General features: G+C 40.1%; 5 protein-coding genes across 11 annotated transcripts in view; 2 read left to right on the forward strand and 3 right to left on the reverse strand.

Annotated features, from left to right (window-relative positions):
- Window positions 1-985: 985 nt before the first annotated feature.
- LOC103355075 (NEDD8-activating enzyme E1 catalytic subunit-like) lies at window positions 986-9,151 on the reverse strand. 2 transcript variants are annotated; one of them, XM_008278735.1, is made up of 18 exons: window positions 9,085-9,151; window positions 8,944-8,982; window positions 7,596-7,719; window positions 7,406-7,486; window positions 7,209-7,291; window positions 5,574-5,654; window positions 5,426-5,469; window positions 5,255-5,319; window positions 4,967-5,122; window positions 4,281-4,383; window positions 4,064-4,174; window positions 3,828-3,881; window positions 2,177-2,213; window positions 2,003-2,084; window positions 1,793-1,893; window positions 1,642-1,705; window positions 1,492-1,546; window positions 986-1,403 (listed from the first exon to the last, which is right to left on the reverse strand). In XM_008278735.1, exons 1-18 carry the CDS (start codon window positions 9,102-9,104, stop codon window positions 1,315-1,317), a joined length of 1,389 nt encoding a protein of 462 aa, XP_008276957.1. In that variant the 5' UTR covers window positions 9,105-9,151; the 3' UTR covers window positions 986-1,314. The 2 variants fall into 2 exon arrangements, with proteins under 2 accessions (XP_008276957.1, XP_008276966.1); XM_008278744.1 differs by lacking the exons at window positions 8,944-8,982; window positions 9,085-9,151 and adding an exon at window positions 8,920-8,937.
- Window positions 9,152-10,264: 1,113 nt separating this feature from the next.
- Window positions 10,265-14,172, forward strand: LOC103355092 (PRA1 family protein 3). The gene is made up of 3 exons (XM_008278755.1): window positions 10,265-10,509; window positions 11,129-11,346; window positions 12,661-14,172. The coding sequence occupies exons 1-3, from the start codon at window positions 10,328-10,330 to the stop codon at window positions 12,834-12,836; spliced, it is 576 nt and encodes a 191-aa protein (XP_008276977.1). The 5' UTR covers window positions 10,265-10,327; the 3' UTR covers window positions 12,837-14,172.
- Window positions 14,173-14,582: 410 nt separating this feature from the next.
- lmod3 (leiomodin 3 (fetal)) lies at window positions 14,583-17,576 on the reverse strand. Its single transcript, XM_008278766.1, has 3 exons — window positions 17,086-17,576; window positions 15,334-16,941; window positions 14,583-15,072 (listed from the first exon to the last, which is right to left on the reverse strand). Exons 1-3 carry the CDS (start codon window positions 17,371-17,373, stop codon window positions 15,016-15,018), a joined length of 1,953 nt encoding a protein of 650 aa, XP_008276988.1. The 5' UTR covers window positions 17,374-17,576; the 3' UTR covers window positions 14,583-15,015.
- Window positions 17,577-18,706: 1,130 nt separating this feature from the next.
- frmd4bb (FERM domain containing 4Bb) lies at window positions 18,707-40,661 on the reverse strand. The gene is made up of 23 exons (XM_008278777.1): window positions 40,574-40,661; window positions 32,239-32,304; window positions 31,543-31,637; window positions 31,322-31,414; window positions 30,879-30,963; window positions 30,484-30,540; window positions 30,375-30,397; window positions 29,408-29,491; window positions 29,015-29,080; window positions 28,643-28,700; window positions 28,469-28,555; window positions 26,856-26,932; window positions 26,559-26,697; window positions 26,318-26,459; window positions 25,938-26,071; window positions 25,613-25,729; window positions 24,451-24,679; window positions 24,306-24,359; window positions 24,028-24,175; window positions 23,633-23,800; window positions 22,637-23,421; window positions 21,280-21,418; window positions 18,707-19,633 (listed from the first exon to the last, which is right to left on the reverse strand). The coding sequence occupies exons 2-23, from the start codon at window positions 32,302-32,304 to the stop codon at window positions 19,597-19,599; spliced, it is 2,883 nt and encodes a 960-aa protein (XP_008276999.1). The 5' UTR covers window positions 40,574-40,661; the 3' UTR covers window positions 18,707-19,596.
- A 5,215-nt stretch (window positions 40,662-45,876) lies between these two features.
- Window positions 45,877-70,479, forward strand: part of mitfb (melanocyte inducing transcription factor b) — a 30,771-nt gene continuing 6,168 nt past the window's right edge. For 2 of the 6 annotated variants that reach the window (XM_008278789.1, XM_008278804.1), the window contains exons 1-4: window positions 46,841-47,028; window positions 59,652-59,880; window positions 69,329-69,544; window positions 69,622-69,717. In XM_008278789.1, coding sequence (XP_008277011.1) covers window positions 46,925-47,028; window positions 59,652-59,880; window positions 69,329-69,544; window positions 69,622-69,717 — 645 coding nt within the window. In that variant the 5' untranslated portion in view covers window positions 46,841-46,924. Of the gene's footprint in view, window positions 45,933-46,840; window positions 47,029-54,455; window positions 54,489-59,651; window positions 59,881-68,346; window positions 68,427-69,328; window positions 69,545-69,621; window positions 69,718-70,479 lie in introns of those variants that run through there. The other 4 variants (XM_008278813.1, XM_008278795.1, XM_008278821.1 and 1 more) reach the window with 4 other exon arrangements.

Here is a 70,479-nt window from a genome sequence, read left to right on the forward strand (position 1 = left end):
TAAAAGTTCTGCGATGTTAAGCTGAGCCAGGCCATGTAGAGATTAAAAAATAATCAAAAGAATCTCGAATTGTACACTAAGGAATGGAAAGCCAGTGTAATCTGGTTGGTCGGGGCTGGAGTAATGTGCTCCATCCATTTTAATAATTTGTAACGAGTCTTACTGCTTAGTTTTTGCTGCATTGCTAGTGAATAGTGAGTTTCAGTAGTCCAGGTAGGAGAAATACTGACACTGTTAAAAATATTGTTGGACCAACATCCTGGACTTTAGTCTTATGTGCATTAAGCTGAAAGAAACCAGAAGCCATCAAGTCCTTAACTGCTACAAGGCAGCACTGAAGGGCTAAACGAGACATACATGGACAAGGGGCAACAGATATGAACTGAACAAAATGAGGCCAAACACTGAGCCCTGTGGGACACCACATGGCATATGGAGTAGAATACATTGTGGAGCATAAAATGTCATTTTAATGAGGAAACAAAGCGTACCATGACACTCACGTAACTCTTTATCCCGTCAAACTAACAGGTTCAGATGATGCTAGACATGTAGCGTGCAAAGACAAAAGTGTTGGTGTGAAAAGGTCTTTGTAAACTAATTAGCTAACTGGCATAATTAGGACAAAACAGACTTTTCTTATGAACGGTATAAATCAAGGACAATGCGGTTTACCTTTATACTGAGCTCCATACAGAGTGCATAAAGTGACTAGATTTTGGCACGCCTTGCTGCATACATTTGTATATTATTAAGGTAAAACAGGCTTTAAAAAAAACAAAAAAAACCAAACTTGTTCTAATTTTTGATGACAAATTATTCTGAACACACATTTGCCATCGAGTTCACAGCACAACGTGAGACAATCGCAGTGGCTTTTTGTTTTGAGAAACTTTTACATGTATTTAAGTTTTCTTTACACCCAAATATCCATAAAACTGTCCTATTGCTTCTAAATGAAGGAAAATGACAACAACAAAACAAATCTAGTAAAAGAGGTTACCTCATGGTAATAAAATTTTATTAGAGTATTGTGCACATTATTATTCTCATTTGATTGACAGGTAAATGGCTACAATATTGGAGAACACAGGACAAATACATGAGGAAGTAAACGTTGTCACTAATAGAAAAAACAATGCTGTTAAATGATTCCATGCTCATACAACAACCAATCCTATCCAATGCGTTAGACCTTACTCATCTTATTTACATTGTCACATCTAATGTGCTACTGCGACATCACGGTAACCTTGTGATGAAGCATCCAGTTTGCATTCATATGCATCAGTGCGGCTCCTTGTAATGGGAGATTCAAGCAGTAAAATTGAGCTTGAAGAGAACTGTCTGGGGTGTGGTGACATCGGCTACTGCTAGTTCCTGCCCGTCTGACAAGCCCAGCTCTGCCAAGAAAACAATAAAAACATACTGCATTAGGAACACAAGTTACTTTGACCAGACTGATAACATGAGAATAATAGTTCCTAATACCTTTTAAGGTTTTGCAGAGGTTTGGCCTGGTTCGCTCTTCGATGGATTTAACAGACTGGAATAAGATTTTTATCATAGTTTAATTGTGCTTCATGATAAAATATAGATATTGAAACACTGAGCATCATTCAGAAAGACTAAATATATTACCTGCAAATAAAGCGTCTTATTCTTGCCTTCCAGAGTCGTGGTGATAGCTGGGGATTTCATTTGCCTGGGAAGAAATCGTACAAATTCTTAATGTGATCCTTGTTTTTCTTAAAATGTTATTGCAAAATCATTTTTTTTCCTGAGAACTCACAGAGAGGCGTTTTCTGTCAGGTACTCTAAAACCTCCTGTAATTTGGCAGACGGAGGGAACTGGAGATCCTGAGGCACCTGGCTGCACGCTGAACAATTTTCCTGTCAGTCAAAGTTAATTAAGATTATGCTGTTTATTCTCTGTAATAAGAAATGTTACATTACACTGCTGATAAGATGGTTACTGGGTCCAGTTAGGGGCGAAACAAACCTTTCTCTCAGCTTCAAAAGTGTAGGTGTACAGTCCATCCACATCGTTAAAGACCAGGTAGTTATTTAAAGGAATATATGCGCTGGAAAATAAAATACTAGGTGATGTACGTACTATTAGACAATTCAGCAGGTAACTGGAATGAGAGGTTCACAGTGTGTTTCTGATACCAACCTTGTGGCAATTTTAAAAACTTCTGTCGCACAGGCAGCTGAGGAGAGGAAAAGTAAAATTAAGAAAAGTGAATTGCATAATTATTGTAAATACAGTCCACAAAAACAACAAAAAAATAATTTATTAAAAAATCTAACATAAGCTAAAAGTTGCTAATACCAGCTAACTAGATTACTGACCTCAGTAGCAACCGAACATTACCTCCTAATTATGTGGATTTAGCTTCACATTTTTAGCATTATTTTGTATACGCAGCTAGAATGCATACATTTAAGATTATTTTGCATCATTTGTTTTTTCAAGAGTCAACTACAAACAATGAAAACTCAACTGGACACAGACTTTCCAGCCACCTAAGAAAATCAGCTTGGGCGGTAAACGTAACCATACAATTATAAGTAACACAACAATATGCCTAGAGAGCGCTTGTGTGAAGCACGGGATCAAAAAGATTCCTTTTTTTCTAAGTTACAGTGGTTTAGCCCTCTGCCTACAATCCCCAAAACCCCACACACATTAGCCCTGTCTGTGGGCAATCTCTGGAAGTGCATGGTTGATAGCTGACCTCCAGTAAGTTAATCCTTTCAGTAAGCACAAAAGCCTCAACATATGTGTCTTTAGTCTGCAGAGGTGCGCACAGTGTTAAGCTCTCCAACATCACAAAACAACCTTTATGTATTTTGCTTCTCTTGTTTCCTTTACTTTTCTCCTATTCTGTCTATGAGGGCCACATTAAAATGTCAAAACACATGACACTGACGCCTGCTTGCTGCCCACAGCTGGCTGTTTGCAAGATGTTTTCTTCTGACTTTAATAAATACCTGCAGTATTATAAAGCAGCAGAGATGATAGGTGCTTCTTTAAATTGGAATTCACGTGAACATTTACACGCATGGCACGGCAGGATTAATTTATTAATCGCTAAATCAATCAGAAACTAAAGGTAAACGATTTTCTGCGTTATCCTGCGTGGCAAACATGTTAAAGATTCTCATTTGAAACGTTGAAACTGTTAGCAATAAAGCTTCTCAGGATGAATCCGAAGCTCCATCAGAGCTGTCAGGACATTTTTATGAGGATGCGTCGGTTATAATGCAGAAAATGTAGGTCACATAAACCTGAGCCTACAGATCCATTTAAAGGGTCAGTTCACCACTTTTTCCATCAATAAAGCAAAAGTTTATTTGTTCAGATGAAGAACCATCTCTGAAATCATTGCATCCTTCTTATTGGGATGGATTTTCTATCCAAAATATGAAAACCACAAACCCCACCCCCACTTTATGTCTCATTGAAGATTTCAACCTTAAAAATGAGTCACTTTAGCTACTAAATCCAGGGCTGTTGGCCATAAAAAAGGCATGCATGTATTTACACATACATGGAATTAAACCATGCTGTGGAAAAAAAAATAAAAAATTCTCAAGCGCTAACTCTGCCCCTGTTATTATTATATCTGCACATGTGCCATGCTAGCTTGACAGACAGAGCAAAAGTAACTGTAGGGGGCCATGGATAAGTTCCTCTTTATATTTCCCCACTGACGAATCAAAAAATGTCACACGTACTGTTTTCGAGCTTCAACAGCTCTGAATAGCAACAGCCTTGAATATCCTAAAAAAAAACAAAAAAATACTTCAGCACCACATACCAGCAATAACAGCATTAGTCGACGCCACAGCAGGGATGATCCTCTTCACGACTCCTGTGACACAAGAAACACTCATGAGTCGGATTCCAAGACAGCATCATGGGTGCTTGTGAATGAGACAGCCGACGATCGCAGTGACAGTTCATCAGTTCTACCGAAATATTCAATAAAAAAAACCTAACTGATGTACTACATTTGAGCAGAATAAATGATTGTCTTGTAATTCGCAGGTTCACCTTGAGTGAGTCGGTATGTCACTCCTGTGATGTTAAACTCTGCAGCTCTTTCTTGGGATCTTTCAAACACCCACTGGATGTGCTGGGGATTGTCTCCGTCTAAGCTCGTCTCTGGTTGAGAAGAAAACCCAGGCTGTTACATTTTATTCTCAGGCAGTCGTGTTATAAAATGTGACCGCATGTGTTTACCTTATAACAAATGAATGTGTTATCATACCTCCGAACGGCTTTTCTTTGGGCCACTGCAAGATTCTGGCATATTCGATGCAGTGTTCTGGTAGCCTCGGCATTGACGAAATGGTGCACATGGGAAAATTTATCTGTGGATCAGAAAATGTGACTTAAAAACAAGCAAAAAAGTATTTCAAGGAACACTAAAAGCCCTCCTTTTCTGTTATGCATGATTAAAAAAACAGCCAAAGGTGCACTGTGGCTAAAATATCACACCTATAAAATACCACTTCAACTGTTAATGAACAAGTTAAACCATCACATCGTTGCTTAATTTTCTTTTTACTCTTTCTTCCCTTTGTTTTGGCAAGCTCTTCGGCGCAATATAGGTCCTGCTGGGCTGGTGTTGCGCATCCCGTTGATGCCTCTTTCAGTCTGGTAGCTATCACTACTTATCTTTATGACCCTAATCTTTAATTATAATGCATTTTGTTTCAAACAGCTGTTGCTCCAGATGGAAAAGGGAAACATCGCCGCCTGTGCACCACAGATGCTTTCTCACACCCCAAAGACAGGCTGAACAGCAGGCGTGATTTATAAAATGTTAACAGGGTGGCTGACTATTCTGTGACAGAAATCATTCACTAAGAATAGAAAAATTGCAGTTTTTTCATGTACGAATCTTAAAGGTGAAACCAGAAAATACATTTCCACTGAAAAAGGGAGCACTACCTGTGGCGGGTACAGCTCCAGTGTGCAGTCGATACATGCAGTCATGCCCGGCAGAATGACACGAGCGTTTCCTTTAAAGCCCTCTGTCCCTCCATCAATGAGGGGGATGATGGAGCTGGGATCCAGGACTCCGTCTTCATAGCTCAGAAGGGATATCTGGAGAAGGCAAAATCAATCATGACCCACATTAGACTGTGCTGAGTTAAATCTATTTATACACTCCTGAAATGCAAGGACGATAACATGGGTAAGATCAAAATAAACAAATAAATAAATAACTTTTCTGACCAGCATCCCGTTCATCCAGCGTCTGGCGATGATGGAGTCTAGTCCGCACACGATGATGTGGAACTCTGCAAAGAGACGACGAGTGTTTGAAAAATCAATAAAACTCTCTTCTCAGATGTTCACTTGGTGAGTCTGGCCAAAGCTTAAACCCTGCAAGAAGATCCCACTTACGTCTGTAGAAAGACTCATCGAAGTCCTGGATCTTTTTAAAGTGACTGCATGTTATTTATAAGGAATATAAGACCTTGCAGATATATTTTATACAATGTAAACTAAATCTGAGTCGCTTTTTTAAAGAGAAGTGGGAAGAAAAGGATACGGGACGACTTTACATCCTGGGATACGACTGTTGACAAAGTCAGCAGCCACGTCTGCCTTTGGTCGTCCAACGTCTTTGAGTCTGAACAGTTGTGTAAATCAGTTAATTATACAACATATACAAGGTTGTCTGTGATCTGAGTTTATCATACAGGCTTGCTAAAACTCATGTGAGTGGCTTTCAGACTAAAAATTACAAAGGTTGATCAGAAAGTTACGACACTGTGCCTATAAAAATCAAAAACAGCACCTGGTTTAAACACGCCGTCCCCGTTAAATGTAAAGCTCCGACTGAGATCAGTGCTGAATCTCCAAAACTGTGTCAAAATACCAACTCTTTAACTTGATTTTCATTTTGTAAAAGGAAGAAATCACAGGGAGCCCAATCTGGTGAGGGAAGGCAGGTGGCGGGCATCGATTGTGTTGTTGTGACCGAAAAATCTGTGTGTAATCGCTGCAGTTTGACGTGACGCACAGCGCGTTCTAGCACTCACATGCTGTCACCTCAGGATATTACAGCAGAACTCTGGGACTCCTGGTGCACAACCGAGCGACTGTTGGAGAAAAACAACAACCATGCTTCCTGGTACGCTCCTGACATAACAGGCTTGGATGGTTTTGGAAACTGCAAGCTCCCCCACTGTCAAAACTACCCTTTCTTAACTCGGTCATAACTGCAAACCCACCCCTCGGTACCAGCGATGATATTTGATATGAAGGTTGGCTGTTGCCTGATGCAGAATGTGATGTTTTCTTCTCTCCTCAGTTTGTGCACCGTGGAGAAATTGCAAATTCATTCAAAAAACACAGGGTCCACGGTTGACAGCACGGTGTCACATGACATCCTGGCTAACTGCTCACACGTTACAGAGAGTGAATGTGATGCAATCCGCGCACACTTAGAACAGTCTTGGAACTTTTGGATCAACCCTTGTATTTAAATTTTTAACTTAATTATGCTATGTATATTTTTGATAACTTATCTACAAGGTGTGTCAGAAAAGTTCCAGGACTGGTGTCACAAAAGATATATTTCAAACCCAAACTACAAACTACAATGAGTTTTCCCCTTCAGACGATCAACCAGCACGTCTACAAAGAGATCCTGAGGCGTTTACTTTGTTCAGTGCGTGAGAAGAGGCGAGAGTTGTGGCAGGACAATTCGTGGCTGCTTCACCATGACAACGCACCTGCTCGCAATGCCCTGAGCATCCAACAGTTCCTGGCTGAGAAGAACATCACTGTGCTGTAGCAACCTCCCTACTCACCCCACCTGGCTCTGTGGGATTTTTTTCCTCTTCCCCAAGCTCGAAGGGGTCATCAAGGGGACCCGTTTTGAAGACGTGGATGACATCAAGATGGCTGTGACGACAGAGCTGTAGAGGATCCCTGAAGAATCCTTCCAGGATTGCAGGGCGGCGTGGCAGAGAAGGCTGGGAAAGTGCGTAAGACTCCACGGGAAAACTTGCAGTTTGGATTTGAAATATATCTTTTGTGACACCAGTCCTGGAACTTTTCTGACAAATCTTGTAAATAATTTAAAAAAAATATGGAATCTAAATTTCTCCACACATGCTGTATGTGTCTAAGCTATAGTGTAAACTATAAAGGGGTTGAAAATGGAGGTGAAACCTACCTGAAAAGAAACTGTCTGTTGAGGTTGGACAAATCAATCGTATCCATGTCAACCACATGAATAAGGCGAAACCCAGACAGGGCCTTCAACAAAACAAGACTGTGTAAGAACTTATTGAAACCAGCAGAGAAAGTCTGTTCCATTTACACTTAATTAAGCACACTGAGATCACAACATGGATTAAAGCTATTTCCTACCAGATTCTTAAGGAGTTCACATCCAAGTCCTCCTGCACCAATGACCAGTATCTTACATGTCTCCAACAAAAACTGTAAAGACTGACACAAAAAAAAGGGCGTCAAAATGTTTAAAGAATTGGACTCAAGACAAGAAACATCACCGTAACTTAACAACGACAGCTTGAAGTTACAGCCTTATCACGCTCACCTCAGTACTCGGCTCAAAGTCAGGATGTGTGAACGGGCCCGGTCTCTCTAGAAACTTCCTCACGTGATTCCACCGGCCGTCCCAGTCGCAACTACCGTCCCTGTGTCCTCCATCTACAGCCATTCTGGGCACACAACACACAGAGAGATGCTGAACGGGTACCATAACTCAGATTGATACAAGTCCATTCTACTTCTGCCATTTATCATTTATTATGTGTATTATTTAGTTCTCCACACTGTTTTAAAGTTCTGAAAAGAAGACATTAAAATTAACTGTATTAAGAGGAGTCATGGGTATAAAGACACAAATAAAAATAGGTGAAAAGAGCTTGATGAGAAAAATAAATTGCAGCAATCCACAGTAGAGGCTCACATAATGGCATATTTTCCACAATTAGTGACGATCCAATGAAACTACTGTTGATGACTGATGAATGAAATGTCTTACAGCACGATTCTGAGCTGGTCACATCACTAACAGCAAACCCTAACAATAATGATGACATGAGTAAGAAATAAAAAAATATATTCAGCTAAACAAAAAAGTCTGTTTAAATGCCTGACTTTGAAATACTGAATAGCTTTACCTCCCAAAGTCTCTAAAAACATTTCAAATGCAACACGATGTCTCCTAAAATTCAAAAAGTGCAAGAATCTGACAGCAATGCAGCAAGTTTATCAGAAAAACAGACTTTAAAAATTATCAAGACACCGGATTAGCTTCACAAACCTTTCTCAATAGCATATATATGTATATCATATATTGTAAATACGCTTTAAAGTGTGGTGCTCTTTGCAGGAAAAACACCTCAATATATTCTGTTTATCTTTTAAGAATTTGTCTTACATATTGAGTGGTAATTTCTTTCAAGAGCTGTTTTACTACAGTTGTTTTTCCACCAGTAAGAACTGCCTCAGTTTCTTTCATGCATTGCATTATGGGACATTAATGTGCAGCACGCTGATATATCTAATGATTATAAGAATGCATGCTCATGTTTTGAGTTTGAGTCACTTTCTTTAGTCTGGCTACATTCAAATCCCATTTAGGACTATTATCCAGTATGAAAGTGCCCCACAGCTGCAGTGTTACTGTCTTGATCCTTCCAGATTTGTTTTGCCAGGAACATGACTGGTGGATGCAGCTGCTCTACCTGTAATGTGTTTCGCAATGTACATGGCGATGTGTTACTGCATGATTTGGGTTTTGCAAACAGCTAAAGGGGTAATTAAGATAACTGGCTAAAATGTAGATTTTCGTGTCTCCTGGCCCAGCAGTCGCTGCTCTTCTGTGCAACGCAAACCTGCTGCCAGTCAGAGACCTTTATTTAGCATTCGTCACTAACTTCTCAGTCAGGTCCTCTATTCGCCTTCTTTTCTTCTCCCTGGAAGAAGAGGGTAAAACAGCGTTTAAGCGAGTCGGGTTCACGACAAAAGGCCAAAGGTAAGCTAGCAAATCATGATGTTTTCCGTCCATTGAGACTTACGGCTCCTCGGCATCCGCCATACTCTCACGGTCCCATGTCCTCGATTCTGACTGCTGCGTTCACGAGCATCAAAACTGCGCTGCGACCTGCGGCTCCGAGTCCTCAAAGAGAGAGCTGGTGGTGTTGTGCTGCTTCACAAATAACGAGGATCGCCCTTCATCAAACCTAAATGCCTCAGAGAATCTTGTGGGAGAAAATGTTTCGCCTTATGATTAAAGCAAAAATCATTATAGTTAGAACAATAACATTTTCAAATTTTGTTGATTTTTTTTTTACAATTTTCAAATTTTTATTTTTAAAGAGATACGACTACATAAAACTTTATTAATGCCCAAGGAAATTCTTTTGCCAGATATCACTCAGAAAAATGTACAAGAGAGGAAAAAAAAGTGTCTGATAGAAAGGCAATGAAAAAAATAAAATAAAAGTAACAACAGGTAAGCTAAACTATAACAATAATGGAAAAAGTAATAAACAGTACTTGTAATGGGTGTAATCAAGTAACATCGGACGTGATATTTTGTGAAATTTTGTACTTGAAATTGAAATATTAACCGTAATAATTACATTAAAAAAATACACCATGATAATGAATAATTGCACATGTGAATGAAATGTAACGCATGAAATTCAAATATAAATACCAATGTAATTATATTTATGTAGGTAAAGCAGCATATGAGAGAAAGCTGAGTTAGATACTGCAGGCTGCTATTGCTGCTACATTTGTTGTCCTTGTATTTACTGCTCATAACATTTGCAGTAGTTTGTTTCTTTATGACCTTGATGTGCTGTTTGCATTTCATATTTGAACACATTTTGAGATAGATAATTGCTAAAATCAAAATTATTAAAAAAAAAAAAAATCAAATGCAAAGTTTTTGAATTCAGAACTTCTCTGTTTTTTTTCTGTAGCATTTATTCAGAAATTATTTCTTTTACTGCTTTTATTACTTTAGTAACTGATAGAAATGTGAATAATTGTTAAATATATACATATATATTACAGAATAGAAGACTGAAACAAGTAAACTGAAGCAGTACAACCCTGCGGCGCATTGGACAACGCAAGTCGACAACTCCAGTTGCTTCCTCCTTCTACTCTCGTTCACAATCCCGCGAGAGTATATAATCTCGTTGGACGCCCTCCCTCCTTCTCCTCGCTCGCTGATCAGCTGACCTGTCAAAATATCACGCAGCGCGTGCGGGTATGTTTGTGTGTCGCTTCGCTTCACGCTGAAACATGGCAGCCAAGATGGAGCTCGCACCTCTCAGACCGTGGGATGACTTCTTCCCCGGGACCGACCGATTCGCTAAACCAGAGTTTGGAGATTTAACGAAGTGGAACAACAGAGTGATCAGCAATCTGCTGTACTACCAGACGAATTATTTCGCCGTGGTCGTGGTGGTTTTCCTCATCGTGGGGTAAGTCCCAGCATCAGGCTAACGCAGACAGGCTAGCATCCGTGGCTCTGTGTTTAATTAGCCTGCATACCTTTTAACCCACACCCATCATGACCACAGAGGCTATTTCTGGTGCAGCTGCCATTGTTGTGCCTATGTTTTAGACAACGTAACTTTTCCGACGTCTGCCATAAATATTCAAACCTTAGTAGGCCTACAAACATTTCTTTAAATATTTAGTTTAGTAACGTTCGATATTAGAAAGAATTCCGATGTAGCTAGCTTAAATTGCATGCCAGTGCTTTATATTGTAAACCACAGAGTCCCTTCATAATAATCATTAATATGACTTAAGATGTTTATGAAAATTAGTGATGCTACACTTTGCCTTGAACCATCTATATAATTGCTGCGCATAAGTGTGCATACAAGCTGACTAGCAGTCTGCTGAGCAGAGCATGATGTAGAGGAAATCATGCATAGGCCCTGCTGCAGGTTTTCTACCCTTTTATGGTTGACACCAAACTAGCCAGGATGTCAGCTATTGTTGTCACCACCAGCAGGTTGTGCTATTTAAAAACAATAACAAAACATGAACAAAAGCATGCACAACATGTCATTTTCATGTTCCAACATTCAGGTTCCTGAATCCATTTGGCATGTTTCTGGGAGGCACTGTGGTGACTCTGGTCTTCGTGGGTTCAGTGTGGGCCGGAGAAAACAAGGCCACCATCAAGAACTTCAAAAGGAAGAACCCCACTCTGTTTGTCATCGGCGTCATGGTCACCAGTTACTTTCTGCTGTCGCTGTGTGGCGGTGTCTGTGTCTTCATCTTTGGAATCACTTTCCCACTGCTGTGTGAGTCTCAGGATATTGCACAAGACTTCCCTGCTTACTTTCTGATAGGGAATAGGTCATTAAATCATCTTTTACTGTCTTGGATAGTGCTTCATCACAGTTCAGCAGGTCTTGTCCTATTGTGGGATGCTGCAACCGCCTGACGTGTTTAATTCAGTTAAGAGTTTTCCAGGGTAGTCTCAACACTCAAAAATATTAAACTCCTAATCATATTATAGAAATGTTTTCTAACATGTAGCATTCTATCATAACCTCTTCTATACAACAGGCCCTCGACTTTGTGGGTAAAACACTGTATAGTACATCAGATGATACAACTTGTCACTCATTGCAGTTGGAATCATAATGTGTTTTTAATATGTTCTGTATTCATAGAGTAGTTTCCAAAATTCAAGTTACAAAGTTGTTTAAGGAAAGCAGCATATTGCAATCAGTTAAATACAAACTCATTAGGTCATACAGCAATTTTAGTTTTTGTGATTTAGTCATAAGGAATCATACTTCTTTTCTTTCATTCTACATCTTTTCTGACGCTGATGTTGGAGTTTAAAACATTTTCAACTCAAACAGGTTTTTGAGCCACGTAACACTTACATAACTTAGTAGATGTGCAAAATTGTACAGCCTATACACTAAGACAAACTTGTGCTTCCAGTATTGCACACACTCGAGTGTTGGCTAATGTTATACAATGAAAACTGTTAAGGGGACTAGTGAGTCACATGTGGATGCATAACTGAGGTTTTCCTGTGGATGAGCAAGGTTTTCCGAGTGCTCTCTCATTCTGACTCACTGTGGGGATTGAACAGTACGTACACTATTACTGACGCGCTTTTACTCATGACACACGTGTAATATAAAGGCAGCTTTACAGGGTGAGCTATAGTGTAGACTTTAGGCTCTGCTACAGCTCTTTGGATACATTTAGAGTCAGACCGTCAGCAGAGTGGTTTAGATAATTGGTGGGTTGGATCGTTAGAGCAAATGTGGCAGCTCTAACGTTGTGGCAGATAGGCGAGGCAGTTCGTTCTTTTCCCAGGGGCCCTGCCCACTGCTGCCTGTGTTGACGGGTTGCTATGGGTTGTTGATTTGGACAGAACCGCATTTGCTGGCTGATGTCATGCATTCAGTATCTGCCTGACAGGGAAATTAAAGAGATGCCTTCCTTACACATGCTTTTAAGTCGGAGTTGCAGCAGTATCACATTTTTTTATTTTTATTTTTTTAACATATTTGTCAGAGAAAATCACATCGCACTATATTATGTTATTTTCATAGTGAAACAATATGAATAAATTCTTGTTTCTCCTTTAGTAATCCTGATCCACGCCTCTCTGAGACTGCGCAACATGAAGAATAGACTGGAGAACAAGATTGAAGGTGTTGGGCTGAAGAAGACCCCCATGGGCATCATCATGGATCTCCTGGATCAACAGGAGGAGAAGATGAACAAGATTCAGGATTTCATCGAGAGTAAACTCAAGGAGTAAGGCTCTAGCTAAGAGTGTGCCAAGGGAAGCCAATATCATACAGTATGGATTCAAATATCCGTAGCATCATCCCATGTGTCACAATTCTATCTTCCCCTTACATGTAAAGTTACTGATATTTGCATTCCCACTTTTTATTTGTTTTGGTTTACTTCATAATCTTATATGTTTGTGTTAGCTCACACTATGTAAAGTCTACAGAAGGATAGAAATATTATAACAAGGATCGCACGATCACAGTGTGGCTTGGATGTTGAGAGGCAACGTGCGCTGAAGGTAACCAAAGGTCTGAGCATTCCAATGTCGAAAAATGTCCAAAAAACAGATCAGTTCCTGTGCTGATGGTACACTTTGCTGTACATGATGACTGAGTATTTATTTCAGCAACATAAACTAGAATGTCTGAACAGAATAACCAATGCAGTTAATAGACTCCAGTTGTATTTGATCTCAATATATATATGTATAATTTCCTTTCAGTTTGCTACCTCAAAACCAGCATGTTTATTTTTCTTCTCACCAATTCAACCAAGATAAATAGCCAACACCCAGTGAACTGCTTGATAAACAGCAATAAATCCAATCATGTCACGACAGGAGCTGTATGAATACTAATCTGAGACCGATTTGCTTCCAGTATAGACGTATGGCCTGACTAATAATACTGAAGTGTGAATATTCCTATTGTCAGAAGTGCATACAGTTCCTGACCATACAGGCTGGCCTGAGTATATCCCCTCTGATCACAGCTATGCAATATTGAAAAATGAATGGCAAGTGCAGCTTTATTGTTTGAATATGATATCATGGTGTGTACATGTTTGTTGTTATTTCTAATGTGTCATTATTTTCATATTACAGCATGAAGAAATGTATAAAGCGGCTGCAGGATGCAAAGTGCAAAATTTTAGTAGTGGGACAGAAGCTACTGGTGAAATTGAAATTTTAACTTTAGACTACCACAGTTCCCTATTCAATAATAAATACTGAACTAGAGACATGCCATGCTATATTCCCGTCAAAACCCATGTCCTTGTAAAAAAAAAAAAAAAGCGAGACTAAATCTGTATTGTTCAGTGTTCATTTTATACTCCTGATATTTATTAGCAGTTGTCTCTTGTTGCTTCTCACATGTGCACATTACCTGCAGTTTGTGCATGCGACCTTCACAAATGACAGTTCGAGAGATTGTTCATGTTTTATGGATGCTATATTCTATATTATCCATGTTTTTATGTGACTTTTTCATTCTTGAAAAGTGCTGAACTGGAAGTAAAACATGGCTGTCCTCCTCGATAAAAAATACAATTAAATTGATTTCTGTTGCAGTTTTTTTCCAATTAAGTCTCAGAGTGAGTGTGTGTATATATATATATATATAGTAGATGTATTTAGCACAGAATTTAGTTGTTCTGGCATATAGATGAGTTGTTTCTGCTTTTAAAAAATGCACATCTAGGCTTTTATGAAAACAAATGAAAACTTTTTTATTTTATTTTATTTTTTTAAGTGAATGCTAATGAATAATAGACCTTACAAAATGTTACACAGTGTCATTCGATTCATGTGGACACATTTTGAGGCATCAGTTTATTAGTATTAAGACTCTGAGGATGGAAAAATAATTGTGAAAATCGAAAAAAAAAATGACTGGGATTAATTAAATGGTTCCCTGGAGATACATCTGTTGTTAGATTTTAATTAAAAAGAAAAAAAAAGAAAACATAATAATCCCAAGACAAAGAGTAGAAGGTCTTTTTTTTTTTTAATGTATTAAAATACAAATGCATTGATCATATTTGTGCCAAAGTTAATAATCTAAAATGTAATCAAACAAGCCTTTTTATTAATACATTTTTAGCACAAAGAAATTGTTACTAGACATTACATAATAATAGGACTTGTGAATAAACAACATTTTTTCTATGCTCTGTATTTAAGCAATAGCAAACGAAAGTAATAGCATGTGTGAATGTACAATTAATGTGGTATATAATGTGTAACATTAATATTGTCTTTCTCAAGACCGTAGTATTTATTGAGATAATACAGGAGTGGAACAAAAACCAACCAGAACTCTATGTAACAACGATATAGTTCACTCATCATTTGTGCTGTTCATGTGGAGTGACTAATTCTAAGTGTGTGTAAAACAAACATACAGTGTGGTGAAGAAGTCTTATAAGTCTGAAAAGAGACTTGTTTCACTTGATTCCAGGGCTTTGGGGAGCGGCACCTGCAAGAAGCAACATAAAAAGTTAACATTAAGTCCACGTGAGTAGTACATGTAATGTAGAATTGAACACGTTTTAGGCAGTAATGCTGGTAAAATGTGATGTATTCACATGTGCTAAATGCTTTTCTGTTTTAAGAACTTAAACACTCATCCATAACATTTTAGGTAAAAAAAATAATAAAAAATCAGGTATGACCAATCTGATGAACATGAAAACAGAAATGTTGATTGATCCCACAGTAACAATCCTCAGATACTCACAGCTTTGAGATAGGCCACGTTGCTCTTCTTGATCTCATCTAGGAGCTGATCTCGAGGAGTGAGGTCAACCTTTGGAGGCACTCGTCTGCGAGGGACAGGCTTCAAAGTCTTTATCACGTCAGTCAGGTTGGGTTTTCCATCTGTCATCCCTTCGCTGCCTGCATCCTTCACTTTGGGAGTCTTTCTCAGTTGGAAACTTGCCCTCTCTGGTCTCCCACAATCCCTCGGGTCCAGGTCCAGAAATGGATCGCGTTTCTTGGGGGTCCTCTTCAGCTGGACGTCTCTTAATGTGTTCTTTGGTTCGGCACTGGGTTGTTTGGGAATGCTTTTGTGTTTTGGCTGCTTCTGTGGCTCTGGCTGCTCTGGCTGCTCTGGTTGTTGGTGCGGTTGAGGTACGGTGTTCAGCTCCGATGAGGGTGGGACGAGCCCGTGCTCCTGTAGGAGTTCCAGAGGTGGTATGTATCCCAACATCTCAAGTAAACCGGGAGGCAGGTTGAGGCTGTTCTCATACATGTGCATCAGCTCCCTCTGCTCCTTTAGCTGCTGCTGCTTCTGCTCCTCCTTCCTCAGCTGCCTCTGGCGATCAAGATTCCTGGTCAAAAGGTTGGTCACCACCATCCTTGGACCTGGTTGCTCAAAGTGGTAGCCCATCTTCAGAAGGGTGTTGTTGGCCTTGAGCAGGCGGGAGATCTCCATCTCTGCGTGGTGACCCAGCATGTGCCTCTGGTTGTGAAACCGCAGCTCAGTGAGAGTCTCGTTGAACTGGAGGCAGCGGATGATGGCGACGATGCCCTTTCCGGTTATGAAGTTGGACTCGATGTTCAAAGTCGTAATGCTGCGATTCTCTCGTAGCATGTTGGCCAGGCTGAAAGCAATGTTTTCATCCACACCAGTGTTTGCTATACTGAACGTTTTCACATGTTTATTTTTCTTTAAGGCATTGACGTAGTCCAGGAGCATCTCTTTGGGAATGTTTTCTATGTTGTTGAGGTTCACCTCAGTGACCGAGGGGTTGTTGTTGCGGAGCTTGTCAAGCGTCGACTCCAAGTTTGTCTCATTTCCTGAAGGTCTTGATGTCATTTTTATGTTGTTGAGGGCCAGCTTTGGAATTTTTAATTTGTTAATTTTTCTCTCTTCTTTGGGTGGGAGCTTATCAGTGGTTTCATTTGGCTCTGGGGCCTCTGGAGCTTCTTGAGGAGGTAAATTATTAGTATTTGTATTTTCTGCTTTCTCTTCAACATTGTGTTCTGTGGCTAAACTCTCAGTCTTCTCTTCTGTGTCAGGCAAAGACTGATTGTCAACTGGACTGTCTTCTGCTACTTTTACTGTGTTATCTAGACACTCCTCATGTTTGACTGTATTTTCAGGTTTGTCTTCCACAGACAGCTTCGCCTTATCCTCTTTATCCACATCGATTCCTTTGTCCGTTTCATCTTTCTCTTCAACTTCTTCCACTATTTCCTCAATTATCTCCTCTATAATTTCCTCTCCATCTGCACAATCTGCAGTTTCCTCTTCAATGATTTCCTCTATCACTTCATAAACCTCATATTTCACATCTTCTGAGCTTTCCTCTTTATCTTCCTTTTCTGCTTCCTCCCTTCTTTTCTGATGAAAATGACAAATCAGAGCATTGAGATTCCAACCAGCATGTTTTTATTCTGCTTCTACATTCCACATTGTGTTTTAAATATTTATTTTTGATATTCTACATTAATCTGCACATGAACCTTCAGGAGTTGGAACTCTTACCTCACTGGGCAGCAGAGTAGCTGGCACTCTTTCTTCCTCGAGCATACGCTTAGACTCTTTCTCCCAGTAGAGGTAATCAACCAGGGATCTGTGGTCGAACGTCCCTGTCGGAGGTTTCTCTGTCTGGTCCTTCTGTCTCTGTCCTACTGGTACACTCTCATCTGGGGCAATAATAACATCCATCTCACTCTGGAGCTCCTTAAGCTCCTCGGGTGAAAGCATGGCGAGGATTTCATCCTCATCAATGTCCTCCTCATTGAGATCATCAAGGTCTCTACTGTCAGACATACTGTCGCACTGTAGTTTCTTTCTTCTGCTGATATCAAAAGGAATTGAAATCTCTGTCCAACTTGTGACTCAGGACAGAACAAACTGGGAAGCCTCTGACTTTGACTTCAGCGAGAGACGGTTTGCTCCTACCCCATGCGGAGCCTAAAATTAAACCCTGTGAACTGCATGGAAGATATTTAAGGTACATGCAGGGGGGAAAGACATGCTAACATTCTTTTTTCAGCTCCCTTCTCCCAGCTGGCCCGGCCATCAGGATCTTTTGGGATGACAGTTGCTTCAGGCAAAAGGAAAGAGGGTGATTGACAGCAGCAGGTGGACTGTTTTAATGTAAGGGAGGCGTGAAGCCTCCACTGCGAACAGAGCTCCTCCCAGAGCTCTACTGAAGTGTTAGAAGGCTCAAACACAACAAATCAGGAGCCAGATGAGGGAGTTTATCTTTAGGGGAATGGGTACAACCAGATGGAGAGACGACATCTGACCTTTTTCGCAACAAAATTCAGAGCACAGTCTGTAGCTAAAGCAGCACCATGAAAAATCACATTTTTTAAATGTAAGAGTTAAAAATAAATAAAGAAATAATACTCTGACATTTGGAAAATACATGTACTCACTTCCTTGCCAAGAGTAAGATGAGCTATGATATGATATGATCCCTGTGTTCTTGAGTTCTTCATTTCTAACATGATATTGGGGATGGAGAGCATTGTTTGTATTGTTTTTAATAATTTATCTGCAAAGCACTTTGTGTTACTTTTCAGTTGTGAAAAAAAATGCTATATAAAAAGTCTGACTGAATTATTGACTACTACCAGGATATGTTAGCTTAGCATAAAGACTGGCAACCAAGGGAAACAGCTAGCCTGGCACTGTTCAAAGGTGAAAAGGTCGACCTACAGGTATCTCTACAGGTCACGAATTTACACTTCATATCTTTCAAAGTGTAAAAAATGGGGTTAAACAGTATTCATTTTATTTCCTGGTACTGCAAACTGAATAAAACACTTTGTTAGAGTAATCAAATGGGATATAACGAATTGATTAGAGAACTTTAGAGGTACTGATGGGTAGAATGTGTTACTTTTGGACAGTTTGGTCTGTTCCAGTCTTTGCACTACGCAACGCTAACCACCTCACTGTAGCATATATTCAACAGACTCATATGAGAGTGTTATTAATCTTCTCATCATGCCTTCAGCTAAAAAAAAAAATGTTGAATTTCCCCAAATGTGGAACTATTCCTTTAAGGCTTACTTACCAACTCAATAACGGAACCTGAACCGGTTGTTTACCAACTACAGAAGCCTCCCAAAAGAAAGTGACAACAGCCGTCTATGTGTCACACTTATATTTATTCACCTCCTCGTTCCCAGTGGAAAATATTTTATGACAACATCTAACAACATATAACTACACACTGACTGTACAAATATGTGAGAAAACAAACAACAGGATGTGGATATGGTTTTTTTATGGCAGTGGTCTTCTGTTAATATTTAAAAAAAAAGACTGAAATTGTTATCAAAAGAATTTTTCTCACCATGCATTTTTAAAACACATTACGGCACCAACAAAGACAAATGGCTCTATAAACAATATGGACATAATACATTCTGATTCAAAGTTGAAAGGAATGAAGAAATGGGAATTCATCAAATACACAGCCTGCTCTAATGATGATCAAATCAGCTCTTGTCATGTCACATTTGTGAACATTCAGATGTTATATTTAAGACTTTTTTTTTTTTTTTTTTTACCATACTGTACTGAGATGAGAGTGGTGATGTTTTTTTTTTTTTTAATTCTATAACCTACTGTTTTGTATAAGGCAGTAACTAGTTCCTGTTGAAATACATGGAGTTGGATTCAGTAAAAACACATGTTGCCTCTTCTTTTTTTTGTTTGTTTGTTATATTTAATACACAATCGGGTTTGAATCCACTGTGGTTGTGCAACATCTTAAAGTTTCTTGACACATTCTCATCTGCCTGTACAATTCATCCAATCCAAGGCACATGGGAAAGTCATTCAAGAGTGTCATCACTGTGTTACTTTAACATGAGGACAGTGTACACCTTTCTGCCAAAACCTGCAGGACAGAATATCTCCAAAGACGGTGTTATGGCAGTCAAATAGTCTGTGTACAGCCTGTGTTTCAACTTCATTCCCTTCATGTGCTGCTGGCCATGGCTTTATTTGTGCCAAAGTTTGGTTTGGTCCTCTTCAGTGGATGCTCATGTAGCCTCCGTCCAGGTGAAATCTGTGCAGGCAACAACACAAGAATACGTCAAGTTAACTGTAGCTTGATTGCTTGAGGACAAGAAACATGTGAGATAAAATTAAGGGATGGAAATGGAAATGCAAATCACCAAAAAACCCACAATGTCTTGTGAAAATGTAGAACAGGAACAGGGCTTTATGGGGTAAAGCAACATAACTTTAAAGATGGCAGCTACTGAATGGACTGCCATGTTATTTGAATGAGACCTTTCTAATCCCATGAGGATGAGACCTACCAACCTTGGTAAGCCTTGAATCTTTATTTTTTCAACTGAGAACTGAATCTGAGGTTAGAATCTATTTTTTTAAAAGAAGTGTCATCGGACTACAAGATGCATCAAAATGAAATTTGGTACAAGCATTCATGTTCCTGTCTTTAGTGATCATCTGTTGACAACAGTGTTAAAGGTGCAGTGTGTAGGATTAAATAGCATCCAGCGGTGAGCAGATTACAACCAACTGAATACCCCTCACCTCACACTCCCCTTTCAAACATGCCGCAGAACCCACAATGGCTGCTAAAACCACAAACAACACAAAAGGGCCTGTGCATACTAGACTCAAACTCCATGGAAGAGAATCTGCTCTCCCTGTGGATATAAAGCCTTCATTGTAAGGCAAAAACAAACAAACAAAAAAAACATTAAGTGATTCTTATTTTCAGATGATGACACACTAGTTTATTTATTATATTCCATTTCTGCCAATAGAAAACCCCAAATCCAACAAACTGAACCTTTTAATTTGTCCAAACCTTTGTTGCATGACCACATAATTGCAGAACTAATGACATTTCTATCAGTCTTAGCTGTACTTTGTATTTGGTAAAAACCTAAATGAACTTAGATGGTGAACATGCTAAGCATCAGCTTGTTGACAGTCAACGTAAACATGTCAGCATGCCGATGTTGTCATTTCAAAGCTCAAAGCATCAGAGTGTTCACTTCAGCTTCACGGAGCCGCTAACTCTTTTTGCCAGTCATGTGATAAATTCTCCAAGACGAATGTTTGTGCAAATACAAAGATGCTTTGCCTGAAGAAAAAAACATCAGCAAACCACGACACGAGAAGATGGATGACTTAATTAAATAAGCTGTACAGGAGTCACACACACGAATGAAGATAGGATGTCAGAATGGAGATGACTGGCAACACGACACAAAGCGGCCTGCATTCGGTCTCACCCTTAAGTGCTAGAATGGTTGTCTGACGGTTCATCTGTATTAGTGGCCTCAGCGCCAACCACATCTACAGACTCAGATTTTTTAGGCATTGTGTCAGACTCTTTGTTGTCTGGAGAAATTCTGCACACGTGCGCATTAATCATAAGAAATGTAGGAGGGAAGAAAGAAAGAGAGAAGAACCTTGTGAGTACATTTTGACGAGCTGAATAGTTTCAGATCAGTCTGGCAGCATACAATCCAAAGATAAAAGAAACTCTTTCTTAACAAAATGGCAGAAAAAACACATTGCTTCATCCAGAGGTACAGCAGTAGACGGGTATCCAATCTGCATTTAGTTAAATTCTACTAATTATTCAACTGCACAACCATGATGATTGCATTGACTGACTTCCACGTGCAGCCACAGCTTCAGTGTGGAGACCGAGGGGCCGGCAGCACTCACCTGCTGTGTGTGGGACTGCGATTGAACAGAGATGCTGGAGCTCCAGGATGAGGGTACTGAGGTGTGTCGGCTGTATCAAACTCAGTCAGGCCGACTGCCAGCTGGTTGCGCCAGTTCCCTGTGCTCTCTGCAGAGGACACTGGAAACAAGAGAGAAACGAGATCTCTCAGCTTATGTTGGAGTGTAATTCAGTGGTAATTGCTGTTATTAGAAACATTGCTGAGTTCAGCTTAACGTCACCACTGTGAAATAAACAGTGGCCCCTCACATGATATACGTATTGTGTTATTACAGTAAACACTTGGATTGTTATGGACAATAATTACACTTTTTAAATAGTTATCATTTTAAATCAGTATCTTAAAATGACACTATTAATAATATTGTCACTAACGTTAATTTTTAAATGACTCAAATATGGCACTAAATATCACTACTTCACTCAATAAAATGATGTTTAATTCCTCTCCCAAGTGTGGCTTAGTTTCTAATCCAAACAGTAACGACAGCCAAAAATAGGTCCCTGCTACATTTTCAAAATGTGACTGAAAATTAAAATTGTATCAGTTACATTTTTCTATACTGGTGGTATTTACATGGTGTATGAATACATTTATATTTAGGTAGGTAAGAAATGGGGGAAAACAAATTTGTGTACAGCAGACACAAGTCTTAGAAGATTAAAAAAATATCTTTACAACAGTGGTAAGTCTCGATAAATCTCTCTCTTTTTAAAAAAAAAAAAAAAATTAACCCTCCTATTACCTTCAAATTTACTGACATCTTTAATCCTTGGGTTCAATTTGACCCCAGCAATTTAAATCCCCAGAAAATATCATAATTAAAATTATTTCCCAAGTTTATGTGTAACTAGCCCTTTAAATAAAACTGAAAAAAATATGTCAATGAATTATTTAGAGCTGTTAAACACTGAATGGGATCAAACTGACCCCAAAGATAATAGGAGGGTTAAAAAATATATATATCTTTAAGCATTTATTTTAGAGAAAACAAAGTTGCTTTACTCTGTAATTACCCTGTGATTATGGGAATATAAGAGTAATAAATTAGACCCATAAACTGGGACTGCTAACAAACGTAAATAAAATTGTTGTGGGTTGGACAGCAGATCTTCAGTACAATAAAGAAAATTTCATAGAAATAAAATAGCTTTCCAGACACTCCTACATATGAGACAGCAAACATTATAAACAGTTAACTTACATATATGATATTAATGATGTAATTACCAGCACAGTGTATATAAGCCTGTAGTAGAAAAGACAAAAACTGATTTCATAAATGACCTTTTCCTTCCTATACCAATTATTTGACTGCTTAAAGAAAATCATCACACCTGAGGAGAAAGAGGTGGTTCGACTAGAGTGGCTGAAGGCCGCTGGCATGGTTTGGTAGCCCAGGCTGAGCTGAGAGCCGCTGTCGAAATCATACCCGGCCAGCATCCCCCTTCCTCCGTCCCTGTGGCCTCGGCTCCGATGGTACCAGCCTCTCAGGTGTTCCGCCACCAGGGCCTTCTGCATGTTCTTGGCCAACAGCTCGTTTCTGGGCCCCTCTCTGGTCCTCGGCGGCCTCACCGTAGCGTAGGGGTTCTGAGAAAGACTATCTGCCCCGTCACTGCTGTAATGCCTGAACCTGTCATGAGCATGATACCCATTCATTTGGTAGGACGGGTTGACGTTGTAGTGGCCCTCGACGTCGTTCTCGTACACGTAGGCACCGTTAGCGTAAGGCTCCATGTCCGGACAGGGGTAGCCGGCGACGTAGTAGGCACTGGGTGCATAGTGTGTTGGGGTCTCACATGAGTAACTACAACCAGAATGGTGCTGGACCAGGTTGGGCATGCTGCCTGTATTACCATACACTTCCACTTTCCTGTGAAGGCGATGCATGGTTGAGGTACGGGAGTCCAATGTACTGTAGTGGGAGTTGGCTGCCCCGCAGTAGTCCAGGCTGGACTGGCTGGTGTAGGAGGAGCAATCCTCTAACACCTCTGTGCTGTTGCTGCGATGGGCTGGTGACAAGATAAAGACAGGCTTCTCTGAGTCTGTGTCTTTTCTTAGTCGGGGCTGAGACTCCAGACTTCCACTGCGATGCCTGAAGCAATGAGAAGAGCCCTCCGACCTGGGGAAAGGACAAAACTTTGAAACTTTCTCTCAAAAGAATTAAATCTGAGATAGTGGATTTAGCAGGTCAAATAAATATTTGGGTTTTATATGAGAGCTTTGGTTAAACGGTAGAGGTTTGGAGAGAAGCAGGGATTTGGTTAGAAGAAATCATTGTTGGTGAGAAGGATAGATACTGCGTCGGTAATGCAGGGAAGCAAAGATCACACCTGAGCTGGCTGCTGCTGTAGGCATTGCGGGTCATAACCGGGGTGGGAGGCATGCTGCGTGGATCTCTAGGAGGTCTGGGAAGGGTTTTATAGGGACTACTGTGGGTGGAGGACACCTCTCTTGGATTCTGGTAGTAATGGGAAGCCTCCTGGCCATCAAAAGCTAATCTAAAAAGGTGCGGTGTTGGGAGAGGATCAAAAAAAAAAAAAGGGATGAGATGTGCAGAAAGGAATGAGGCTGCAAACATGACACAACAAATATCGCGGGCTCTGCCAATGCATGATATCATTTCAAGTCAGCTTTTAATCAAATAAAAAAGTTGTGAAACCAGTTACACTTCACACTAGACTGTACCAATAAAAAATAGTTTGGGGCTGAATATCTGTTTCCCCACCTGCTGTGGTTCTTGTTGTGGTGGTTTTCCCGCGGAGATCCTTGTCGCGCCACATCGTATTCTGCATCCAGCGATCGCATCGGACTGAGCTGAGGGGAGCCCTGGACCGACCGTGACCGTGGCCTTTGACCTGCACTGTCTGAATCATCTGAACAGAAACACAGTGAAAATACTGACTCTGTTCCTTTTATTTAAAATCGCCAGAATGAGGAAGCATCACCCATGACATAGCGGGTCTAATGATTTTAGCGCACCAGACTGTGTGTTGTCTGACTCACCGTCATCCAGTGGGAGACTAGACAGAGAGCTACAGTCTGAGCGAATGAGTTCGTCTGCAGAAAGAGAAAAACATCTCCATGTTTTACTGCACATATAGCGAAATGATTAATGCAGGAACATACTGTAGGTCAATTTGCACCGTACCAGCAATGATCACTGAGGCCCGCTGTGTGGGCTTTTTCCCCTTCTTGATTCTGTACTGGTTCATCTCGTCCTCTATCTGCTGGAGTTTGTGCATGGCATCCAAACAGTTTCTCCTCCTCTTCTTTTTCACTGTTTTGCACAGTTCTGGCTCATTTGCGAGCTTCTTAGCCGCCTCCACAATCTTTTGCTGAAGGGCAAATCTGCTCTCCAGGTTTCGCAGGAAGGGATCCTGCACGAATCACAAAAAACAGCATGTTCACAGAGATAGCAGTGAGTAACAAGTATTCGGGTATTCAGTGGATACATGTAAGTAGATCAGTTTATCCATTATTGTCACCTGTTGATGACTAAAAATAATATACTGAGACGCTCCAATAGTGTCTGATATGAGGTGGAGCTTATTTAAATTGTTATTAAATTGGCTGCAGATCTAATACTCCCACATCCTGCAAATGTTTAAATTATTGCACTTGCTGTAAATTGCAAGGTTGGAAATATTCTATATTTTTTCTTTTTGATAAACAAATCGCATTAAAGGCCCGAAACCAACAATATCACAGTGTCATTCTTGTGGCTCTCTCTCTATTCTCATGCCTATCAATGATGTCTATGTTTAAAAAGACTACATACTGTCATTCTAAATTTAGTTACTATCTAAAACAGCTGCATGATGTATTTTTTTCTTTTCTTTTCTTTTCTTTTTTTTTTTTACTACAACAAATTAAAATAGTGCATTTGTATCTTCATATCCAAACAACTTGCAACAGCAGAGCATGGGAGATCAAGTCAATATAAATAATAGTGCCCATATTCATTGTAATAAAGAAACTTGCAACCCGCTGCAATATGTTGCTCACTGATGCATTTGTAATAGTGTTTGAACAATAATGGAGCTCTATGGAAAAGACGATTATGATCAGGCTTTGACTACACAAGCAATATTTGTTACAAGGATTATTTAATTGCTGGGTTTGATCTTTTTTGGGGGGGGATTTGTTGACAATAAAAAACAATAAAATAGACACATTTGCTCAATAAGAGAAATATATGAACTACATATGAACATACTGTATATGCTGCAGTCAAACAGAGTTACACAAAAAGAGATTGTATAAGTTGAATTGAATTGCATTAGATTAAACTGCACCGGTTAAATACAGACCTCATTGTAGGGAAAAAGGTCGTCTAACTTGAAAGCAGTGCCAACTCTCCGTCTGACCTGTGGTGGTCGTTCACCTGAAGAGAGGGGATACTCTTTTGGCAGCTTGCCAGTAAGCTCCTAAAAGCACAAACAACAAATCCTCTTAACACTCAGATGAACTCAGCGTAGCAGCAGCAACAATCAATCCATCTGCTGCACAGCAGCACAGTTTAATAAAGAGAGTCCAGCCAAGTGATTGTGGCTGATGAGAAAAAAGACTTATATGTACACCAGTGCAAAACATTGCACCAGTGTAGCAGAAGTGCAATACAATAAGATTTCTCACCGCCTCTCTCAGACAGATCTTCTTCAGCTCTTTTGTTTTCTTGGCCAAAATATCTTGGATCTCCTGTTCCTTTTTTCTCAGCTCTGACAGTTTTTCTTTCTTCTGTTCCTCGCTCATTTCAGAGTCTGCAGAACCTGCAAACACAGAATTCTGATTGTTTTTGCCAACACAGCGTACCATGTCCTGCTATCTACAAATTCAAGTCATGATACTGGTTGTGTTGTCATCATGAGCTGACTCTTCAACATGTCATTTTTACTCTTGAATTATCGAACGGCTCAGTATTTATAGGTACTTGTCAGCACCGAATAATGTTTTTTTTTTGCTATAAAAACACACAATGGACATTTAATTTGTGAACTGAAATAATTGACACTCACCTGTAGACACCAGGCTCCCGTTGCTCGCTGTTATGAAGTTATTCTTGAGGCCTACATCTCCCAGTCTGTTTATTTTCGCCCCTCCGTGCTCTGTGAGATCCATGGCAATTTCCTCTAAACTTCTTGCTGTTCCTAGTTTAACCTGCAAGAAGATAATGTAAAACAAAGATTGGGGATTTCAGAACTTAGTATGAGGTTAAATACCCCCTCCCCAGAAATATGACTCCTAAGGGACACTTACTTTGCTTTGCTTTCTGTCCAAGTAGAACTGGTGCTGGCTGATAGCCATGACCCAAATGGTCTTGATCAAAGAATGACTGGCATACCACGTGTGGATGAGAAGGCCTGTCTGTCCAAATGTGCGTTTGGTTACCGCTCTCCTGGACAAACCACAAAAAAATGTGAGTTTGACTTACAGTTTTTATCACAGTTACAACCATAAATGCTGGTAAGATGGATTGGTTCGAGGCCAAAATGAAAACAATAACATTTGTAACTTTTACACCATGTCGATGTAAAGCTCTCCTTTGCTGCTCACCTGTGTGGATCATTAACTTCTACTGCAAACTTTTTCTCCCGGAAGTACAAGTTTTCCAGTTGCTTCCACTGGTAAAGCTGGAGGCAAAAACAAAAGCACACATTTCTGATATGAAAAACAAATATTGTGATGTGTAATTCACAATTTAAAATGTTGCAAGATAAATGGTTGTGTAATTGCTGATATAATGGCTTTAAAATTTGACCATTTGCGATTAACTCCTGGAGAATATCCATCATTTCTAAAATCATCTGGAGCACTATAACCATGACCGTCGTGACTGACATCAAATAAACTACTAGAAAAATAAATGGTGGCGCAGGTGCTTTGGCGAGTCTGTTTCAACCGCATTCATTAACACGCCAGTCTGTAACATGAACTGTCATTACAGTCTGGGCCGCATGGCATGCCAAGTCTGCAATAATGCAGGTGTTGGAGAGACAAGAATGCCAAAAGAGGACATTACACAAAGACTCATCGCAGTCTACAACACTTTCCATTGCTCATCACATCCATCCCCCCCTTACCCAGGTGCTCACTGACAACAGCTGGCTATGAACAATCTGTGTGGGTCACTGACTCACTGTTTGTCTGGACAGCATCCAGATGAGACACAAACTCGAACAGACAGCGCACTGAAAATAATATTACATGTGGATGCTTCGGGGAGTCGTTTGTATCACGTTCAGTAACAAGAACGGCGAGGCAAACATCCACTCACTTCAAAAACACCATTTCAAAGACTGATTTATCTTTAGCGCTACATACAAAAATAGCAACGTCCTGAGAACACAAAGATTCAAAGCTACCTGCAGTATTCTTCCCAAAAGTTGACCAGACAAAGAAGCATAGTATCACGTCTTACCAGCACAATGGATGTTCACGCGTCCGTTTTGTTAAAGCTTCCCTGGCTTTGCTGTCAACACAAACACATACTTTGTTCTGTCTCCTGTCAGCTCCTGACTTGTCTCCTCAGGTATTCTCAGAACATAACGCCCAGATCCAGCCCCTTTTTCCCTTTGACATCACCAGCTCACTCCCCTCTTCTCCTTTACAAAACACATCATCCAGCTGACTGCTTGCACAATTCTGGAACACATCCGCCGGAGATGGATTGCACCACGCTGAGCGATTACCAGACTTTAAGAGAAAGACAGTGCAAGTAAATGAATGTGAACCATTCTGAACCTTCGTCTTATTTAATATGAGCACCGCATGTCTGCGCTGAACTCACAGAGAGGACAACATTGCTGCCAGATCACTCATATGGGTGTTTCTCCTGTCAACTCTAAAGCTAAAACAACACGGATGAAACAAGAAAAGCGAGTTCATACTGTACGTCTGATACTCCAGGACTTGCTGGGCTGATTAAAGTGCACTGACAGATTTCTCTAAACTGAGGTTTTGCTCCAGTCCTTCAAGTCTGGCCTCGCAGCTGAAGCCCAACCTTTACTGGAGTGAAATAGATGATGCATGAAGCAAAGCCGGTGAATCACTGTACTATGTGCAACGGCAGTAATCCTTACCCATGCCGTGTGCTATCATGTTCACAGTCAGATTAGTGAAGCAGAGAAACAGCAGCAGCCATTTACAGAGCTGCAGAGAACATTTACCTTTCGAGGTTTTAATTTATCCTGCAGATCGTACTGGCCAATGCCCTTGTAGCTGATTCCAAGCCACCACGGGATCCCTTGTTTATCCTGCGAGGCAACAACACAGCTTTTACGGTTGACTCAATTCCAGGTGCAATAGATGTCATTTCCTATTATTCACAGAAGAAGACCTACCTTAACTTCATAATAATGCACGCCATACGTTGGCAGTGTTTCCACTAATGTCAAATACCTGGAACGAAAATGTTTTATTAAAACCACCAGCTGTGTTTTAACATCTGCATGTGGTTCACCCTGGAAATGTGAGAAGACAAAACTGGGCATTTGATCTTTGTCCAGTGAATCAGTGTGATCTCACTGCAACTGAGGAGGAGCTATTGATTTCTATCAGATGATGAGAAAAGGCGTGCCAGAGAGTGGAAAGGGATAGTGGAGAGCTAATGGAGGTGAGAGGAAGATTAATGAACTTTAAGTTAATAACATTCATTGTCTACCTCCTGGCACTGAACAAATTGCAGCAAGCGCGCATTTTTGTTCGATACTTACTGAACAATGGCCTGTCCTCGGGAAACACCTTTCAGCTGCTTATAATATTCAATTACTCGATCCTCACTGCAATGTTACATAAAGAAGACGTGAGAAAGTACATTCAGCTTGAGAAAGAGAAATAAAGGGGTAAAATAAACAGTGTTGTGGGAAAGAAATCTACAAATCTGTCTGTTTCATTATACAGTCCATTTTAATTAATTACATGTAAAACTTTTGACTTGACTGACAACCTTTCACAGCATTCTGTCAGCGTGCAGTCTCTATACATGCTGATGCACGTAAAAACGTAATGAAAACAGAGAATCCTTTTAAGTCAGATCTACATGCCTGCAATACCTGAGAGAAATTAGTGTAAGCAAGATTTCAAGTGATCATTTCCTGTAAGCATACCAGTATGCAAGAGATGGGTGTTCCTTGAGCACTTTGGTGGGGAGAGTTGGTAGTTTCTTCAACTCAGCTCGAGTGTTTTCATCACTGAAACAGAAAAAAAAATGAGCTGTGACAGTTCTTGAGATTGAATTGACACTCATAACATGAAATATGCAGTGATTTATAGGTGTTGGTGTAATTAATTCAAATCTTTCTAACATCTCTTACAAACCTGTAATACACCAAGAAAAAATAAAGCCAGTGAAGTAGTCCCAGTGCATATTCATCCCACCACTATCATGGTATATGTTACTGCCCAGTATACGTATGTACCAACTGTTTCAAAGCTCTCTTGCTGTGCTGCCAACAATACAAGTCTAGTAGGGGAATTAATCTGTTTTTTCTTTACCTACAAGAAGTCAAATTTCAGAATGTTAAGTCAACAAAATACTGAAACCAGGCTATAAAATATTTACTGTGTGTGTGTTTTAAATGAATCAGAAATTTCTCCAAGCAAAATCCCCTCCTGAACATCCTGAGGATACAACCTCAGTGTCCTCAGCGGTAGCTCTGGCTTAAACAGCAACTGTGATAGAGAATTTATTGAAGAGAACAATGGTGTCTATATTCTCCGAAACCATCTTAACTCATCAGGTGGCCAAGCCAGGTGGAAACATGCACAGAGACTTGTAGTATTAGCTGTGAATACACCCAGTGTTATACCAAAAGACAGCGTCTGCATCTGCCTGCGCTGTAAAGGTGTCTCTTCCCTGCAATACTTGGCTTCTATCAGCACAGTGAGATTCATTAGTTGCCTGGTGCAAGCTTCTCAACGCACTGTGGTGAGCCTCACATAACACCGCTATTGATTTCTGTTGTCTGCACTCGAAAAAACAAGTGACCTATTGAATGTCTTCTCTAAAAGCTTACTATTAACTCATCCTGCTGCTGTTAAATACTTCTTACCCAGCTGATAATGTGCTCTTACCTTGTGTAATCTCCTTTAGCCTCCTGGTAATAAAGAAAACCTCTTATTAGATAACTGGTTTTAGATGCAGCAAATAATGTATGAATGTGAGATTATTAAAAGCACCGACCTGCAAAGCGTTTGCAGCTAATTTGAAGACGTTCTCACTTTCCACTTCGATAATCCCCTGAGAGACATAATAGATAAACAGGACGAAAAAAAATAAATAGGATGCAGAAAATGTGGTCCGCAGAGAGAACGCTTTAAGATCCAAACATAGAATCTTCTCAGTGTTGCCCTGCTGTAACCTCTGCTTATTCTCACATTGAACCCTTGTGTTTTTCTACTTTCTTGCACTGTCTGCTTTGCATTCCTGCCAGCAGAGTAAGAAAACTGTGCCCTGCAGCCACTGTCTGCTGAGCTGAGGAACTGCAAGGGTCCAGAGACAGTGAATCATCAGGGAGCCGCTGAGAAAACAAAACATTTCTCATTGTTTAAAAGCTCAGGAATACTAAAGACACTTACATTGTAGACGGCAGATTTTGCATTCAGGTAGAATAACTCCACTGTTATGATGTCCTTAAGCTGCGTTATGTTTTCGACATAAAACCTGTGAAGGATAAAAAGCAAATGCATACACATAAAATTAGGGATTAGACTTGTTTGTTATTGCTGCAGATAGAAATCCTCACTTTGCACTTTTTCTCAGCTGAGTTTGTGCTTTTATAAGCAGATTTAAGGAAGAAATAGAGAGCAAAAGTCACCAAAAAATGCCACAGAGGCAGTCAGTGCTTTTCAATCCACCAGCTGGGGACATTAATATATTTTCAAAATCATCAGAACTGGGTCATTTTATCAAAGAAATCCCCCGGACAGTTTGTTGGCAGCTTAAGCGTCACATTTGATGCCAACAAAGTAGCGCTCCCTGCTGGACAGTCGGTGTTTTGCATTCAAGGTGGGTTTATTACCTGACCAGGAAGTTGAGGGCAATGGACCCAGCCTTCTTCGAAAAGTCGTGCTCAAGAACTCTGCGGTCCATCTGCAACCACTTACACTGACCACTGCGAAGGCAAACAAACTGAAGCATCAGAGAGCTGCTTTTTTGTGCACATCTGCAAACATGCAAAAACCCATCTGAAAATATTCATACCACAGAAGAAAAAAAAAAAAAACACAACAATTTACATACTTGTCATCGAAAAACGAGAGTCCAAAGAATTCCTTCTCTTTGAGGTTGAAGTGGGAGGACACCAAGTCGAGGAGTTCGTACGACAGCAGCTTCGGCTGTGGGGGAAGATTCAGATTTAAATGCCGGCTGTAATCCAAATTTTTATGTAATAAGCATCCTCAGTGAAATAATTTACACAATTTCCTGATGGAATGTGTCAAAGACTAAGTTAAATGGATTTTTCTGTTGCTTCCTTCCCTTCCAGAAGTCCGACTGAGAGGTGAGAATCACTGGAGTGAGAATGTTGTGCTGAAGGACATTTTGACAGCACAGCAGGTCATTCTGTTCATGGGTGGTCTTTCCCCTCATTAAACATCTAATAACTGATATTGTTCCCACTTGGTGGCAGCGGAAGCAACTCATGAACACACCTCTAATGTATTACCACCTTTTAACATGAATGTGTTCACAACAACTCTCTTTTCCTCTGGTTTCCAAAGCTCAGGAGAGAAATATATCTGGTTGTTCAGCTGCTAAAACGCTCCACCAGCTAATTAAACGGAAAGATGCTCAAAGAGGAACTGCAGAAAGCGTTCATGACCACCGGTAACCCCTTGTTTTATTACTCATGCAAAGCGCCGATTGCAGAGTCCTTGGATCTGTCGTCATTGTGAAAATAATGAACTATTTGCAGCTTTAAGTCAGAAGCTTTCGTACCTGAACCAGCAGCTCGAGCTTCCTGTTATCCAGCAACTGCACTTGGCACAGTCGGCCCTCAGTCATCTGCAGGAAGAGAGAAGAGTTCAAGGGTCATGACACATGAGGGACACGAGGGACAACGACATCAGGATGTTTTGTGTGACCAGTGCGGCACATACATAAAGCAGCAGGTTTTATAACACTTCAAATCAATGGCAAAATATAGAGTTGAGAGGACAGAAAATTGCAGTATTTGTCATAAGTCACTGAGGGGCCCTGGTGGTTAATGCAGTGATCCTATTCAAAAAAAAAAAAATACTGACGTTGTTAATGACAATAAAACCATTGTCTCAAGGATTTGTTGCCATAGCAACCCAAGGAAGGATTTGAAGTTCTTCCATTTTGAACCTTTTTCCTTTAACTTTGAGCCCTGGAGCTTTTCCAGCGATACATTTTTCAGTCACCAGAGTGTTTCCAATCCATGTTACTTTACACCACTTCATTTCAGATAATTATCTTTAGGATCAGTCATATGTGTGTGAGCTCATTGTTTTGCAGATTCAACGTTTATGCACAAAAAGTGCAATGTATGATGCATTACTACAGAATTAATTGCTATAAAGTCATTAGAATTTCCATCACCTCCAGCTGATATGGCATAAAAACGCTGCACAAACATTACCGGAATCATAACTGTTGTTAAGTAACATCACATCTATCAAAACAACACTCATCGTGGTGATTTTTTTTCTTCAGAATGCATGCTTTCAGTTTGTGGAACATCTTTCAGATAATTCATATTTGCTTAGTGAAGGCTTGAGAACAGAACTTGTACCTTAAATGAAGTATTGTTGCACTGTTGGATTGCTACATTTACCTACAATAAATAATAGTACTTCCTCTGTTGCTGGTTTTCTCAACTCAACATTTAGGTATCACGTTCCAATCACAGAAGTAAACCACACTTCATCTATTCAGTTGTCTCTGGTACTCGCACAATATCGGTGCATGATCATTTTTACCACTTTGCCCTTCAAACAAAGCTTTTTTGTAAGGATAAAGTCAGACTGACCTCCTGGGAAACAATAAAACTACTGTACACTCGATAAATCAACTAGCCGGTAAAAATGACAGATTGAGGTCAACCAGTTTTACAACAAACCGTACTCACAAACTGAAAAAAAATAAAAAAAAGTTCACTTATCAGATCCAACAGAGTCCCTCGTTTGACAGAATGAGGCTGATCACAACTTCTAACACTTGGCGTGGACCGAGCAGCTGCTGTACCTGGTAAACCTCTCCGGGGAGAGTGCAGGTGTGGATGCATCCCTGACCAGAGCTCATCCTTTTAATAAGCGTCTCGATCCAGACCGTGAAATTGTCAGCTCTGACCGAGCGGCAGCAAGTGATTGAGATTAGGCAGCAACTTTTTCCATGCCGGTTACTTGACTTGAGCGGTGAGGCCTTCGGTGGGAGCGGTGGCGGCTTAAACGGTGTGAAATCACCAGCTGACTTAATGAGAGCAGACTGAGCCAGACTCCTGAGCATAGCTGAGGGTTTACTGCTGGTTAGTATGAACAATATGGGTCAGACAAGCAACAGAAACGGTTAAGCGCGTCTACGCTGTCTGCTTACACAGTTAAATTTACTTTCACCCTACGTCACTTCGCCAAAGTGTTGCTCTGGGGCTTCTGGGGATTTGAATATCAGGTTTCTCCTACATCCTGCGCATTTTACCTGAGTGATGTTAATTTGATAACATAGGCAGGAGAAATTCCCACTAAAGCGACAGAAACAACTCAGATAGGGCTCTACCTTACACACTAAACTCCTCATTAATTCTCTTCCCACACTGCACTAATAAATGATTAAACAAATTGCCCCCTTCCTGAATGAGGGGGACACACCCAGTCACTCCTTTAAATTACACCATCTGTACTTTGGCAATTGCAGCCCCAGAATAGCATGTCTTTATTATCGCCACAACCATAAATTATCATTCATAATCTAAATTAAAAGTGCTCATTCAATAAATCTAATGAATCAGGAGTGTTCCCCCAATCACAGGAGTATTATTACATTGATCTGAGTCATTCACTTATGACTATTTGTGTCTGTAATAAGCGTGACATTACTCCAGCTGACATGTACAGTGGGCACTGACCACTAGATGGTGCAGGGATTGTTATTTTTCAAGTTCATTTAAAGAAAATGGATTCTTAAACAAGCAAGGAAATGTTCAGAAGTGGTTATTAGCTCAGCAGATGAGAGTCAAGTTCAGTTGCGATGACTTACGCAACAGAGACGACGAAGTGAGTGGAAGAAAGAGCTGTGATTTTTAGGAATCTACACCATTAATCATCTGAGAGCTATAATCATTACAAGAACTGCTATTTATAGCTGCCTGTGTGGCCCAGCAACCCTGACAAACCCTGCAGCTTCTCAGCCTGAGACTCTTTTAAACACAGCTCAGACAAAAGTGACTCCAGATCAGGATACAAAATAATTCATGCATCCGTTGGTGTGTTGGCGTGGCTCATTATGACCCAGCAGACAGCGCGAACCAAACACAATCTATTCATCCTCGAAAAAAGGCGAGTCGCGGACCCTGTGGGGTTAAGACAAGAGCTGAACCTTTATGTTAAAAAAAGGCATGAAGGAAAGAGATGAAAGAACTGTCAGTCTTTTTGTTTGTCTCTCCGGAGACTGGACAGGCTGAGTGTTGCGCCGCAGGGTGCAGGTTTGGCTCCAGTCTGAGAGCCTGAGGTTGGCATATAGACAGCTTGTTATACGTATGTGTGCTACAGTGAAATATCCCCAGTGGGGGCTTGGAGAACGTGCAGATGTGGCCTCCCTCGTATGCACGGCTACAGCTGTTAACAACCACATTCACTGCAATGAAACGCAACCTGGTTAGATGAGAAGAGGTGAATCTGTCTAATGATGAGCGGACTCGGACTCACTGTCGCCACAATGAGCAGCGTTTCTTTTCAATGTGAAAAAATGTCAGGCTTGAAAGTTGTACAATAGGCTAACAGGAGAATTTCTCAGTCTCCTGAGTAAACCGGCTGTCAGTATGTAATACGCCACGCTGGTTAAATGTCATGTCCAGACTGCAGCCCGTCTTATCTTAGTTTCCCGTTTTCATGCATTATTGATGAAGGCCGGTATCACACACAAGTCGGCGTCTGCTCCCTGCGCTTAAATGTTCTTTTGAAGACACCTGCTTCAATTATCCATCGTGTTTTATACAATTGTCCTAACGATTTCACTTCATTTTGAAACACACTGTAGAAAAGAGAGAAAATGATGACATCAGCAGTCTTATTCACACACAGACAAAGACGTGAAGCCCAGACAAATGAAAACAAAAAATCTGTTTGTGAATTCAAGTGGCCAAAAACAGAATAACAGGATGTTGCATCCAATACAATGTGGTGCTGAAGGGAAACACATCTAGTTCTGTGTTTTGAGCACATGAGCTCTTACAGTTCCTCTGTGATGTTTTGACAGTGTTCAATCAGCAGATCTTTTTTCTCTGTAGCTGCAGCTGATCTTTGTCACCCAACCGCAGCTGGTAACGCCACAGAGACCTGAAAAGGCTAAAGGGGAACTCTGCTGATTTCACACAAGAAGTCCCTTTACAGGTACTGACGAGCACGACTAAAAAAAGAAAGTTGTGTGAAGCCTTTCAGGGCTCTAGAGAAAGAGAGAGGTTTGGGAAGTCGGATATACTTCCTCTGCTTTTTCCTCCAAATGAAATATATCTGGGGTTGTGGAGTTACCAGAGCGCTGGAGTTTACTTCTCATCTCTGCTTGAGGCCAAACCTTTAGCTGCTTTTGCACCTGAAACTCAGACTGATCCGTCAGCGGTTGCATTATGTATGTGCTACAGGGAAGAATAATGCAATAAGGAGTCTGGTTCTGCTGCGTTGGTTTTATTTTTCTCTTTTTTTCTCTGACAAAGTTAAAGGAGCGCGGTATGCTTCTAAATCTGTGATCTACTCAGAGTGTTTAAACACATAAAGACAAATACATTTGAAATAAGTGATCTGACTACTTGTTTGGATCCTATTGTGGCAAAAAGATCTGTAGAAGAAATCCGACTCCCAGAATGTTTAACTAGTATCTGTCCACTCCACACCACTAAGAGGAGTCCTGGTTACAGAGGTTGAGGGATACAGCTCGGGATTATCTCTTCATCTCATATCTCATCGTGACTCATGTTGTCAAAAGGTACCCGTCTCGCAATGAGATCCCGTCTGGCTGTTTGTGATATCCGGGAACTTCATGAGCACAATGAGGCCCAGGATGCTATGGAGAAATTAAAACCTGAGAGAAATAGTAATGTTGTGCCTCTTTGATACAACAAGGACAGGCCGACTCACAAGGGAGAGACTCATGTGAATGATGTCATCATGCAGCACCAATTCTTATTTCAACCCTGAAAAGGACACAGAGGTAGCAGGACATTTTGACAAATTTCTTGTGGCTGTCCTACGACTGCGAGCAGCAGCATGGACCACATTATTATTAGCATCCACTGGTTAAATCTACTCCCATCATTCTCTGTGGTGTGGTAGCAGAAGAACAAAACAAGCACGCATATTAGACATACGTGAGGAGCTTTCATGTAAGTCAAGGTTTCTGTCCCTTCATATTTTCTGCAGCGCTCACAGCACTTGAATCTCACAGATTCAGCTGCTGTTGTGAGAACTGACCTTGAGTGATTGTGGGTGTGCATTAAAAGAAGAAGGAAAGCTACGTAATCAAAGAAAGGGCCAGTGTTTGCATTTTAATATTGCTGTTTGGATAAAATATGGCTTATGCATTGCTCAGTGTGCTTGAAATCCAAAAAAGCTGTTGCAGTATTGGCTTAGAGGAACTGAAAACGTTTGAAAGGTCTCCTAAAAATTTCTGAAACAAAGTTTTTAAAGAGGTTTTACACAAAGCTTGAGAATCTACAGTCAAGGTAGAAGCTCTGTGAGGCTTAACTGAATCTACACAGTTGTTCTTTGAGCTAAATACTGACACAAGCACACTAAAATGTTGATTACAATCTCAGATTAGCATGACAACATTTCATAATTAGTAGTAATCAAAAGCAGAGGCAGATAGAAAAGTTACATAGAACATGTCATAACATTTGCAAATGGTATTTGACCTGATGATGAGAAAAGGTTGATCTCCAGATCTCCAGAGTGACAGAGGGCAACATGAATGTGTTGCAAACAACCAGCTGAAAGACGGAACAATATTGCTATTGCTAGAGTTGCACCCTCAGTATTTAGTTACATTTCAGTTTTATATGAAACCATTAAATAAAGCTGTGTCATAGCCACATTCAAAGAAACTGTTGATGTGAATCTGTTCTGTCTCTCCCTCTGTCTTGTCTATTATTGAAGGGAGTGAAGTATTCAATCCACACTAAGGCCCCGAGCAGCTCAGTGAACTGTTGCACCCAATTGTACACTGTAAAGAAAAAAGAAGTGAAGTCTGGCAGCAAAGGTGTCAGAAAAAATGTGTTTTAAAAAAACAGTCAATATGCTGAAAATAATGGCAAATAAAACTGTACTATTTTATGGTTGAAGAACTAATTACTATTTGTAAAAATAGACCTTTGATGTGGAAAATAATTACAGCTTTGGCCTGATTTGTTTACAGTCAACGTGTAAATTAATACCTTATGTGACGAGATAATATCAGTAATTTACCAAAACAAGGAAAATCTGTCAAATAACAGTTAAAATTTATTTGCCATTTTTTAAACCTCAGTACATTTTTTTATTTTTTAGATTTTTAATGTGGTTATTATTTACAGTTTTGTCCTGTTTTTTTTTTTTTTTTTTTTTTTTTTTTTTTTTTACTGTTAGCTTGTAAATTAATACTTTCTTTCCTGTGATTACACTAAATATTATCTGTTATTTAATAAAATGAGGACTGTCTGTAAAATTACTGTAAATTATTTAAAATTTTTATTTAATTTACTTTTTTCATTTTTTACAGTGTACAAGTTGTGCATTGAAAGCCACATCTTATCAGAAGAGCCATTGGGGGTTATTAGAAGCAAAAGGACTCAGAAAAAGTTTGGACCAAATTCATGCTTTTGTTTCCAAACTAAAAACAGCTATCTGGATGTGCTCACTCAGTATATTTCTTGGCCATGCATCTGTTATATTTACATTTCTGGTGTAAAAGTGAAGGTTTTGACCTGATGACAATGCTAAAGGACACATCCCCAGTACCTAGGATGCCTGCATTTAATGACAATCAGACCAGTGTCTGTGGAGATTGAGATGCTTTATAAGTACTGAATACACAGATTGAACCAATACTGCCATCCTGATATGTTTTTTTTTTTTTTTTTGATTTTACTTTTATATTTACTCTAATTCACTGGAGTGCACAATACATGATCTTTGGCCCTTAGTCAAATTGACCAAGAGGTTAATGTAAAAAACTCTCCACTGATCACAGCTGAAGACTCTCAGGTAACAGATACCTTTAAAAGCGCCCCGACCCACTAAATGCAGCAATTCAGTGCAGCGTTTAAATGCAGTAAAAGCACACAACAGGACACGAGACTGTTTGACAACACAAAGACAGCTCTATAAGCCGTGAACGCTTGCAGTTTTGAAAGCTTTGCCACATTTGCCCTTGTTTGCAGGGTTTTTAAAGCTGCCCTCGCCGACACTCGCAAACTGCAGAGTTTCAGTGCAAAGTGCTGCAGTGACTTTCTGCAGAGCTGGAGCGTGGCACTGAGGCACGGATGTGAATGGGTGGAGAAAATGGGACATGACCAAATTACATGATCTGGACGAAGAGTGACTGCACAACCCCGTGAAGATGATCACATTATAGCAGCAATAACTGGGATGTAATCAAGCTGCGTTTACAGTCTTTACCTCAACTGCAAGCGTGTCAAGAATTAGATGACATTTTAAAAGTTGATTTGTTAACCTATCTGTAGTGATTTCCAGGACAACTGTGTATGAATGAGACAAAGTTCGAAACCCAAATCCTCACCTGCTGACCTGTTTCATCTCAGTGATGCTGCTCTGCTATAGTCTTTCACCCCTATTATATGTAATGTATCAGATTCAGTCCATCTGTGTTAATATAAGAGCTCCAGAAATAGACCTCCCCTCCTCTCTGTCTTTCACACATTTCTCAGAAAGTCTCAGGAGCCTTTGATTCTTAAATGGCAGGTTTCCAACTGAGCAGCATCAAACACACAGAGGAGCATCTCTTCCTGGTTGGACTCTCACACTGACCAACAAGAGCTGAAGGAGCTGCTTCAAACCACAAACACGACTCCAGCGACCCTTTGCCCTTTCAAACAGTTTGTCAGAAAATGCGTAAAAAAAGTCTACCGAGGTGATAAATGGCACGGGACATCCTCTCCAGCAAATAGGAAGAGCAAGTGAAGTTTCACGCCGGCCATGTGTGTCACGCAGACACGAACCACCACAACAACAATTCCTGTTTACGCGGTGACCGATGCTTTAAATACACCCACACATGCCCCTCTTCCTTCAACTCCGAGATAACATCAGCAGGTCAACCCCTCTCATCCTTTTTTTTTCTTCTTCTCATAGAGTAAAAATAGAGATCAGCTCCAGAACCAAACAGAGCAATAAATCCAGAAGAAGAAGGTAGCTGGGAGGTGTCAAGGAGGATATCTCGGCCTACCTGCACTACAGCTGAAGCAACTGGTACAGAGTAAATGGTGACTGAAAATGCTTGGAATGCTAGTTAAAAATTACAAAACAGAAAATGTTAAATATGCATGGACACCACAAAAATGTGCACCAATAAAAGCATTTTTTAAAAAAGCTTTGGATAGACATGATTCACAGTGCAGCAAAGGGTAAAATGATGATTCATCCAGCATTTTTAATATTCACCAAGTCACACTTCCTAAATCAGTGTATTCTACTGCATGATTCATTCAATCCAGTGTAGCCTATATATATGCCTTTTCTTTTTTTTTCTTTACTTAAACAAGCATTACACACATGCTTTATCCCCCTACAATCACCCACAGTGAGTCTACAGCCCACCAGGGCCAGTTTGCACAGAGCAGGGAGAACAATGAATGTGCTACTGTAGGCTACTGTAAACTGGGTGGTTTCCACCTGAGCCCACTCTCACTACACAGATGTGTCAAACCAAAAACCACCACAGCTCCTCGTTGTAATGTGGAAACACAGCACGGTCGGTGCCTGAGAGCCAAACCCATGCTGGTGTCATTTTCATTGATGCTCTCTCGGATCACATGCATGCATGACTCGGGTCTACTTTGTCTGCTCGCAAGGCTCAATCTGCTCCATCGCTCCGTGGATCGCCTTACCTTTGCAACTCCTTATATCCCGCTGTAGGTATTGATAAGGTACAGCTTCCCCGGCATCATATTGATCAGCATCCCCCCCTCCTCCTCCTCCGTTCAGCTTTTCACCGTTCAGCCGAGGGGAGCCGCCGTGCAGCCGCTGTCCATGTTCATCCTCCGGTACTACTGTAGCGCACACACTCGCCTCGTATTGAGCCACACTCACCACGCCTTCACCCGCCGGCTATTATGTGAACAAGCCCTGCATCCCCTCCCTCTCTCTCCCTCTCTCTACTGCCTCCCTCCCTCCCCCTCATCAGGCAGCTGCCGGCCGGCCTGCTTCACACTGGATCCTCATGATAATGAAGTGTGGTCGCCTGAAGGCTGCGTTGCTGCTGCTGCTGCTGCTGCATCCTTCACCATCATTTAAACTGTTTCAGCCCATCCTGAATTAAACATTCATTTGTCTTCACAAGCAAGGAAAAGAAAGTCCAACTCCATCTGTATTCTGATAAATAGGGACTTCAGCACTAGCATTTTATTTATAATATTCATGAAAAGGAAATGTCTGCTCAATAGTCCATCATATTAAATCCTCTCACTTATTCTCATTAGTTGTTACCTTGGCAACAACTGCTCTTCCAGGTCCACATTAAAAACTGTATAATCAGCAAAGGTTTACACTGACAGGAGGACAGATGAAATATTCCCAAAAGCCAGTATAAGTACATCAGAACCAAATAGATAACATAGGAGACTGTAAATTCTGAAAATAATGATCAATCAAGTTTAATTCAGAGCTCCACATAGCAAAAGATTACAAAGCACACATCTTTTTTTATGCATGTTGAAAGCCAATATTCAAAACTGCTAATTTAGTTTTCTATCGTGTTTTTCTTTCTTTCTTTCTTTCTTTTTTTTTTACTTGATTGGTTTTAAAATGGAAGTTTCACATACAAGATTGTAAAAAAAACAAAACAAATTGTGGCATGCAGTGACATTCAAAAACTGTAAAAATGTGCAAAAGCAGTGTCAAATATCTGTTTAAAAAAGTATGTTTTTGTAGAAAACATAATATAAATACAGTAAAATTGTGCATTTTACATTCATACATTGTAAAAGAACAAATTACCATTTTTCAAAATACTCATTTTTGAATGTGGACATTGTACCTAATTTTGGCCTGTTTATAATATATATATATTTTAAAACCTTTTCTCTTTAACAGTCAACATGTATATTAATACTATTTTCTGTGGTTTTACTAGGTAGTATAGTAATCACTCTAGTAATTTTACCAAACAGAATAAAACTGTAAACAAAACAGTTAAAAACATGATTTACCATTTTTCAATTCTTAATATACAGAATTTTTCTTTTCAAATAACTGCAGTTGTTGGTAACTTCCTGAGAGTTTGTGGAAATAAATACAGAAAATTTGGATTTTACTGCCAAACATTGTGAAAGATGAATTACCATTTGTAAAAATATCGATTTTTAATGTAGACATTTTTAGGCTAAACATGTAAATTAATACTTTATTTCTGTGATTTAAAAAACTGTAAAAATATATAAAATAAAAGTAAATTATGAAAATTGTACTTTAGAAACTGTTAATTTTTTACTTTTTTTTTTTTTTTTTAACTATTTTGTTTTACAGTGTTTTGCTATATGTGTGGATACATAACCTTGTTTTCCGCTCACTTACCTTGTTCAATAATTAAAGCTAATAATTAAAGCCAATACACCGCAGGTATCTCCATACTGTAGTAGTTAAAATATTTATGATCACATCACTGTATTTCCACAAAGGAGTTTTTCCTTGTGTGTACATGAGCTGCTGATGTATTTAGTGTGTGTGTGGGGGAAAACACAAAATAGTAAAAACTGAGCCCTCAAACATGTTTGATTTCATCCCAGTGACTCACCATCAATGACAGCTGTAAACAATATCTATTCACTGATGGACGCTGACACTACAGACTCGACTCTGGGGTTCGTTTTTGGCTTTAAACCAACTACATATGGGTACAAAGCACTTTCCAGCCCAACCTGTAGAACAAGCTGACCTTTAATAAATGTGGGTCAAATCAATATTCATCAATATTCACCAAAGAAAGTTAAAATTTAGTTCAATATAAAAACCGACTCAACATATTTGTCTGTTTTCAATGTCATCTGCAGTTATGCAAGTTATGAGCTGAACAAGTATAAAAAGCAGTTTGTTGCCTGGGTTTTATGCCAGCTATCAAACTGACTGTTACTGTACTTTTGTGTAACTTTACACATCAGTTAACATCTCTGACAGGCGCAACACAAAAGATGCAGCACTGCTGAACCAGATTATTGGTGTGTGTTTCACATGTGAAATTCATTCCTGCTCAGTAGCGACGGTGCTCCTGAAATATTCATTACGGTCTTTACTTCTTGCTCAGCTGGTAATTTTCCAAAAGAAACTGGCACCACAGTCTTATCTAAGTCCCAAAATAGCATTTAACTTATGAATAAATACTGGGTTACCTTTACACTGACATAAACTGACACAGTGTATTTTGCGGTTAAGGCCACTGATAAACTGGAGAAGCCCTGTGTCATTGCAGTGTGCAGTAAATGCTGTAGCCTGCCAGCAGAGCGAGGTTTCCCCTACCCCCCCACCACCACAACTACCTCCTCCTCCTCCGCCTCCACCCCTTGCTCTTGGATTTCTGACATCAGACATGAATAAGTATCTCATTAAGATCCCCCAAAACCATCTGTCCAGTGAGTCTCCTCCTTACAGGAAAAATGCATTCGTAAACAAAAGAGCAGGATTCCCCCATTGCCCTCGTTAGCCTCATTAGGAATTAAATTCTATTATCAGTGGCAAACTTGATTCATTCCAGGAACTGGGACACTCGCTAAGACAGCTTGTTTTCTAATAAAAGGCTGCAATGTAAACATTTGCTGCACATTTTATAATGGAGATTTGTGTTGCAGCGTAAAGATCAGCATATATTAGAAAGGAAAATCGACACAGAGAAAATATTCTCAAAGTCACCATCCATTTTGCAAATTTGAAAATGTACTAACTACATAAAAATATAACTGCTACATGGACAATAACTATGCAATTTGAGATATGTGCATGCTTTTTTATGCACAATTGATTGTGTGTGCAAATATAATTCAGTCTCCTTTCAAGCTCAGTCAAATGTTGGCTGGCAGATGCTTCATGCAAATGACTGTCTATAACAATGGAAACTGAATGAGCTGAACAACATCAACGAGAAATAACAACCTTACATTTAAAATAACAACAAAGAGGGGTCTCTTCAACGAAAAACAGTACGCTTGTCTTGTTATTCATGCTCAGTTTCACATAATAAACCGACATCATATATTATGTCGATCACAAATTCGGATTAGGTTCTCCTCATCAGACTGAAAAATAACTGTGCAATTGTTTAAGGTGACCTAAGTTTCTATTATAAACCAATTAAATTTAAAGTCACCTTTCCATGCACAGAGGAACCAAGAGCAGTATTCACTTCAAGTATCTGAACCTATCACTTGTCTGTTATGGCAGTTAATTTGTTAAAACGGTGCCTGCTTTCTTAACTGTCTGATCATGACAGTAAACATCTTCACTAAAGTCCTGGAGCAACCGGACACCTTTGGCTCAGGTTCCAGGATCCCGTAACCGGTGACTCTCAGAGCACAAGAAGTGTTCTGTGGCAAACGACTGCCAGTCACCGATGACTGACAGACTGACTGTCGTCGTCCGTGTAAAAGCTGTGACTGAAAACAAAAGCAAAGCAGGCTGTACACACCTGAACAGAAACTATTGTTGACCTACATTTCAGTTGATGCTCTGTTATTAGCCAGCAGTGTTTGCACTGTGCTGTCAGTGCCTGTTAAACCTGCACATCACTGAGCAAACAGCGATGTGTTAGCCTTTGTAATTACGTCCCTGTGTTCGGTTATCTCATGGCACGTGACAAGTATGACGCTGAATGTTTGCTAATGCATCCTCGTAATGGGTTGTTTTGACCCAGTGTGATTTTTATATTATTTCTTGGTTATTGACCCAAACTACAATGTGGTTGTTTCAACCCCTTTGTTACGTTTGACCTCAAACCTGTGACAAATTTGTTGCTGATTATACAAAATGATGCGAATATGACAGTAAAAAAAAGTATTAGCAGCTAAATGTGCCTGAATTATAGAAAGTAAAGTAGCTCTTTGGCAGCAAAATGGCACTTTAAGGGTGATATTTTATACTACTGGATTATTATTACAATGCATGTTTATATAGCCAAATGTAAAAGCAGCATTTTAACATTATAGCTAGCTGGGGGTGGAGCTAATTATAATAATTTATAAACTGTTGGCTACCTCTGGCTGTGGCTGTGTTATATTTAAAAAGTTGATCAGATGTTTGGCGTCCAAAATCTTGATCTTCATTATGCCAAAAGTCATCATCTTGGTTTGGAGTAGTGGCAGTTGCAGTTGTCGGCTATGGACACTATGCATTTGCGCCTGTTTCATTTTGCTTCATTCTATCATTCTTTCCTGTGTTATAGTTTGTCAAATCAGAATGTTGTTCTTGTAGGTTTCTACCAAAATTGCACATCAAAGACAGAAAAATCTGAGCTGAAGTATTAAATATTTATATACCATACCCACTTCAGGAATTACAAAGGGCATTGTAGTCTGCAAACTCCGGGGGCCTCCCACCGCTGGGGGGCCCTGGGTAATCAGTGCCTCCATTCACCCAAGTACAACACCCAGAATAGTGTGTGTGTGTGTAGCCTATTGTGAGTCAGGCTCTGTCTTCTTTCACTGAATGCGAAACCCTGCAGCTCCTGCATCATATTTTACTGTTTTGACTGTAAGTGGGTTTTCTTCTCTGATGTCTGTGAGCATGAGTACTGCACAAATACAAATTAGATCCTGTTTCTCATTCTAGTTATGAAAAAATGAAAAATACTTTATTCATCATTATGTCTGTGCTCAGTTATCGTCATGCCATTTTAAAGCTTTATTTTTAGTTTTTAGGTTTGTGCTTTCCAGCTGAAGCGCATTTGCATTCTATTTGCATTGGTAAAATACAGACTTTAAACCAGTTCAGCAGGATGAGGCGAATGCAAATATTGAACTTCCACTGAATTTCCATTTTGTAATGGAAGGTGCCCCCCTCCCCTTGGGCTCACAACACTAGCTTTCTTAGCTCTATACTGCACCCAAGTGGTGCAGAGTAGACCAGCCGAGGAGACCAAACTTGGTGTGCAGAGCGCAGGCAGCGTGTGGGGCTGAGGAGGGGACACGAGCAGCAAAGTCAGGTCAGTCTGTCTGCACAGGAAACGCAGAGAAACAGAGGAATGAGGGTCGACAGAGTCTCCAGGTTGGTGTGAATTTGGGTGTAATGCCTGCATGGTTTGATGAATTACAGATTCAACTGCACGACTGAGGCTGTGAAATGATCAACAATGTGATGAGTGCTGCTCTGGTAGATTTTCTGAATGATTCTGTGTGGTTTAGTGCAAAAAAAGTGGGCATTTGGTTTGTGATTCACCGAGAAGATGCAAAGCTCAAGAGATACAGATGCAGTTTTATCCTCGGGGACATGTTCAATCCTTTTAATGAAAGAATGACATCATGAGTGGCTGATTCATACTTTGTCAAGGTCACTCTGCATATACATGCTGTGGGAGTTTGATCCCCTTGGCATAATAATTACAACAAGTGACCCTTTATTGATTTTGTTTTCCCATGCAGTCATTCTAATCATGCTTTCCCAAACTGAAAAAGCTTACAGGAGTCACACTGGCTGTCATGTTAAATGCTAAAATGGATAAATAGACGACAAATAACACAATTTTTAACGAAATGTGTGGCCTCATGTTGTTGTCAGGTGTAATGTGAAGTAATTTCTCCTAAAGTGATCAAGCAAAGTCACAGTTTATAATTTAGAAACAGTGTTTTTCACTGAATTAATGAGTCATTCACGCTGATTAATAAACATTATTGAGGTAAATAACATCTGAATTGAAACTTTGACACTTCAGTTTCACTCTGTGAGCAAATAAGGCTGTTTTTAAAAAAAAAAAATCCCTCGGATGTGGCAGCCAATCAAAACAACGCTGACATTGACAGCCCAGGTGCATCTTGGGTCTTGTAGTCCGTCCGGCTCCTGCAGCCCGTCGGCAGCGCTGCTCTACGCGCCGCTGAGGACTACAGAGCTCCGGGTCCTGAGCAGAGGCGGCTCGCGTTGACAGTTGGTTGGTACTGAGAGAAGTACGGCGGCAGAAATATCCTCCGTCTGTTGTGTTTGTTTTTTTTTTTTTTTTCCTTTTTTTCCCCCCTGAACGTTTCCAAAAGTTGACATCTGCAAGTATGCAGTCGGAATCGGGAATAGTTCCCGACTTCGAGGTTGAAGAGGATTTTCAAGAGGAGCCTAAAACGTATTACGAATTGAAGAGTCAGCCGCTGAAAAACAGGTCAGTTCTTTGGCTGTGGACAGTTATTTCCCACGCTGGAGCGGTTTTGGTGTTTGGGTGATAATTGCGCCGCAGACTTTTTTTCTGAGTGTTGTTACCTGCATGGTGAGGCTTTTCCTCCGGTGATGTTACCGGAGCTGGTCCCGGCGCTGGGATCCAACTTGCCTCCCATTCCTTATGGTTATCCTGCTGGCATGAAGTTATGCAACACTTGGGTGTTGTCAACTTCAAATATTAGCTCGTAGAGGAGCAGACAGGTCAGAGTTTACTGAGATGCTGCTCAACCTCACTTGTGCTGATGGTTTTTAGACACTTAAGCAAAAATACTGGTTTGGTTTTTCATCTGATTCTCCTTTAAACCACTTCAAATTCATCTTAAATGTGTTGCATCTAGCATGGACAGAAATGCACCATACCACTGGAAAACAGAAGATAATAATAAGAGCTTTGATTTGTCAAATAGTTCTGTGTTAGTTATCTAAGCTGAGGTCAAACAGTGGAGCGTCTTATTCTGAAATCCACTGCAGAACAGTGCTAATGTTCACTGATTGGAACTTGTTTACGGCAATCAAATAAAAACCAGCAACCAAAGAGAGCTTTTTGTAATTTAAACAGACAACATCCAGTTTTCAATAACGCGTTGGCCTTTTCAGTTGATGACAAACCAAATTGCATGAAATCAGTGGAGAAAATGCTCCAAAACCCAAACAAAGCAAACCTTTCTTATAATGCAACAACAACAAAAAAAAAAATATTATATTTCCTGTGGCATATTAGGACACAGACAGAAAACACAAACTCTCCACAGTACTGGCTTATGAGAAGGCTATTTCCAGCTTCGGCACATTGAGGCCTTTTCTAAATAATCAACATTGAGCTGAGTCAGGTCTCGTTTGACCTTTCACCTTTTGTGGGGAAGTCCTGCACAGTCGGTGAGATGTCTTACATGTCTGTTTGTGTGCAACGCTATAATCAGATGCTACTAATGCAATGAAACTGCTGCTTATCCATCAGGGACGCTTAGGAATTCATCGAAGGAGTAGCTCAATACTTTGGAAAATGTTTGCTGCCTTGCTGAGAGTTAGGTGGAACAAAAATTGAAAGCACTCCTAAATCTGTCTGTGAAATATGTAGCGACAGTCAGGAAATAGTTATCCTAACTTAGCATAAAGACTGGAAAGCAAGTAGCCCAGTTCTGACTAGCATCAGGAACCCTCACAAATAAGCACACTTAATCTTGTTTTTCAAACTGAAGAGTTAAAGTCAGTCGGTTTTACAGAGCCTGTTGGTCGGGCTACGTCTTTGGGAATTTCTGGGTTTGCGTTAGGTTTCATAGTTGCACAGCAAGCAACATAAAACGTGTGAGCTTTTAGCTGTCAGTAGGTATGTTTCTTTAACCTATTGGCCCAGAGAGGCTGGCCGTCTCAATTTGCTTCCTTCTGGAGTGGTATCAATCTTTTTCCAGAGCTACTCCCTTAAGGAAAACAAATAAAGCATCGACTCACAGAGCTCCCCGTAAACTCAAAACTTTGTGACTTGTGATGCATTTTGGTTACAAAGTGTGATATCAACATAGACAATTATATTTCGTCGGCTACATAACGAGGAAGTTGTGAAACTGGCCACCGGGCCTGCGTGATGATGACGACTGTACATCCGCTAACAGGACAGTGTCTGATTTTCTGTATTTTGCGCCTGCACCTCTCTGTCACATAGTTTCGAGGTAGTAATACATGGCCTCATTGTCAGGGTGAGACATGCAGAGGACAGTGCACCACTGTGTTCAGACAGAGCTCTTATTGCAGATGTTTACTAGACTCCTGTTATTTTTTTTTTCTTCCCCCTCCAGCTCTTGATATTTTGCTGCATATTTGTGGGTTAACTCTTTTTGTGTAAATTCGACCAGAACACCAGTTTTCAGGGAGAAGAAATGTCGTCTTTAACCCAGTTCTGCATGTTTTTAAACGAATGTCTTCAATTTTTTCATTAGCAAAATGTCATTACACTGCTGCACATACATGGGCTGAATCTGAGCTGCGTTGTGTGGCAGCAGTCAGTCTCAGTATAAGTGAAGACTGGTCCTGGAGAACCACAGATTGTTTTTCTTTATGTAATTTCCTTCTGAATATGTGAAGTTGTCTGAACAGTTGTTTCGATTGAAGGTATCCCACTTCCTCTTCACATCACATGAGGATGACCCAGCATAATAATAGTCACGATGACTGCGCTGCGAGACATTGTTGCGCAAAATGGATATAATTAGTCTGATTGATTATTGATGTCTGATGTCTTGTAGCAGCTGTCCGAGCCGTTTCTAAATTGGAAGCCTTAAGTGTGACAAGAGAAGTCAGTTTAGCTTTCACAGATCTTTCTGTTTCCCTTGCTGTCTCCGCATTAGTTTGACAGCGCACACAGACTGCTGCAGACGATGTGCCAGACTTTTTGTGCCTAATATAGATGTGAGACAGGCGGTGAAGCTAGTCTTCTATGCAGTGTAAATAAGCAGTGTAAATTTAGCAGTGGATGTGTTATATCTGAAACTGTGCGTCGTTTTTTTTTTTTTTTGCACTCGCAGTCAAACTCAGGCTGAAAGTCTGAAGTTATTCTCACTAATGCTAAAAGCTGTAAAGGTGCATATCATCCATATTAATATTTTTATCCTCTCTTTTCTCGTATTAAGTTTGGTGACTTTTCAGTAGAAGATTTTAATATAAACCTACACAATAAATGGGATTTGGAAAAGTGTATATTTCAGTAGCTTGCGATCAAACTTATCAAAATATCAATTGGTCAAATGTTTGGGTCAATATTCGCACTTGTAAAAAATGTGAATAGAGTAAAATTGAGCTTAAATACAAAAGTCAAATCAATCTGCCGGTGTCAGAGAGCTGAGTCAGAGCTTGAGGGTTATGAAAGTCGGCGCTGGGAGCAGCTTGTTCCTTTATGGAATCACAGACAGAGATGCCAGAGAGGCCGAAGAGCCTCATCCATGATCTAAGAAAGACCGGCGGGGCTAAATGACACAAGCAGGTGTCGTGGTCGGAGTAAAATACAGTCAGGACGACTTGTCCTGGACTCCTGGTCACTTTCCTGCATCTCAGCATCTCCTGTGGCTCTTTGAAGGACGTGTCTGCTTTACATGTTTGAAAAGTCAGCACGAACCCTGTCTTTTTTTTTAGGGGGGCGTTTCTTTAGTAGTTTCAGTAATTGTGACCTACCTGTGATGTTTGTCTGCCTCTGTTGGTGACCAGTAGGAACTGCAACAACACTGGAGAAACATAAGCAGGTCACATTCTCAGATCTTTCAGTGTGCCCCTCTTTTTACGCAAGTAATGAAGCTACACTGTCGAAGAACTGAGGGGCGGCTTCTGAGAATTATTTTCATTATCGTGTTTGTCTGCTTTCTAAGTGATGATTTGTTCCATGAAATGTGACAAGAGTGAACAATGGCTAAAAGTTCAAAAACAGAATGATAATCAATTTACTTTCATAAATTAACAGAGAAAATCAGAAGCTGTAGCCAGTAAATCTTGACAGTGTTTACATTTTCAGCGCGAAGATGTTGATTTTTTTCTGAAAATACACATTATGCACCATTGAATAGCTGAAAAATAAAAATACTTCTTTTTAAAAAACAAAAACAAAACCTGCAGCTGCATTTTGTTAATTTTCGGTCACAGTTACATAATTCTTTTTAATCTTTAACGTGTGTAAAACTCAGCACTGAGACATATTTTTCAGCTATGAATTATTACTACAGTTCATTCACAATGCAGGAATGTTGTGTTGATTTTCTGTCATTGTCAACTTCGAGGAAACTAAGGACAGACTATTCCTAAGGGCTACCGTGAAAGCTGCATTGTAGTGTTTACTACACCGTTAAATGAACTTGAGAACCGTATGCACTCATTCAACTTGCTGTAGAAATGCTCCTCACTGTCCTTGGACGCTCTGTTTTCTCCTTGTTGAAGCGCAGAGGGAGGAGAGAGAACTGGACCTCGAGCAGGTTGTCCTGCTAGAAAAAAAAAAGGCGAGGAGAATTATGAAGGGCACGGAACCCTAATTACAGAAAAAAGACCCGGCAAGTTCAAGTTGTCCAAAGCGGTCGTGGCTTTCTGGAAATATCATGCAAAGAACCTGATTACGTTTTTTGGTGCTTTAACAGCTTACCTTGTTTTGTTTTGCTCTAACATCTGAAGCTATGAATCTCTCTTAGCAGCAGCAGTGTTAATTTTCAGGGGAAGCGTGTAAAGCAATTTTTAACCGAAAGTTTTCATGAAAAGATAACTGTTTTGAAAAAGTATTCACTCCCTTTCTGATGTCTTGTATTTTTGCATATTTCTAATACTTAAATGTTCCAGATCACCAAACTAATATTTATATTCGTTTAATATTAGACAGATAACCCGGCGACAATTCGGCCACATATGATGGTTTTCGAGCATGAACTGTCCTTTTAAGGTCTTGTCGCAGCATCTCAGTTGGATTCAACTCCGGACTTTGACTCAGCCACTTGAAAACCTTAATTTTGTTCTTCTGTGCCATTCAGAGGTGCACTTGCTCATGTGCTTTGGGTCATCGTCATGCTGCAGAACCCATTTGTTCTTGAGCTTCAGGTCAAACTGCTGGACGGATATTCTCCAGAAGGATGTTCTGACAGAGAGCAGAATTCATGGCTCCATCAGTTATGACAAGTCGTTCAGGTCTTGTGGAAGCAAAGCAGCCCCAAACCATCACAGTACCACCACCAGGTTTCACTGCTGGTGTGATGTTCTTCTTGTGGAATGCAGTATTAGCTTTACGCCAGATGTAAGGACTCATGTCTTCCAGAAAGTTCCACCTTTGACTCATCAGTCCACAGGATGTCATCCTAAAAGTCTTGGGGATCATCCAGATATGTTATGCCAAATGAGCCTTCATGTTCTTCATGTTGAATCAGGCGTGGTTTGTGTCATGCAGCTCTCCCATCGATGCCATTTTAGCCCAGAATCTTCCTTATTGTGGAATCATGCAGACTGAGCTTAACTGAGGTATGTGTGGCCTGCAGTTCTTTGGATGTTCATCTGGGTTCTTTTGTGGATGAGATGTCGACGTGCTCTTAGAAATATTGGTAGGCCGGCCACTCCTTGGAAGGTCCACCACTGTTCCATGTTTCTCCGCTGAAATCTCACAGTCTTAGCAGTGGCTTTGTGACCCTTTAAAGACTGACAAATGTAAGTGACTTTGTTTTGCATCTGTTTTTGAATCTCTTTAGAATGTGGTATCGTGCTGCTATCCTTTTTGAGACCATTTATCCTTCTTCACAGTGCCAGACAGTTACTATTTAAGTGATGTTTAGTTTTAAAAGGCCTTGCAGTACTCATCATGCTCTCATATCATACAACATACAGGATATGTCGATTCAGTTATATCTGGAATAGGCCTAAATTGGCCGGCAAAATCGTCATTCTGCTAAATCTAGTTTTTCAAGTTGTTTTTGTGTCTCTATCTCTCTCTGTCTCTTTTCCCCCCCCCAAAAAAAAATGTGGTTCAAAGTGTTTTGTTGCCTCCTCTTGTTACCAAGTCTACAGAACTAATAATGTAGACATGCATACAGATGCTTCCCATTATGATTGGCCTGACTGACTCCAGGGGTTGATGCCAGCTGCAGCAAACTGCGGCGTGTTTGATCAACAGGGGAGCCTGAGTGGATCAATGGCCTGTCATGTAGGGTCATAATCACTGTGTTGTATTCCAGCAGAGAGGTTGTGTAGCCTGCCAGGAGGGCAGCACCTGCAGTTTGATAGAGACAAAGGAGGCAGGAGCGTGATGAGCGCTCACTTTGCAGGACAGCGTTTTAGCAATCCTGTGTCTTGGCTTCCTCCTAACTTGAGATCTCACTAGTTTGTCCTTCGTCGCTGCTCTTGCCCTGCAGTCCCTTTATAGCTTTGTCCTATACTGTACTCCTAAGTCATTTTCTTCTCCCATGATGCCACACCACTCTCCATTTTTCCCCCCAATAAGAAACTACAGGATTATAGGTGTTAGAGAAAGTGCACTGAGCTAAGAGACGAAAAAGCAGCCCCTACTGGGAGAAAGGTTAAGGACATTTTATGTGAGGACTTCAGTGGTTGTTTGTTGAGTATAATTGGATTTCCTAAAATATGTCGGCTGAATCAGAGGATATCTGATCCAGTGACAGTGTGCAAACAGTGTGTCCCTGTTGTTTCATTGTACTGAAAGTGTGCACGTGTGCTTCTGTATAAATGCCACTTTCAGTTAAAAAATTTACCTTTGATTTAAAAAACAATCAAAAGGCACAACTTTTGATCAACCAGGAAAGGTTAAAGTTAAAAAGGATCAAAGCATTACTGTCCAGAGAAAATCATGTATGAATTTCTCTACAGAGAAGCCCCAAAACTGTTGCATTTCTTTAAATGTTAAGAAAATGTCACTTCCAGACATGTTCTTTTAGATCAATGCTTGGAATAATAATACTACTACTACTAATAATAATAATCATAACAATAATAATAACTGTAACTCAAAATAAGGGGAACCTTTTGGCAGATGAGTGTGAAACCAGCTTACTAGTGTCAAGGTCACATAGATGTGCATACGTCATTCTGCACAGTGAAGGTCAAACATCGAAATTAAATGACAAAAAGCAACACATTTTATGAATGGAAACTTCCAGGGTTTTTCATGAAAGGGCCTTTGGCGGGGCTTGACTCTGCACGACAGTAACAGCATGATCAGTCTGTGTGACCTTATTCAACAGAAATCGAAACATTTTCCTGTTGTTTGTGATCAGTGGATAGATAAACATGCCTGTTATGCTTCAGTTAAAAAAAAACCCCAAAAACAAAAGAATCGAATTGGTTATATTCTTATCGTTTTGGTAAATTCTTTTGCTGATGGCTGTAGCCTCTTTGAGCCAAAAAGTCTTCTATGCAGGAAAACCCCTGAGTTTAAGCAAAAATAAGCTGCTTCAGACAAAATTGAATTATCTAATAAATGCATTTTTACAGAGATGAAAGAAAGCAGTTTTTTTTCTTTTTCTTTGCTTGTGACAGTTTTTGGAAGGACAAGGTCTTCCCAGGACAGTGACGACTACTTGGCCGCATGCTGTCCAGACGACACATGTCGGCACACGTCTCTAAGTGAAACAGTATCTGCGTGGTTTCAGAGCAGCGTGTTGTTGATGGACAGTGTGTTTCCAGTGGGCACTGGCCCTCTCCTCTTCCCTGCTCTTTGCGGTTGCTCAGGACGGGGCTGGTCTTCTGCCTGGGACTCTGTGTGGCGATTGGAGATTCCAGGCCGGGCCCCGGAGCCTCCCCCCTCTGACACACTTTCAGCGCTGCACCACCAGCATGACTTTCACTGCTCTCCAAGGGCGGGCGGTGCACCTTCAGGAAAAAACAAACAAATATGGAGGCCGTAGGAGTGCAAGTGTACAGACCCTGCTCATTTGACTGTCTGTGAGTATGGCGCCTCAGCAGCTGTGATATTGTTTCCATGCATTAAGGCGTGACTGTGGAATCCGTGTGTGTGTGTGTGTGTGTGTGTGTGTGTACAACACTTTATGTCCACGTGAAGGACAGCGTGCACAGAGTTGTGTGGGAAGTGGATACAATCATAGGTTAAACAGATTGCTTCTTGTGCATTTTGTGCTGAATGCTTGGGGCTGTATTTGACTCATAATTTGCCAGATGATCATGGAGCTGATTGCAATTAGTCATTGATTCATAAATAAGAAGTGAAAACTTTAGGTAAAATAAAATCTTATGTTCTTGTGACAAATAAATATTTTTTACACAAAGTTAACAACAGAAGAGTTTAAAGACATTTGTTTATATTTCATATAAGAAAGAAGTAATAGAAAGTCTTGTTGAAGTGCTAATAATTTTTATGTGAGGTTGTTGTTGTACCATTTTTGTCCATTAGGCAGAGCTGTTCTTTGGTCACAAGGGGGTCATTAGGTGTGCAAAGCAGAGGCAGCCTTTTACCAGGCAATAGTGAGCAGTTTTAGAGGTGCAGTGTGTCTGTATTATAGATTTTGTCTCAGTGTTTTGACTCTGATCAGACTTTTGGCACTTCAGTAACCACTGTCGCTTACCTTCACTTCTTTCAGGATGCAAAGCTACTTAATTTTTTTGTTTTGTTTGCTGTCTGTCAGTCAGTCAGTCAGTCAGTCATTAAATCCTGCATCAAACACTCAGCTCTGACAGTTTGACTAATGGTGGAGTTTGATGGAGGAGCACAGTGAGCACAATCAGAGGAATCATGAGTTGGGTGGGTGGGGCTTTTCAAGACTGTACGACCATTGTTTTGTTTTTTTTCTTCTTTGAGATGCACACAAACATGAGAGGAGGTGTGTGCACACACAAGAGTGAAAAAGTTAAAAAGGACAAAAGAGCTTTTTATGTGTTTCAGTGGTCCGTTTGGCAAAAAGCCACCAAACAGTCAAAGGGAAGAAGCAGAGAAAAAGAGAGAGAACGAATCAGAGAGGTTGAGCTTTGCTTTGCAGAGAGGTTTCTGGTCATTCATGCACACAGACAAACACAGGCAATCTGATAGTCAGGAAAATGTTAAAAATGTTGAGGTGCTACAACTCAATAGGCCTTAGGTAAAAAGTAAAGTGCTGGGATTGCTATCCTGTAATTATTTAAATATAGGCTAATTAAAATTAGAAACCCATGGGGCTGATATTCTAAACTTTCTAACTTTTATTTTAGGTTCTTGTTGGACATCACAGTTATATTGATATTGGTGTAAATAATCACAAATAATTATGAAGTAACTGCATTGCAGAGATACTAAAGATGTGTCTGAGATAAATGTACAATATGAAGATATTTTAAGGATATTTGAGGTCATTTTAAAAAGTATCGCTATCACATATGTTGTTCACAAGAAAGCTTTTAGGCACACTAAAAAAAAAGGGGGGGGGGGGTGCAAGGAAAAAAAATGTAATTGTCACTCGTGTATCACGGCTGCAAGGTGGCGCAGTTGGTAGCACTGTTGCCTCGCAGCAAGAAGGTCGCCGATGTGCATCCAGGTGAGGACACCCGCGATCTTTCTGCGTGGAGTTTGCATGTTCTCTCTGTGCAGCGTGGGTTCTCTCCGGGTTCTCCGACTTCCTCCCACAGTCCAAAAACACATTGTGGTTAACTGGTGATTCTAAATTGTCCGTAGGTGTGAATGTGAGTGTGCTTGGCTGGTAGACTGGTGACCTGTCCAGGATGTCCCCTGCCTTCGTCCTGAGTCAGCTGGGATAGACTCCAACCCCCCGTGACCCTAGTGAGGATTACGTGGTGTACAGATAATGGATGGATGGATGTAGATACTCGTGTAACACATAATATTGTTTAGATAGATATTGGAGTGCATATAGATATTAAACACTTTCACTCAACATTTGTATTGTAAAAAAAACATCTGTAATTATGCAAGATGTTGCTCATAATTTCGTGAACTGGTGTATTTGGTAGAATTTTAGGACCAGATGTAAAACATCATGTAAAACTCATNACCTGTCCAGGGTGTCCCCTGCCTTCGCCCTAAGTCAGCTGGGATAGACTCCAGCCCCCCCGTGACCCTAGTGAGGATTAAGCGATGTATAGATGATGGATGGATGGATGGATGTAGATACTCGTGTAACACAATATTGTTTAGATAGATATTGGAGTGCATATAGATATTAAACACTTTCATTCAACATTTGTATTGTAAAAAAAAAAAAAGCATCTGTAATTATGCAAGATATTGCTCATAATTTCGTGAACTAGTGTATTTGATAGAATTTTTGGACCAGATGTAAAACATCATGTAAAACTCATTTCCCCCCCCACCTCATCATGTCTGCTGAAGTGTCCTTAAACAACACTGAGGATCTTATTTTGTTCCCATGGTTGGGAAATGTGTCTGTGCTTTCTGACACTTCATGCTCCTGTGAGGTGAAGACAAACTGGTGTACCCTTTCTTGTGCCCAGAGGCGATGCTGCACCTCGAGTTGTTGTGTCGGAGGTGGCGAAGAATTTGTTTTCGCTCTGATTGCCTGCAGGGGTGTGAAGATGTTTTCACCAGAACAGCGCACGCCAAAACTGTTAAAACTCAAACTGTAAGACTGAGCGGGGAAGCCTGGCGGTTTAAACTTCAGGAGAGGCAGACGTACAGATTCCTGTGCAGAGATACATCACAACATCGTGTCTTTTAGTTGTGCTCTCCGGCTGTACTCGGTCTATGTGTTTTCTAAGAACCATGTTAATGTAAAATGCGAGTTGGAGAAAGACATCCACCAACTGTATGTTAGTTGCTGTGCTCACACCCATACATAATACAGATGCAAAAAAATACAATACTAAATTTGAACCCCAAAAATTTGCTGCATAGCAAGTAGGTGGAGCAGAAATTACCCACGTGTGCATAAAAGGCGAAATAATGATAAACTATTTCAGGTAACGGAAGTAAAAGTGCTAAATATTTAATAATACTATTTGATATCACTTTAATGTTGTTGCTGTAAGTGGTGAGTTTAGGTTAAACTAATGTACGATATATACTACTGTGTCGCTTAATTTGTATATTGTATTTTGTCCTAATAATCCATACCATCACAGTAAGAACAGCCATCAAATCATTTTCATGGAATAGAGAATTTGATATTTGCTTGTGATCTGTAACGGAGTGAAGGTACAAAGTTCCTCAAAGCTAAATTGAGTTCAGGCCTGTATTTGAGTAAATGCATTAATTTACTTTCCACCGCTACAACTACCTAATGTTCAATATGTGCATGTGTGTGTATACAACAAATTCGTTTTTCCAAGCATATTAAGTCTGAACAAGTGTAGAACATTACTGAATTTTAAATTAAAATGCACTCTTCAGGACAGAATATGACAAAGATCAAAGAAGCTGTTTCAAATCGGTGTTTAATTTAGAGCCGTAATTATGACCATTTCACATCGGATGAATTATCTGTTATTTATCTTCTCAATTCCCTAATTAAAATTCAGTTTCCTACAGCTCAAAACGACATCTTTGAATTGCTAGGTTGTGATTGCCCAAAAATATAACTGACAATGCAAAAGATATTCAGCTCTTTGTCATAGAAAACCATCAAATAGTCACGTTTGAAGAGCTGGAGGAAATGGAAACTGACAAATAAAAAAACATGATGAATGAGTAATTGATTATTTAAATAAAATTTCCCAGTTCTACTTTAATCAAATTCTGCATATTAACTGGGAATAGGAAAGAAGGAAATGAAACTACAGGCTGTCTTAGAATTCAAACACTCAAACAGAGAAGTAGATTAAAGAAAGAAAGAAAGGAAAAAATCAAAGCCTTTGGTTCTGGCAGTGGAAATGAAGAGTTTTAGCATTCAGATCCAGTGACTTTTGTTTGAAATTTCTGGGATGAAAGGAAACACAATCACCCAAAGTCACACAGACAAAGGAATTATGCATATGAACACTAAACCTGACTGAGTGTGTTGGGTACAAAGAACTTGAGGGGGGGAAAAAAGAAAAAACTGTCGGATTGAGAGACCCGATCTGCTGCAGTACTTTCAGAGAACAAGCTAAAGTTCATTCTCTGTTTTGCTGTGATTCAGTCATTACATTTCTTTGTTAACTGACTCATTTTCCATTAACAATCTATTTTCCATCTCAAATTGGATGTTTGACTTTGTCAACACTGGTTCTAAAATATGGTTTGGTCTGATATTTGTTGCAGGGTTCAGTGGGTGTGGTATCAAACAATGAGATTATATGCAGTGCCGGGGAGAGAATTATGGTATGTTGAGGGCTCAACACCCACTGAATACGCTGCAGACCGAGGCTGTGTTTGACTCCACTGGCTAATTAGTGCGATTACTGCACAGCTGGATTGGCCAGACGTTTTACTGAGTTTTATCAAAAGGATCACTCACTCGATGAAGGCTTCATCCCGACAACTTCTGCTTCAGCAGAGTCTCTCTATTTTAGGACTGCAGGACTCTGTCTGGGGAGTAGCCGTCTAAATTTAAGAGAGTGGGAAAACTGAAGCAACCTTTTCTGCGAAATGTTCCTCTTTCTGTTGTGTTTAAATCTGCAAATGTTGAAGCGCAGTAGCTTTCTGCTCTCCAAAACCCCCAGAGTCACAGTTTACCATTTTGAAAACGCATTGTAATTGATGCATTGACACTGAAAAGGTTTCGTTTAGAGTAATTACCCCTGCAAGAGCAAAAAAGTAGGGCTGCAGCTAAGAATTAAGTGGAGTTATTTAGTTGGAAAACATCAGAAGATAGTGAAAAGAGGGCAAGTGTGATTTCTTCAGATTGCTTCAGTTTGCCCGACCAACTGTTAACAAAGAGCATCAAATCCTTGCAGCTGCTGAAACTTGCAGATGTTTTTGCTTGCAAAATGGTCTGAAGGATCTCAGTAGTTCAACTCTACATCAATCAGTCACCTAATTATTGCAGCTCTGCATTCAAGATTTTCCTGTTTTCATGTCTGCCCCTTCTTGACCTCTCTTTACCCTCTCCGTGTTATCACTGTCTGCCTTATCGCCTCTCTTCACCTCACCTTTCTAATCGGCCCTTTCGCTTTTTTCTCCCTCCGCCTCTGCTCGCCCGTCTGGCATCTGCCTCCCCTCGGCAGCAGCCCGTCGGACCAGCACAGCTCATCCAAGCCCCCGCTGAGCTCCTCCACCATGACATCACGCATCCTGCTGCGGCAACAGCTGATGCGGGAGCAGCTTCAGGAGCAGGAGCGGCGGGAGCAGCAGAGGCAGCAGGCCTCCCAGTACCCACAAACCACAGCGGCCCAGACCCCTGCCATCAATGTCAGTTTACCGCCCGCTGCACAGGTACCAATGGAGGTGCTGAAGGTAAGGAGCCAATGGAGAGGGGAGGAGGGAACGTGGCAGCATGTGTTGTTTGCAGGCTGTCAAAGTTATTACAGTGTCTGTATAAAGTTTCCACCTCTGGAATTAGAAGTCGTATGTGTCATTGTGGCAGTCTGAATGGTTGGAGCTGTATTTATAGATTTTATTGACTCGTGTGTGGACAGTCAGGCAATCGTGGCTTTACTATGACTGTGTGTAAAAAAAAAAAAAAAAACACACACGGGAGTGAGTGAAGTGTGTTAAAATGCGTATATGGGGATTATCTTTCCTGAGAGAATTCCTCTTTAATGCATGCTGTGCTTCCAGCCATTTGGATTTAGCCATCTTTAATCCTATTTGCTCAGCTACATTCACATCTTTTCATAGCTTTGATTCCCTGGCAGTCCGAGGGACAAGAGACTCCTAAGATTTTCTGTATGAGTAGAGACCGTTGTGTTTGAGGGTACACTTGAACGAGGCACTTTGGTGAGTTTTCTTGTTTCACTTCTGCATGCATTTTCAGAGAGGTTGTAATCTTGATGAATTATCGGTAGAAATGTGTTGCGTAAAGCTGGATGTGCTTTTCTAAGACTCAGAATTTCTGCGATTTGCTAGTTTGTGGTTAAATCTAGTGGGGTTTATTTTGTTTGTTTTTTTAAAGTTATCTTCCATAAATGTAGGTTTTTGTTGTTTAAAAAAAACTCCATACGGTGGTGATTTGGATCATTTTGCATTCGGATTGGGAGAGTTTTTGAGGTGTTCTTAACAAGACGCTTCAGTGAGTCGCTTTCAAGTTTGTGTTTCTTGGAAAATTCAGCTTTTACATCATTAAGAAGGTGTGAAGGTGTTGCAGTGTGAGTCGAGTCAGTCAAGAGGACACATGCCTGTTTGTATATTCTTGTGTGTATCCACATTTTCATGCTTCTTAGATGTTGCATTACTGCAACTGGGACATCATATGAGCTTTGTTGTTTTTTTTTGCTTTTCTGATTGATTTCAATTAGTTTTTTTTGTTTTATGGAACGGCTGTGCAATCAGGTACATATATAATCACTTTTGTGCATTTGACCTAGTATTGACCTGGCTGCTTAAAAGTCTGAATTTTATGCAACATTAAATGTGCAGTTCTGGAAAAGATTGTTCGTACTGTATTCAACAAGTTTGCATGTTTAGATGGTTAACATGTGTCAGATTTACTCTTGCTCCTACTTCCCCCTTCCACCCCCATCTTCCATCCTTCTCCTTTCCCCCTGTCTCTTGTGAACACTCAAAAGCATGAACCTGAACAGAACTTGTTGTATAGGGTTGTGTGGATCGGTCCAACCCTCATCCTTCAGTAATGGCTGCAATGGAAAATAACATTATGTCAGAAATTGCTGTGATAAAATATTGCACTCAGAAAGATAATAGAGCTGCAGTCCAGTCAGCGCACACTGTACATCATTAGCCTTCGTTGAGCCCACTCAGTGGGAAAAGGAGCTCTGATTAAAGGATGCATGAAAGTTTTAATCAAACTGTACAACCTTAGATTAAGTTACTGATATACTGCGAGCTATTGAGTAATCTTTGTTGAGTTAAATCCATCCACAACACATTTGACGATTTCATGGTTACTTGCTCGGCCACGCTTTCATCACCCTGGATATGTGTGTGGCATGGTCCAGCAGCAGAGGACAATACAGTAAATCCATTGAAAACATTACCCTCTGCATGCAGCATAAACATTACTTGCTCTCCATAATCTGCAGTTCTTTGAGAGGTTTAGGACGCCCCCACCCCGAACCCACACTCCGTGTACAATACATCAAGTTAGAGTATTTTCACTGCTTTGGCGAGAGCTTACAGACATTCTTCATTGACTGAAGTCCTCAAATGAAAAGGCCGTTCCAGCTTGGCGCTGTTGAGCTGGGTTAACCTGCTCCCCTGTCTGTGGGTAGATTAGCAGAGTCCACACAAAGCTCAGGGGTACCAGGCAGAGCTGCTGGACCTCAAAAAGTGCAAACATTAAGCTCAGATGAGTTTATCTAAAGACTGATTGGGCCCTTAATTAACCAAGTGACCTCTGACCTTGTGGGGAATAAGTAAGGGATCAGTTTAGGGATCAAGACAAAGGCCTTACCACACACCGAACGCTAATTCAGTGAAGAATGCTCGTAATTAGCCCCCACTGCTTTCATTCCATGGCATATTTAAGAGAAAAAAAACACTGCTTTGAAATTTATGTAGGATAACTTCCTAAAAGCGTTAAAAAATGATTTCTAGGGTTTATGGTGACAAGACGAAAAAAAAAAAAAAAAAGAACAAAGTGCTCCTCAGTACAAAATGTACGTCTCATTTGGATTATACAGTCGATGTAGCTCGTGACCAGTATGCCACAGAAAGCGTACACAGACTGATATTTCAGTTTGAGCTGAATTCGTGAATTGAGACATGAAGATCTTAATCGAATTGAACATCTTTGATTTGGTGTAAAAATTGCATTATACTATGGCATAAATACTATTTAGGCTGCACTGTGCTGTGTAATCATTTCATAAGCATACAGTGTAATCATAAGTGCATTTCTGTTAACATCAGCAAGTATTGATTAATGAATAGTCCCAGTAATTTAATATTAGCTTTCTGACTGTTAGAGCTGTACACTAGCAACCTAATCCCAAACACCATCATGTGTTTTTAAAGGTTCATGCTAATTGCCACCACAACAACTACCACTTAAGCACACAAGTGTTTTTATGACGTTGTCATTTTGCATAATAGCGTGACAATACGTGAGGGGAGGAGAAGACCACAGGTTGGTGTGATGTAGCTGCTCGCATTAGCATCACAGTTGTCGTCTGCGAGCTCCGCGGAGCACGTTAGCAGCTTAACTGTGAGACAAAGTGGCCTATTCTTCTGGTCCGCATAGCAAATGGGGGCAGTCTCGTTAATGTATCCTGGTAGGACCATCATGGAATGCCTGTAGCATGCAAGTCAAAAAAAATACAAATCAGTGTTTGTCATTCTGCACTCACCCTGCGTCCTCTCTCAGTACAGCAGGACGCTTTGTGCTTGTTTCTGCCGAGTGTTTTTGACTCTTTGGGGGTTATGTTGCAGAGGCCCTCGGGCACGTCGACGGCTAAAAGCGAACAGATAAACAACAGGCTGTTTTGTTTGCTGTGGTTGCAGATGCTGTGAAGTTGAGGTCACATTTCTGTATAGTGTACTTTGGAAATGTTGTATTAAGTGAAGTTGGGCAAAGTAAAGGTCAAATCCCGGCTGCTGGCAGCAAGATACCTTTATTATTTATTTCTCTGCCTGCTGACTTTGTTCACAAGATGACAAACTGAATGATTAGTGTTAGAGGTATATTGCAGTGTATGTCAGAGTAGTGTTGAGACAACGAACCATGTTTAGACTCCTACATTTTTTCTATACAGCGACGAAGACCCCGTCGATGTTCACTGTGCATATTTGTCCACAACACGCCATGAAAAGGGATCTTTTTTTTTCACCTAAAAAACAAATGATTTGTCACACTCACAATTATTGCATCTTAACAAAAGCAGCAGTATGTATTGGCAGGACCGGGATGTTCCAGTCTGAGGTCTGCGGCCCTTCAGGGGCTCCAGTGAACTTATTCAGAGCAGTGAGATCATCTAATTATGTGTGATAATTTAGGAAATCCCTGAGGCCAAAACAAGCTTGAAAAATCACCAGTGTTCGTTTCAACATTAAGACAAAATGAAACTCAGTTTAGCTGGCTTGATAAATTATGATCATTCATCATTATTTACCAAATCTATGTGATTGATTTTACATTAGCGGAACCGAGCTGCTTATTATTTCCATAACTATTCAATTAATTGTTTGAGAAAAATCGCTATGCACAGTGCATTCTTCTGTTAACCGTGAGAGAAAGAAAACAAACAAAAATTTGGATTGATTAATCAATTTAGGACTGCAATTACCAATTAATGCCAATTACCTAATTATTGATTAATCTGCTAATAGTGTCTTGATTATTCCTTCAATGAGTTCAGATCAAAGAGCTGGAAAAAATGCATCTCATAATTTCATAAATCCCAGGTTGACATCTCAAAATTGCTTGCAGTCCAAAACCCCCAAAAGATTCAATTTACTCTCTTATAGCAGCAAATCCTCACAATCGAGAAGCTGTGAATGTTTTTGCCTCAAAAATTGCGTAAACAGTAGAATCACAGTCATTAATATTTTTTGTTGTTCAGCTGCTCCATTGATCATCCTAATCATTTTTGGCTCTGAACATATCTGCACTGAAGAAACCATAAGGAGAAAGAACTTTTGCAGAATAACACCCAACTGTTTGTTACATGTGCTGTTGTAATCGGTTTATATAGTTGTGCTTTTATTTTTAATTGGGGCACCTTTATACTTTGTCTTGTGCGCATAATGCCCTTAATGCCCCCTTTGTTTCTATTTTAGGATTTTGTGTGTGTGCGTGTGTGTGTGTGTGTGTGTGTGTGTGTGTGTGTGAGAGAGAGAGAGAGAGAGAGACAGTTGTATGGGCCTTCTGCAGTCCTTTGTACTGTTTTTGGTTTCTATTTTTAGACAATACCAGTTATGTGGATGTGTGGAATTAGACAAACAGAGCCACTGGAACTTTGTGTCTCCGTATATGAAAGGTCTTTCTGTAGATGCTTCCAGTGATGGACTACAAGTCGGGGTCTGGATCCCCACAAAGGGTCACAAGATAAATGTCAGAGGTTGTGAGATCATTAACAGGACAGAAAAGCAGCAAGAAAAACATGCTGTAAATCCTTCTCTTTTTTTCTCGTCGACAAGTTCCAGCTAAAAGTGAACCAAATAAAAATAATGCAACGTGTTGAAAGTTTATATTTGGCAGAAATATATCATATATAAATGACAGCATGGGAGCATACTGAGGGTTAAATATCTTACTGTATAATATTAGCCTTTAGTGATTCTGGTCTGCATCCAATGCTTGAAGGTACACAGTGTATACCATGTATCTTCTGAGCGTTGGAGCTGTCTGAACAGATTCATTTCGAGCATCCGTGGAAAATTGACAACTTACAACTTACCAGTTTATCATAAGGCAGGACATCACTAGAGCCTTAAAGCTATTCAGTGAACCGAAAAAAAAAACAGAAACTGGTGCAATGATAAAAAATAAAAAGATAAAAACTGATCTTTTCTGCATGTTTTGTACAGCTATAAAATCTGACCTTCAGAGATTTAGAGCATGATAATTAACAAGCCGAGTCTCTAAAGCAGCTCTGTTTACTCTTTTTTCTCAAAACTGGCTACTATTAAGAGACGATTGTTCCCTTACAAGAAGGACAACGTGCTCTTTTACAGGGAAAACCTAAAAAGTGTGGAAGTGATATTAGGAACCAACTGACAAGACAAATAGGATTTTATTAAACAAGCTAATGATAATTTCTGGATTATGACAGAGTGAAATGGAGGAAATAGCAGGGTAGGTTTATTATCTATCCATCCATTATATATACACCATTTAATCCTCACTAGGGTCACGGGGGGGCTGGAGCCTATCCCAGCTGACTCAAGCAGGTTCACCTGGACAGGTCACCAGTCTATCACAGGGCTACACTTAGAGACAGACAACCAAGCACACTCACATTCACACCTACGGACAGTTTAGAATCACCATTAACCTCAACATGTTTTTGGACTTGTGGGAGGAAGCCAGAGAACCTGGAGAGAACCCACGCTGCACGGAGAGAACATGCAAACTCCACGCAGAAAGATCCCGGTGTCCCCATCTGGATGCAAACCGGCGACCTTCTTGCTGCGAGGCAACAGTGCTAACCAACTGCGCCACCTTGCAGCCCTAAGTTTAATATTTTAAATAAAAATTAGATAGTACTTGAACCTTTTTGTTTGTTCACACATTTAAACCGCATCATGTGCACGTGGGATTGTTTGATTTTCCATTTAAATTTCAACCAAATGTGTAATATCTAAGAACTAAATCAAACCTGAAGATCTTTTTCGATAGATTACTGATTCAATGTTCATCTAAATAACTACCTTAATGTTTCTACGTTGCTCTTTGCTGATAGTTACTGTCAGGTAACAAGAAACTAGTAATCCAAATTGATTGTTGAACATTACAGTCAGTTTTTTAAGAAAAAACGTCAACATTTATATTGAAATCTGAATATTTCCTTTTTTGTCGAATGTGATATTTTCAGTGTTTTACTATTCCCTGATATGTCATAGGCCAAACAGTTAATCAGCAAAATCTTTATAATTCCTAATTGCAGCCCTAACATAACTAAGCTTTTCAGCGTTTCTCAATGAAATACAAACTTGACAAACGTAAAATTCAACCACAAAGGTTTAGTGTCAGTGTAAAGTTAAAATGATAAACAGAGAGGATAATAAAATAACTATATGGACAGTTGTCTTTTAGCCAGAATCAACCCAATCTGAATTCGATTGCAGTTTCATTGATAAGCAGCAAAGATTACTCGTGCTCACGGTTTGTTTACACGTTATTTACGCATGCATTACTAATAATTGGGTTGCACATTTATGGCTCAAGTATATCCATCTGGATTAGGTTTCTAAATACTCTGCTATGAGTTCAGTCTATGATCAGGATCAACGACACTCTTTTCACAACGTGTAAAGCATATTTTCATACAGTGTGTTTAGTGTTTAGTTTAAGTGGCTTGAAAAAAATGATTTGCAGAGGAGTTGAGTCATTACTGATGATCCTCAAGATGTTATCAGCTCGTATAAATATAAAAATGCACGAATGTCAAACTCTATAATGAGAACAAAGTAAAGACTAAATGATGCTGTAAGTGGTGAACACTAATGAATCCAATCCTTTTGCCCAAAGCATGATATCACTCTTCTTAATGTGTCATTGGCACGCTGTAAATATGCCCTCAGTGCTGTAAGCTTTACAATCCTGTGATGACAACTTACAGCCTGCAGTGTCCTCAGTCATACCTGCAGGATACACAGAATGTTAATGTGGCTCACATGAGTCTCCCCCTGCAGAACAATGATGGTGTATCAGAGCATGGAGAAGGGGCTCTGAAAGAGATTCTGAAAAAAATGATGATCACAGAAAGCCAGTTAATGGGCAGTTTATTTTGTTCACCTTTACAGTTTAATACAATTCATTCAAACCTTCTGCCATTGATTGTGACTTTATAGAGTTTAGGTTTAGTTTTCGTTGTGGGACATGTGTAAGTTCACTTCATGCTGCAACGTTAAACTGAGCACTAGTTCTCCTGAGTTACAAACATGAGTGGAACCAGTTGTTAGAAACACCTCTGAACATAATGAAGTCCAGCACAAGGCGTCACTAACTAGCATTGGAATTGAAATAGCATCACTATGACTGTGTCCAATCAAAACCTGAACATTACATGTGTCGTAAAAGTAGAGCTTGTGGCAGAATAGTCATATTAGACTGTTCAGGTTTACCTAATGAAGCACGCACACAGTGTATACTGTATAATAATACCTATTATGCACTATAGAATAAGAGATGACAACATGGCAAGTGATAAACTAGGTCACCAGTTTGCAGAAAATTAAAGTCATTTTAAATCATAGTAAGATTCACATGCATTGTGTGAATACAAACCTGCACACAAAGACTGGCTCTGTGAACATTACTGCGTTTTTATTGTTAGTTTTAAAAAATATGAGACTGAAAATCTCTCATCAAAAGTAAATAAAAGCCAGTGCAGTTTTCTCCTACTCATGAAATAAATTACTGTTGGAGGCAGTTCAGTTATTCGTACCGCTTCAACAGCCGTATCGTTTGGGATGTCACTGCTGAGTTCAGCATGTGGACTGAGAAAGTTTTCACAGGCGCAGAGTAAATGTCAGAGGTAGCTAAGAGTTCGTCTAGAACCTGTGATCTCCTCAGGTCTGTTAATGAAGCCGATCCTCTGGCCTTATGCAGAACAAATGCATCAGTTTAAAAATGAAAAAGAAAAAAAACGCTGAGGCTGTTATTCATTAGTTTTTAAGATACGTCTTTTTTGTAGCCTATTAAAAATGTCATTAAGAGACACGCGGAGACAAACAAGGAAGAAATAGACTTTATTCTTTGTGCTGTGTTGAACTGGGAACACATGCCAATTATCCACATGGGTTAAAAAGTGGATGGGGCAAAGTAACAGCCCCGGGCAAGTTTCAGTAAAAGAGGTGGCCTTGCAAAACAAAGACTCTAACTGTTAGCCCCACATCCTGACATCAAGTGATACACCATAAAGGAATAAATACAGATTTTACATAAAACAACACAAATTTGAAAAGGCTCATTGTATTGACTGAGATTCTCTGACATGCATAACTAATTACTTTCCTTGCCTTTTAAAAGATGAGCTGCATGTGTCTTCTAATCCTAGCAGACTTAGTCGTCTGGTGCAACCAAGAAGGAAGCAGCTACAGCTACTTCTTAGTTTAGATAGAAGTCAAACACAGGAGTTTAAGGTTCTTCTTTTGTTATTTAATTGGACTGCCTGAAAAAGGAAATCATGCTAGAGATGCTTGGATACCAACCCTACGAGGTATGTTTAAAATGAACTTACATGGGAGATAACATGACGTGGATCAGGTTAAATTCTACTGTTTATTTAACATTAATGCAGACGTGACTTTGAAAGTGCTCATGCGTTATGTTTTTATATTCAGTGATGTGTCTGTCTTTACTAAATCGCCGAATTTGTTCATCATTGCATCAAAAATTCAGGCTAAAGAGGGGGAAGGTTTAAATATAGACTTCCAAATGTAAGTTGGAACGCTGCAGCTCTGCTCCATTTAAAATGTGTTACAGCCTGACAAACGCTGTCTCTGAAGTTTGTTTATTTGCCTGCAGAAGCTTTTCTGGATCATTAATGCTGTGTGGGGATTAATGATCCACAGAAATCAAATTTATCATTAAACTGGGAGTACAGAGACGGGCGTGCGTGTAATTTTTTGTTGCTCAAATATGTGGACCGTGAATTTAGAGGAGCAGAAATTAGTCGAGCCGAAGGAAAATATGTACAAAGTGTTTGCTTCTGAGACTCCGAGATAACAACTCTTGACAGCGTCTCAAAAGAAAAATGCATTATGCATCGTAGGATTTGACATCTCTGTCAGGTTTATTTTAATATTATAGTCAGGATTGCAGAATACAGGGGAGAGGCAAGACTTTGAGCTTTATTTAGAGTTACTTTAATCTAATAAAAGACTTATTTGGCAGCACATATCAAAAAACTTTGTATTATTTGAAATGAATCTCTTTCTCTCAGTGACATTTCATTTGCTAGTATGACCAAGGAGTATATTTATATGATTGTTTCCTAAACAAGGAGCATCTCTTCCTCTAACCATCAACACACCCACTCATCTTTGTACCAGATACCTTTCCGTGTCAATAATTTCTTTCTTTTCTCCTCATTTTTCCTGCTCTGCTTTCCACCAATAGGTCCAGACTCACTTGGAGAACCCCACTAAGTACCACATCCAGCGCTCCCAGCAGCAGCAGGTGAAGCGGTACCTGGGAAAGCTTGGTTCTCAGGCGTTGAGCTTGCCCTGCCCCAACCAGTCCTCTGACCACGGGGGCATGCCGCCAGGGCCGGGCAACAGCGCCCCCAACAGCCCTATGGCCTTACTGACCCTCAACTCCAACTGCGAGAAAGAGGTGAGCTCTTATTTAGACTGATTGTGCGCATTGTTTTTGTGATTGCTTACTCATTTAGTCATTCTGTTTTGCTGTAGATGGATGATGTCATTGATGACATTATTAGTCTGGAGTCCAGTTACAGTGACGATATCCTCGGCCTGATGGACCCAGGACTTCAGATGGCAAACACGGTATGTGTGTACAAAATTATGATGCTTCACCCTCAACTCTCGCTCTGCATACACACCAAGAACTTCTTTCTTTTGAAAGGTCACCACGTAAGGGAGTTTCATGTGGTGTGTTTTAGCATAAAGACATCAGCAAATTATGTGACACTAAAGAAGAAACAAAGGCTGCATTTGAATACTTTTTATTTACACTACATACTCAACTGCCCTTACAAAGTATTTACTGTTTCATGCAGCATGCATGTAACTGGGAGACACTAGTTTGTCTTATCACTGCAGTCTGGACCTGTCCAGAGGATTGTGGATCAGAATGGCCAGAAAAATGTGCATACTGCAAAATCCAACTGGATGTAGGAGGAAATCTGGCTATCTTTGGCATACTACATTTGATATACTAAGTACTGAGCTGTGCTAAATCCTTTTTGTGGCATACTACATCGTGTGGTACTATAGAAGTAGCATTGGAGCGCATCAGCAATTGAATTTCCCTTCTGGGATGAATAAAGTATTTTTCATTTCATCCAAATAAAAATAAAATTGGACATTTTAGTAGTGACTTTTTCAACAGTTTAGGAAATTCAGAAAAGGTCCAGCATGCCAGCCCTCTTAAATGCACAATTTGTTGTTTTTCCTCACTTCAAATGTGTCTTTTTTGTGGATTAAACAAACAGGATGCATTGTGTTAACTAGCTAGGAACTGAGGCTGCATCCACACTAATACATTTTCATCTTGAACCAGCGTTTTAAAACAGAAATAATCTCCGT

Source organism: Stegastes partitus, unplaced genomic scaffold, assembly GCF_000690725.1.
Source record: "Stegastes partitus isolate 25-593 unplaced genomic scaffold, Stegastes_partitus-1.0.2 Scaffold4, whole genome shotgun sequence".
Lineage (NCBI taxonomy): Eukaryota > Metazoa > Chordata > Actinopteri > Pomacentridae > Stegastes > Stegastes partitus.

Bases quoted from the DNA above. Each gene is read 5' to 3' on its own strand.
- LOC103355092 (XM_008278755.1), top strand. From the start codon at position 10,328: ATGGCAGCCAAGATGGAGCTCGCACCTCTCAGACCGTGGGATGACTTC. The intron at 10,510-11,128 runs GTAAGTCCCAGC...TCCAACATTCAG, and splicing joins GTGGTTTTCCTCATCGTGGG to GTTCCTGAATCCATTTGGCA. The intron at 11,347-12,660 runs GTGAGTCTCAGG...TTTCTCCTTTAG, and splicing joins AATCACTTTCCCACTGCTGT to TAATCCTGATCCACGCCTCT.
- LOC103355075 (XM_008278735.1), bottom strand. From the start codon at position 9,104: ATGGCGGATGCCGAGGAGCC. The intron at 4,384-4,966 runs GTAGTGCTCCCT...TCTGATCCACAG, and splicing joins TGGAGCTGTACCCGCCACAG to ATAAATTTTCCCATGTGCAC. The intron at 2,085-2,176 runs GTTGGTATCAGA...TTTATTTTCCAG, and splicing joins GTTTTTAAAATTGCCACAAG to CGCATATATTCCTTTAAATA.
- lmod3 (XM_008278766.1), bottom strand. From the start codon at position 17,373: ATGTCTGACAGTAGAGACCTTGATGATCTCAATGAGGAGGACATTGAT. The intron at 16,942-17,085 runs GTAAGAGTTCCA...CATTTTCATCAG, and splicing joins CTACTCTGCTGCCCAGTGAG to AAAAGAAGGGAGGAAGCAGA. The intron at 15,073-15,333 runs GTGAGTATCTGA...TGCTTCTTGCAG, and splicing joins ACGTGGCCTATCTCAAAGCT to GTGCCGCTCCCCAAAGCCCT.
- frmd4bb (XM_008278777.1), bottom strand. From the start codon at position 32,304: ATGACTGAGGGCCGACTGTGCCAAGTGCAGTTGCTGGATAACAGGAAG. The intron at 30,964-31,321 runs GTAATAAACCCA...TATCCTTCACAG, and splicing joins GCCCTCAACTTCCTGGTCAG to GTTTTATGTCGAAAACATAA. The intron at 30,541-30,878 runs GTAAGTGTCTTT...TATGTCTCTCAG, and splicing joins CAAAATCTGCCGTCTACAAT to GGGATTATCGAAGTGGAAAG.